At 40.8% G+C, this 72,089-nt stretch overlaps 2 protein-coding genes and 1 pseudogene across 3 annotated transcripts; 1 reads left to right on the top strand and 2 right to left on the bottom strand.

Annotated features, from left to right (window-relative positions):
* Positions 1–5,410: 5,410 nt before the first annotated feature.
* Positions 5,411–8,873, top strand: LOC311108278 (myristoylated alanine-rich C-kinase substrate-like). The gene is made up of 2 exons (XM_084150900.1): positions 5,411–5,788; positions 6,985–8,873. Exons 1-2 carry the CDS (start codon positions 5,693–5,695, stop codon positions 7,672–7,674), a joined length of 786 nt encoding a protein of 261 aa, XP_084007026.1. The 5' UTR covers positions 5,411–5,692; the 3' UTR covers positions 7,675–8,873.
* Positions 8,874–20,770: 11,897 nt separating this feature from the next.
* LOC311108138 (histone deacetylase 2-like) lies at positions 20,771–28,543 on the bottom strand (annotated as a pseudogene). Its single transcript has 9 exons — positions 28,489–28,543; positions 24,673–24,779; positions 24,446–24,563; positions 24,207–24,281; positions 22,322–22,460; positions 21,656–21,797; positions 21,228–21,336; positions 20,853–20,993; positions 20,771–20,784 (listed from the first exon to the last, which is right to left on the bottom strand). The product of its transcript is annotated as a histone deacetylase 2-like (transcript).
* Positions 28,544–59,516: 30,973 nt separating this feature from the next.
* On the bottom strand, positions 59,517–60,796 carry LOC311108107 (heparan sulfate glucosamine 3-O-sulfotransferase 5; the record flags this gene model as incomplete). Its single annotated transcript, XM_084150745.1, has 2 exons — positions 59,517–60,450; positions 60,690–60,796. 2 exons carry the CDS (start codon positions 60,794–60,796, stop codon positions 59,517–59,519), a joined length of 1,041 nt encoding a protein of 346 aa, XP_084006871.1.
* Between the last annotated feature and the right edge of the window lie 11,293 nt (positions 60,797–72,089).

The raw sequence follows: 72,089 nt of genomic DNA, 5'->3' as shown, positions 1-72,089 counted from the left end.
ACCAAAGGCAAATTTCCACCTGTCTAATGTCCATTGCTCGTGTTTCTTGGACCAAGCAAGTCTCTTCTTATTATTGGTGTCCCCTCTGAACAGTTGATGTTGAGATGTGTCTGTTACTTGAACTCTGTGAAGCATTTATTTGGGCTGCAATTTCTGAGGCTGGTAACTCTAATGAACTTATCCTCTGCAGCAGAGGTTTCTCTGGGTCTTCCATTCCTGTGGTGGTCCTCTGTAGCTCAATTGGTAGAGCATGGCGCTTGTAATGCCAGGGTAGTGGGTTCGATCCCCGGGACCACCCATACGTAAGAATGTATGCGCACATGACTGTAGGTCGCTTTGGATAAAAGCGTCTGCTAAATGGCATATTATTATTATTATTATTATTATTATTATGATAGCACATGATGGTTTTTGCGACTGCACTTGAAGAAACTTTCAAAGTTCTTGAAATGTTCCGTATTGACTGACCTTCATGTCTTAAAGTAACGATGGACTGTCGTTTCTCTTTGCTTATTTGAACTGTTCTTGCCATAATACTAAATTGTAATTATTTTGCACTATGGCCTATTTATTGCCTTACCTCCATAACTTACTACATTTTCACACACTGTATATAGATTTTCTATTGTGTTTTTGACTGTACGTTTTGTTTATCCCATGTGTAACTCTGTGTTGTTGTTGTTTTTAATCGCACTGCTTTGCTTTATCTTGGCCAGGTCGCAGTTGTAAATGAGAACTTGTTCTCAACTGGCTTACCTGGTTAAATAAAGGTGAAATAAAAAAATACAATAAAAATAAAGAAAATAGTAAAAATAAAGAAAAACCCTTGAATGAGTAGGTGCTCTAAAACTTTTGACTGGTAGTGTACGTTAAAGGGATCCTTCAGGATTTTGGCATTGAAGCTCATTATCTACTTCCCCAGAGCCAGATGAACTCGTGGATACCATTTTTATGTCTCTGCGTGTAGTTTGAAGGAAGTTGCAAACTAACGTTAGAGCAATTGCTAAATAGCGCATAGCTGTTAGCATAGATTTCCAGTCATTGCGCTAATGCTAGTTAGCATTGGCTCGCAAAACCAACTTCCTTCATACTGGATGCAGAGACATAAAAATGGCATCCATGAGTTCATCTTATTCTGGGGAAGTAGATAAAGGGCTTTATTGACAAAATCCCAAAGTATCCCTTTAAGATAGGCTCTGGTCTCTTATCGGCTCAGACTCAATACCTTTTATACTGTCACTCATGCTCAATACAATCCTGGTGACAAGGCAGCTACTGTAGTTAGTGAACTAAGACATGCTGTGTCTAAGAAACCAAACCTGTGGGGGGAAAATAACCCATTATCCACTTGAAAGTGTTAGGTCAGTTAAGTGTTTTGGGATAAGAAAGTGAGACCAGCCAAAAAGTAAAGACTAAGAGGTAAAGAGGAAGCAGTTAAGATCTGTATTTCTCAATTAAGATCTGTATTCCTAAGGCCTGTCCCAGTTTTAGTTGCAAACTGGTTATTATGACATCATCTTAAAGACATTCTCCAGTCTTACTATCCCACCTGTGAAACCAGTTTTATTATGTAAAATAAATTGTTTTAAATATCCAGATACATCACAATGGCCTTGTGGACATGTGAAAGTCATCATGAGACTGAACAACTGCCCTAAAGACATATTTGTGTTAATCAGCTCAGTGTTCAAGTTCAACAAGATCCTATGACCAACCAAAGTTGATTTAAGTAAAACTGTCTTTAGCGGGTGACAGGCGGTATTACGTGATATTGACAAAGTAAAAAATGTTGTGCATTCCAAAAGATCAGAGACGGTTTTGCATGTTGTTATTATGGTCATTACAGGAGAACCTGAGGCCTACGATTTCTACTGACTGCACAGAGTACAGTACGCTCTTTGCATAAGTCAGTTGAAAAGTTGCCTCAGGGTGTTTGTATAACCTAATCCTAGTGTTGTGTTATAACTACAATCAGCGCTCTACAGGAAATAGGAAGCTGAAGCAGTGCCCATCCACGCAATAACAGATTGCCTCGCCCAATAAACACTGTATCACAAGGATCTCAGATGAAATCACAATTCAAAGTGTTTTCAAATTAGGGCAGGTGTGCCATGACAAGGTGAATGCCTCTGATGATTTGTCCTTAGATGCTCCTGTTTAGAAATCATGCCATAAATTGTCTCTCAATTAGGCAACAGTATACTATTTTGCTTTAGAAGCATTTTAATCCATGGTCATTTATTTAGCCTTTTTACACAAGCAGAGTAAAAGTCTGGAAAGTTTCACTAGGCAAAGAGGAACAAATCAACATGGCATCATCAAGCCAAGGCAGCTGATCTTCTACAGATTGAGTTGCCTTTGACAGCAGTACTGTCAGACCACTGAAAACATTCTTGTAGTTCCAGAAACAAAACTCAAATGGGAAGAGATTCACTCGTGCAAAACAATACACTCATCCTTAACACCAATGCTCTGATACCCTTTCTTAATATGCAAATAATACAAATGTATTCTGCAAACCTGAATCTTTTGTAAAACCCAATTGAGTGTAAAATGGGGTCATTTGAATGTTTACAGTAATTTTGATATTTTTGCATAGTGTATGATATGAGAAAAGTTCAGTGATAGACTAACATGTTCCAGGAAACCAACCAGTATATCCTAACAGTATCTGTTTTCTTTATCAGGCCCATGCAAGAGAGTACAGTTGACTGTACTTTGGTGCTGCAATTGCATTGCAAACGTTGTACCTTTTTAAACACTCACTTCTCCCTAGGGCCAATCACTAGATGTCAACAAGCCTGTGCTGTGAGTAACTGAAACTTTCGGGAGACCACTTCCTCCCTTCCGCAGAACCCCCCTCCCTCCTCCTCCCCTCTCCACCACCGCCAAAATGACTGGAGCTTGTTAAACCATCATTTAGCTGAGAGAGTGACAAGGGGGAGACTCAGAGCTCAAGAGTGTAGCTGAGTGACTACTCTAAGTGGCTGTAGCTCCTGATTGGCTGCCACAGTTTACTGTCATCTCACCCAACACACTACTCTTTCTCTGATGGGAGCTGTCAAGAAAGGAATGTGCAGGGAGAGAGAGAATGGCTATCAGTTTTATCCCTGACCCTGAAAGGCTCTTTGCCCCAGACCTGTCACCTGAGAGGAGAAAGTCTTCACTCATCATTTGTCACCATTCCTATCTCTCAGATTAGTGAAATGAAAGTCAGCAAAGTGCCATAAGCTATTTGTCCAACTTGGGGAATGTGTGTGTGTTTGTGTAACACCACAACTATGAAACTGTGGACAAACCATTTTGCAGAACCATGGCCAGACAGGGAAGTGTGAATAGGAGATGGTAATCTTTACTGTGCTTTTGTAACCACAAATCTTCACACTGGAAATATGGCAAGTTGCTAAATGAATGCAAGACAAAAAGACAGACATACACACTAGTGATGAAATGCTTGAAAGCACTGGTGATTAATCATATCATGCATAGTATTTCTGGATCCTTACACAAACCAATATGGCTTGCAAAGTAAGGCAAAAATGCATCAAGGTTTAACTTTATCTTATAAGTTCACTAAAGAAACACCCCGAACATACTTCACAAGGGAACATCTATTTAACCAGGTCTTCAATACAGTAAAAGTATATTTCAGTCCAGCTAATGTGTCTTGGAAAAGCAGAGAAAAAAAAGCAGAAATGGTGACCATTTGGGTTCCAAATGAGTCTACAAAAAGTTGTGTATAATGCCAAAAGCAAGCAACTTCTGCAATCAGTCAACTAGGGGTGTCCTCAGCATTGTAGATCCCCTGAATGATTTGGTATCACATTGCAGTCAGCATTTCCCCTTATGGCCGTGGAATCGCTGCGTCATGTCCTTCTCATTGGGCTTGTTCGACATTGCAGCCGACTGCCGACTGACTGATCTACAAAGAACCTTGCATCATAAATAACTACTCAATCAGTCACAATTTACCTATGACACATTACGGTTTTGATTCTCTCGAACACGGCCACTGACTGTAATAAAATATCCGAGGACTTCAAAATCTAACTTTACGAAAATACAACTCACCACCCACCATTCGCGCTCTAGTACACTCAAGAATGATTTCTCTCATTCACCCTCCTCAAGATTCCATGATGTTTTGCATACCGCGTTCGAAAAACACTACTCAGCTGAGACGCTGACGGTGCGAGGAAAGCTTTGTGCAAGTCTACTCCTCTCCTCTCCCTGAAGCTTTGACATCACTTTTGCCAGTCAGATTACCATGGAAACATGAGGATTCCCAGCGACAAGACAAGAGGAGAACACTGAATATTTGAGTTTAGAAAAAAAGTATTCAATAAATCCAAATCCGATTATTTCCATTGACTACATATCACTGACATGCAAAAGTATTGCAATCAATGAGGGAAAAGTACAGTTAGACCATGTTGTCAAGACAATTTCCACAGCAACGTTTTTGAAACCCGAGACTGTAAGCATGTATTCAGTAGCCAAGGCTATTGCATTTTATATAGCATTGATTTAAGCCTGTCGCCCCTCCCTCTCGTTTCGTTTGGTAGGCATAACTGGCCACTAAAATATTATTCGTTGAGTCAATTTATTGCATATACACACGGTGTGCATTGAGGGGAAAACTGCACCATAATTGCTCATTATTAATATCCTTTCGTTATTTAACTGTACTGACGTTTTATATACTGTAGAATACCTAGAATGATGCAATCCATTCGAGGGTATCTTTATTAAAAATAAACATCTTAAATTAAACAAATATAAATGGAACTTAAATGTGGTGTATATTGTGACTTTAGATTAATTTCTTACAAGATGGCAAAGGGTTGAAATGTGCATTTTATCAATATTTGATTGTCTCACATAAGCAGTATTTATTCAATATGAAAAATAGCCACCACTAAATATACCTCCTTCTACATGTGAATCTGGCTGTATTCAGAGCACGTTCTGAAAGTGGAGGCGGATTGAGCTCACTGAGCCAAAAAGCCAATCACCAATGTATGCCTAACGCAAATGCCGATTCCTCATAATCACATTACATCATTTAGATGACATTGTTACAAACGATGTCACCCTCAAACATTTATCATAATTAATCAATAATTAGGTATGACTTTGTTATGAGTGATTAGAACGCCTTTCAAACCTCTGTATTCACCATAATTCCCCAAATTACCCTCTCGGTCGAGTATTTTTTATTTTGTGATTTTGAAAGTAAAATTTGTTGCCGCTACAAGATGATATTTTTTTCATATTTGTTACAATCTGCAAAAAATCCATTGTTTCACTCGTTTTTAAGCCTTGCCCACTTTCTGTGTGAGGACTCTGATTGGCTGGATCTGAGCGCGGACGACGTCATCGCTTGGAATGCCCATTCATCTTTGCACTTGGGCGTTGGACTCCGCATCTTATTAGCAACAAGGGAAATTTCTCCATTTTCCACCCTGTCTACAGAGAAAGCCACAAATCTGGGATTTTTTATTACTTCTCTTCAGTTGGCAGGTTTTTTTCTGACATTTTCCCATTTTGTTCACTGCGACTGGACTTTGATTACTTCTCCAGTAAACTTTTCAAAGAGGAACCTTCGCAAAGAGCTTGCATTTTTTTTTTAAAAAAGGCTAGTGGTCTTTGTTCGTTTTTTGGATCTGAGTTTCTTTGTTGGTGCGAAAGCATGGGAGCGCAATTCTCCAAGACAGCTGCAAATGGCGAAACCGCGGTTGAAAAGCCTGGAGAGGCTGCGGCTTCACCAACCAAGACCAATGGACAGGTAATTGCTGTTGTTTTTATATCAGTTAAAGGAAATATAGATAAACTGTTGGTTTGCGCAAAGGTTCTCTCGGTGCGTTAATGTGGGCACTTATGGAGACACGCCGGGCTGTTGGAGCAAACAACCACGATGGGAATACATTGATTCATAAGTCTACATGTTCTATAGTATCAATACTATTTAATGAAACATTTTATCATTGATTTGAAATGTAATTTCAAAAAAATATGAAAAGGTAAACTGATTTGGATAATTATTTGAAGACAAATGCTGTAAATTAAACACGTTTTCACTGATTAGTTTGCGATGTGTGGGGATTTCCACACTTAATGGGGTTAAAGCCTTTGTTTGAAATGTCGGATTGTGAGACAGTGGGAATTGGTATCACATTGTAGGGTCCATGTGTAGCCATGTATAGTTAAATGGCAATTGGATAGATCATGTTTTAATCAACATCCTCTTTAAAACTGAGCGCAAATGTAATAACTTGATGCTATCGTTAAGTGAATGGGGAAGATGCACGACGCCAACAATGGCTTGCCACGGTCTACCTAACATCACCACGCCTTTTGTTACAGATGCTCGAGTAGAGAGCAGGGACGGTTACTATGACACTGAAGGCAGGGGAGCCACATTCGAATAATGCGCCCGTCCTGTAGACGTTATGATAAGTGTTGGAATGGGTGGTATTTATGAACGCGATATTGCAAAAAAAAAAAAAGATTGTTTGAAGGTTCAGGGTAGTTTTTGGGGTATCCATCTAAACGTTGCTCTGCGTGATCGTCTGTATTAATGAGCATCTGCTGTTTTAATGAGAAGCTGCTTTGCGTTGGTGCTTCGGTATCGGAGAGATTGGCAGAGGCGCATCGCCCCCTAGTGAACCACCTGAAACATTGCCTCCATCTCATTGCTAGAGTCAGCTCATTGTCGCCTATGATTAGGGGGGAAATGTTTCAATCATGAATCTCTAAAAATGAATTGTGTTGAATTCGTAACTCGCAAAGTAATTACCGGCGCCCATGCGTAAAAGCCCAGTGATAAAGTTTTTTTTAATGGAGATGGGGCTATATGCATTTGTCTTGGTTGAATTTGTGGTGTCTACTGCCCCTTGTGTAACTGCGTGGCAATGGTCCATGTCAGGCTTTATATTTCCATGTTTGCTTCTTGTATGATAACGGACTTCCATTTCTCTTTAGGAAAATGGCCATGTGAAAGTGAACGGGGATGCCTCTCCTGCAGCTGCCGATGCAGGCAAAGAGGTGCAGGCCAATGGCAGCGCCACGGCTGAGGAGGCTGCATCCGCTGAGGCTGCACCCGCAGAAGTGGCGGCAGTAGATGGGGCGAAGGCAGAGAATGCAGAGGCTGCATCTCCAGCAGCCGAGGGTGAGACTGCCAAGCCTGAGGGAGCCACGCCTTCAACCAGCAACGAGACCCCCAAAAAGAAGAAGAAGCGCTTCTCATTCAAAAAGTCCTTCAAACTCAGTGGCTTCTCCTTCAAGAAGACCAAAAAGGAGACTGGCGACGGGCCAGAGGGTGAGGAGGCCGCTGCGTCCACCGAGGAGGCCAAGGCTGAGGCAGCCGAGGCCCCAGAGGCGGCCACCGCCGAGGAGGCCGCTAAGCCTGCTGAAGGAGAGGCTGCACCTGCTACCGCTGGGGAGGAGGCTAAGGAAGCAGCAAGCCCCGCAGAGGCCAAGCCTGAGGAAACGGCAGCAGCCGCTGCTGAGGAGGCCAAGGCAGCCCCAGCCACTGAGGAGCCAAAGGCAGAAGAGAAGCCAACTGAGCCTGCTGCTGCGGAGGAAGCACCCATCTCGGAGGAGGTTGCACCTGCAACAGAGGCTGCATCCAGTCCAGAGGCCCCCGCTGCTGCAGAGGCTGCTGCTGAGTAAAGCTGGAAACGCAAAGAGCAAAATGAAGAAGAAAAAAAAAAAAAAAAAGATAATCAAAGAACATTTCCCTGTTTGTATGTTGGAGTGGTGCCAGTTCATGGCTTTGGAGAACTTGTTTACAACCAGGGATATTTTAACGCTTTTCTTTTTTTGGTTTTCCCTTCCCCCTCCACAAAACCTATCATCTCGGTCCATTGTTACTACCATTCCAACGGGCAGAGAGGTGGGTGGCTTAGAAATGTAATACTACAGAAAAAATACATCCACGCTCTGCCATATATTTTCTTTCATCAGTATTAAATGTATTTTTTGTTTTTGCATTTTTATACAAAATGTACACTTGTCAATGTATGGATATCCCCATGGTATGAAGGAGGTGGGGTAAAGTTGAGATGTAAATGGAGGGGTTTTGGGGGTGGGCGGGGGATGGAATTGAAGGTGGCACCTTTGTGCTTGGGAATTGTGCCACAGACTGATGTAAAGAGTAATCAAAAAAAAAAAAGTGAATGAAATGACCAACATCTATGTACCACGAGAGTACCATGCGGTTTACAACACTAAGTCATTTTTACTATGAAACAAAACATTAAATTCCCAGAGCTAGGTTTAGGAAGTCATTAAAAAAAATATCATAGGAGCTTTTCACCTCTCTCATTAGCTGTACCAGTCAGTGATTCAGTAGAAATACAAGTTGTATAGGCTTTATTGTTTATTGCTGGTTTTATGACCTTAATAAAGTGTAAGTATGTATAGGCGGGGTGTTTTTAACTGTGATTATTGTACAAATGAAATCTTGATCTCAAGAAGCACATGAAGTTTGCAGCTCTTTTTCCACCCGCTAATTTTTGTAAGATAAAAACAAACAAATTCATCCTAGAAGACCTTTTAAGCAATTTTGAACTCAACCAAGCTGTGATAAGTGGAATGGTTACTGTTTATATACTGTGGTATGTTTTGATTACAGCAGACAATGCTTTTTTGAGTGGTCTTTGACGAATTAAGGAATCTCTATCAGATGCAATGTTTGTGTAGCATCTTGTCTCTTTCTTTCTTTTTGTAAATACTGGAGAAGCTTTTACCAATTTGACTTAGAGATGGAATGTAACTTTGCTTACAAGAATTGCTATTAAACTCCTGCTTAAGGTGTTCTAATTTTCTGTGAGCACACTAAAAGCAAAAATAAATGTGAATAAAATTTGCGCAGCATTTGTGTTTTCATTTAACCAATTTCTGTTCAGTTAACTGTTAGGATGGAGGTGGTAAATTGTTAGATGAGTAATTTCAACAGCTAAGTGAAGACTTGAGTGTCATTTGAGGATAGAAGTGTGTTAACAGTAGTTGTGTATTCAGGCTAACTGCCTTTTCTACATACTCGAGTGTTACAGTATGTTTGTAGAAGTACCTTGCCTTAAGCAACAACACCAAGATAGTTTTGCCTAGGATTTGAACTTATGACCTTACAGCAGGTCACAGCCAGTGTCACTGCCCCTCAGTCATCTACAAAAGTCCAACATGGAGATCTATTTCATCTCACAAATATTATGACTAAAACTAGGTCTAACTTGTTCAAAGCCTTTTAAAATCAAGTATGGACCAGAATACAGTGCCTTTGGAAAGTATTCAGACACCTTGATTTCTTCAACATTTTGTTACGTTACAGCCTTTTCTTAAATTCATTGTTTTCCTCATCTACACACAATACCCCATAATGGGGTATTGTGACTAACTCTTAGGAAACTTTGCGGTACTCCCTGTTCACCCATGACTGCGTGGCCAAGCTCAATCATCAAGTTTGCAGATGACACAACAGGCTTGATTACCAAGAATGACGAGACCGCCTACAGGGAGGAGGTGAGTGCTATGGGAGTGTGGTGCCAGGAAAATAACCTCTCACTCAATGTCAACAAAATGAGATGATCGTGGACTTCAGGAATCAGCAGAGGGTGCACCCCCCTATCCACATAAATGGGACCGCAGTGGAAAAGGTGGAAAGCTTCAAGTTCCTTGGCGTACACATCACTGACAAACTGAAATGGTCCAACCACGCAGACAGTGTGGTGAAGAAGGCGCAACAGAGCATCTTCAACCTCAGGAGACTGAAGACATTTGGCTTGGCACCTAAAATCCTCACAAACTTTTACAGATGCACAATTGAGAGCATCGTGTCAGGCTGTATCACCGCCTAGTACGGCAACTGCACCGCCCGCAACCGCAGGGCTCTCCAGAGGGTGGTGCGGTCTGCCGAACGCATTACCGGGGGCAAACTACCCACCCTCCAAGACACCTACAGCACCCAATGTCACAGGAAGGCCAAAAAGATCATCAAGGACATCAACCACCCGAGCTGATGCCTGTTCATCCCGCTATCATCCAGAAGGAGAGGTCAGTATAGGTGCATCAAAGCTGGGACCGAGAGAATGAAAAACAGCTTCTATCTCAAGGCCATTGGACTGTTAAATAGCCATCACTAGCACATTAGAGGCTGCTGCTGCCTATTGAAATCACTGGCCACTTTAAGAAATGGAACACTAGTCACTTTAATAATGTTTACATATCTTGCACTACTCATCTCATATGTATATACTGCATTCTATTCTATAATATTCTACTGTATCTTAGTCCATGCCGCTCTGTCATTGCTTGTCCATATGTATATATTCTTAAATTCCATTACTTACCAGATTTGTGTGTATTGGGTATATGTTGTGAAACTGTTAGATATTACTTGTTAGATATTACTGCACTGTCGGAGCTAGAAGCACAAGCATTTCGCTACACCCGCAATAACATCTGCTAAACACATGTATGTGACAAATAACATTTGATTTGATTTGAATGACAAAGCGAATTTTTTTTAATTTTTTTTTAGCAAATGTATCAATAAAAACATACCTTATTTACATAAGTATTCAGACCCTTTGCTATGAGACTCGAAATTGAGCTCAGGTGCATCCTGTTTCCATTGATCATCCTTGAAACGTTTCTACAACTTGATTGAAGTCCACCTGTGGTAAATTAAAACTTGATTTGGAAAGGCACACACCTGTCTATATAAAGGTCCCACAGTTGACAGTGCATGTCAGAGCAAAAACCAAGCCATGACGTCGAAGGAATTGTCCGTAGAGATCTGAGACAGGATTGTGTCTAGGCACAGATCTGGGGAAGGCTACCAAAAAATGTCTGCAGCATTGAAGGTCCCCAAGAACACAGTAGCCTCCATCATTCTTCAATGGAAGAAGTTTGGAACCACCAAGACTTTTCCTAGAGCTCGCCATCCGGCCAAACTGAGTAATCGGGGGAGAAGGGCCTTGGTCAGGGAGGTGACCAAGAATCCGATTGTCACTCTGACAGAGCTCCAGAGTTTCTCTGTGGAGATGGGAGAACCTTCCAGAAGGACAACCATCTCTGCAACACTCCACCAAATCAGGCCTTTATGATAGAGTGGCCAGACGGAAGCCACTCCTCAGTAAAAGGCATGTGACAACCCGCTTGGAGTTTGCCAAAAGGCACTTAAAGACTCAGACCATGAGAAACAAGATTCTCTGGTCTGATGAAACCAAGATTGAACTCTTTGGCCTGAATGCCAAGCGTCACGTCTGGAGGAAATGTGTCACCATCCCTACGGTGAAGCATGGTGGTGGCAGCATCATGCTGTGGGGATGTTTTTCAGGGGCAGGAACTGGGAGACTAGTCAGAATTGAGGGAAAGATGAATGGAGCAAAATACAGAGATCCTTGATGAAAACCTGCTCCAGAGCGCTCAGGACCTCAGACTGGGGCAAAGGTTCACCTTCCAACAGGACAACGACCCTAAGCACACAGCCAAGACAACGCAGGAGTGGCTTCGGGACAAGTCTCTGAATGTCCTTGAGTGGCCCAGCCAGAGCCCGGACTTGAACCCGATCGAACATCTCTGGAGAGAACTGAAAATAGCTGTGCAGCAACGCTCCCCATCCAACCTGACATCCAAACTCCCCAAATACAGGTGTGCCAAGCTTGTAGCGTCATACCCAAGAAGACTCGAGGCTGTAATCTCTGCCAAAGGTGCTTCAACAAAGTACTGAGTAAAGGGTCTGAATACTTATGTAAATGTATTTCGGTTTTTTATTTTTAATACATTTGCTAACATTTCTAAAAACCTGTTTTTGCTTTGTCATTATGGGGTATTGTGTGTAGATTTGAGGGGAAAAAAATAAGGCTGTAATGTAACTAAATGTGGAATAAGTCAAGGGGTCTGAATACTTTCCGAATGCACTGATCCCTGGGTTTGTCACAGGGATCAGTGTTTGTTGATTGCAAGTTCCACTATTAGTGCTATTCCCCCTCAACATCAGATGCTGCCTACATCACTGACATTAACTACGTTCACATTTGCAAATTATATTTTGACTGGTGTGAGGTTGTAGAACAATAGTTACTCTGTGACTGGTTCAACGCCAACTGAAAATATTTTAAAATGTTAGTGCAGAGCTATTGAGCAGCTCATTGTTGTAACAAGAGACACTCACCGCTGACTCAATTATTTGCAATGATGTTGAACAATGAATCCCTCGCAGACCCACCCAAGACATTGAAAGAAACCATCAATACGGTGGTTAGATTTTCTAAGGCTAGCTTGAAGCTACACTTGGACAATGCAATATGCTTATGACAGATTTTATTTCAGGGCCAGGGGTCCCTCCCAGCCAGGTTAGCTCACAAGTAACCTAGTCAAAGTTCGCAAGGCGCCCACGTTCAGAGACTAAAATGAACCTATTTTACAGTAGCTGGTCTAACACCCGGCAGTAGTAGGCCTGGCTACAGTGTTTACATGTTATATGTTAGTTTCTATTGTAGCCTGGGGCCTTATATTCTGTAAAGAGGTGTTGAGAAACCTGTTACCATGTTCTTCAGCTTCAGAGAGTCAATGAATGGTGTTGCTGACACAACATATTTTGATGTCAGATGCATTGGGTGCAAACTTTTCCAAGGAAAGGCCTATATCACAACAAACTAGTCATTTGGTATCTGTTCCTGCTCACAATTTGCTGCAGAAATAGGGAATATTTCATATTAGCCTAGCTACCTACTACCTCAAGAAGATTGTGGCTTCTTGGTCGAAACTGGCAGTGGCCTGTGCAACAGGCAGGCTACAAGTAAATTGAAATTGGCGAATGACTCAATGAGCAGTCGGGGAGCTGCAACACTGTAGCATATATTCTGTAGCAAGTTATGTTATGCTACATTGTAATAATTGCAACAAAATTAAAGAGCATGTTATACATGCCTCAAATTGCAATTGTTCATCAACTGATGAACGCAGGCCCATAGTTGCGGGAAGTAGGGCTGCTGCAGCATGCCATTTAATTTTTTTAAATACATTTTTAGCAAAACGTTTTGGGGACACATTTTGTGACTAGGCCTTTATTACTCCGGTTGTCGTGTTTTTTCTACCAAATCAGTGAACTATGCCTTTATTATTCCTGGTGATAGCACCATATAAGCGAGGGTGGAAGGCCGCAACCCAAAACATCTTCCCACAGCTATGGGCAGGCCACAAAATAGGCATGTGTACATGTTACTCAAATCTCCACTGACTGGATCGCAGCTTCCTCATGTTTTTAAATCCACACATGCTAGTTTCCCGCTTGCAGGTGCATGTAATCGCTAATACTAGTAAGTTGCTGTAGAAGCTGGACTGAAATTCTAAATATACTTTGTCTGTTCATCAGGTCTAAAGTCTACACAACTCAAAATCACGGTTGTATTAGCTAGCAATCATGGCGGTTGAAATAAATAGACCTAAATGGTAGGTGTGTGCTGATGAAAATAATGGCCTGTGTATTGTATGTGTTATAACGCCATCGTGTGGCTGCCATGTAATGCATCAATAAAAATCCCTAGTGGATTTTGTATTTTAGATTTGATTTAGTACATGATGCATATTCACAAATACAGTACATTGTTTACAAATAATGGAGTAAAAAAACCTTATACGTTGGATTATGATAGGGTTGGTTACAGTTGACCTAAGCTCATGGCATTTAAAAGTGATATTCTTCAAGAGTCAATGGGTATAAATAATCTAAATGATCATGGTGGATTTAGCATATTTAGCCCATACTTTAACTGATTAACTACTCCAATTCATACATTCACACCAATAATTAGTATACAAAGGTTTTAATTGGCAAAAGCAAAATATCACATTTTCAACAAATATGAAATTATTGTAGGTTCATCTACGGGAACACCCACATAATCTTCTCTAAAACAATTTAATTAATTAAAAAGGTGGATATTTCATTCAGAAGATAAAGCACGTCACACTATAAGTGCATTCAAGGAGTACCAAAGGGAAGTACAGCAAATCCAGGTTGAAACATCACAGTACAGTTTAAAAATATTTGGCAAATATAAATCCAATATGGATGGTGTTAAGAGATAGATGGGAGGGGTTGAATGGAGCGGAAGGTTGGGACTAATAACAACTAATAACAACAAGCTAACTAATGTAAAACATACTGTGTCCATAATAAGTATATAGGTTATAGGTTGAGAACTTTTGTGAAAGAGCAGTTTGAAAGATATGGCTTATAGAAGCAAACCGGATGGACATCATGAAAATGATCGGAGAGGTTGAGGGTAGAGAAAGTTCAGGAGTAAAAACAAACAAAATAGAACTATTGTAAAATTGACTGTGTCCATAAAATGTATATAGTATGTATAAGCTGGAAGTAGAGGCCTAAGCGTTGTTGTTCACTAGTTTACTCCAATTAGGGAAGGGGTGGTGGGTTTGGAAAGTAATAAAGGGAAATAACGTAATAAAGGGAAATCAGACGTTTCTTGTAGTTGGCCACCAGGTTTGCAGGATACGCCATCCCATCTGGTTTGGGCTTAGTGGGACTATCATTTGTTTTTCAACAGGACAATGACCCAACACACCTCCAGGCTGTGTAAGAGCTATTTTACCAAGAAGGAGAGCGATGGAGTGCTGCATCAGATGACCTGGCCTCCACAATCACCGGACCTCAACCCAATTGAGATGGTTTGGGATGAGTCGGACTGCAGAGTGAAGGAAATGTAGCCAGCAAGTGCTCAGCATATGTGGGAACTCCTTCAAGACTGTTGGAAAAGCATTCCAGGTGAAGCTGGTTGAGAGAATGCCAAGAGTGTGCAAAGCTGTCAAGGCAAAGGGTAGCTACTTTGAACATTCTCAAATATAAAATATATTTTGATTTGTTTACTACATGATTCCATATCTGTTATTTCATAGTTTTGATGTCTTCACTATTATTCTACAATGTCGAAAATAGTACAACTAAAGAAAAACCCTGGAATGAGTAGGTGTGTCCAAACTTTTGACTGGTAGTGTGTATGTGTGTGTACATATATATATATATACACATACACAGTGAGAGAAAAAAGTATTTGATCCCCTGCTGATTTTGTACGTTTGCCCACTGACAAAGACATGATCAGTCTATAATTTTAATGGTAGGTTTATTTGAACAGTGAGAGACAGAATAACAACAACAAAATCCAGAAAAACGCATGTCAAAAATGTTATAAATTGATTTGCATTTTAATGGAGGGAAATAAGTATTTGACCCCTCTGCAAAACATGACTTAGTACTTGGTGGCAAAACCCTTGTTGGCAATCACAGAGGTCAGATGTTTCTTGTAGTTGGCCACCAGGTTTGCACACATCTCAGGAGGGATTTTGTCCCACTCCTCTTTGCAGATCTTCTCCAAGTCATTAAGGTTTCGAGGCTGACATTTGGCAACTCGAACCTTCAGCTCCCTCCACAGATTTTCTATGGGATTAAGGTCTGGAGACTGGCTAGGCCACTCCAGGACCTTAATGTGCTTCTTCTTGAGTCACTCCTTTGTTGCCTTGGCCGTGTGTTTTGGGTCATTGTCATGCTGGAATACCCATCCACGACCCATTTTCAATGCCCTGGCTGAGGGAAGGAGGTTCTCACCCAAGATGACGGTACATGGCCCCGTTCATCGTCCCTTTGATGCGGTGAAGTTGTCCTGTCCCCTTAGCAGAAAAACACCCCCAAAGCATAATGTTTCCACCTCCATGTTTGACGGTGGGGATGGTGTTCTTGGGGTCATAGGCAGCATTCCTCCTACTCCAAACACGGCAAGTTGAGTTGATGCCAAAGAGCTCGATTTTGGTCTCATCTGACCACAACACTTTCACCTAGTTCTCCTCTGAATCATTCAGACGTTCATTGGCAAACTTCAGACGGGCCTGTATATGTGCTTTCTTGAGCAGGGGGACCTTGCGGGCGCTGCAGGATTTCAGTACTTCACGGCATAGTGTGTTACCAATTGTTTTCTTGGTGACTATGGTCCCAGCTGCCTTGAGATCATTGACAAGATCCTCCTGTGTAGTTCTGGGCTGATTCCTCACCGTTCTCATGATCACTGCAACTCCACGAGGTGAGATCTGGCATGGAGCCCCAGGCCGAGGGAGATTGACAGTTCTTTTGTGTTTGTTCCATTTGAGAAAAATCGCACGAACTGTTGTCACCTTCTCACCAAGCTGCTTGGCGATGGTCTTGTAGCCCATTCCAGCCTTGTGTAGGTCTACAATCTTGTCCCTGACATCCTTGGAGAGCTCTTTGGTCTTGGCCATGGTGGAGAGTTTGGAATCTGATTGATTGCTTCTGTGGACAGGTGTCTTTTATACAGGTAACAAGCTGAGATTAGGAGCACTCCCTTTAAGAGTGTGCTTCTAATCTCAGCTCGTTACCAGTATGAAAAGACACCTGGGAGCCAGAAATCTTTCTGATTGGAGGGGGTCAAATACTTATTTCCCTCATTAAAATGCAAATCAATTCATAACATTTTTGACATGCGTTTTTCTGGATTTTGTTGTTGTTATTCTGGCTCTCACTGTTCAAATAAACCTACCATTAAAATTATAGACTGATCATTTCTTTGTCAGTGGGCAAACGTACAAAATCAGCAGGGGATCAAATACTTTTTCCCCCCTCACTGTGTGTGTGTGTGTGTGTGTGTGTGTGTGTGTGTGTGTGTGTATATACATATATATATATATATATATATATACACATATACATACATACATACACACACACACACACACACAGACACACACACACACACACACAACCAGTCAAAAGTTTGAGAAACAGACGCCTCACAGGTCCTCAACTGGCAGCTTAATTAAATAGTACCCGCAAAACACCAGTCTCAACGTCAACAGTGAAGAGGCGACTCCGGGATGCTGACCTAGGCAGAGTTTCAAAGAAAAGGTCCAGTGTCTGTTCTTTTGCCCATCTTAATCTTTTCTTTTTATTGGCCAGTCTGAGATATGGCTTTTTCTTTGCAACTCTGCCTAGAAGGTCAGCATCCCGGAGTCGCCTCTTCACTGTTGACGTTGAGACTGGTGTTTTGCGGGTACTATTTAATTAAGCTGCCAGTTGAGGACCTATGAGGCGTCTTTTTCTCAAACTAGACACTAATGTATTTGTCCTCTTGCTCAGTTGTGCACCGGGGCCTCCCACTCCCCTTTCTATTCTGGTTAGAGCCAGTTTACGCTGTTCTGTGAAGGGAGTAGTACACAGCGTTGTACGAGATCTTCAGTTTCTTGGCAATTTCTCGCATGGAATAGCCTTCATTTCTCAGAACAAGAATAGACTGATGAGTTTCAGAAGAAAGTTATTTGTTTCTGGCCATTTTGAGCCTGTAATCAAACCCACAATTGCTGATGCTCCAGATACTTGGGCTCCCGAGTGGCGCAGCGGTCTAAGGCACTGCATCTCAGTGCTTGAGGCGTCACTACAGACCCCCTGGTTCGATACCAGGCTGTATCACAACCGGCTGTGATTGGGAGTCCCATAGGGCGGTGCACAATTGGCCCAGCATCGTCCGGGTTTGGCCGGTGTAGGCAGTCATTGTAAATAAGAATTTGTTCTTAACTGACTTGCCTAGTTAAATAAAGGTAAAATAAATACAGTACACACCTCCAGGCTGTGTAAGGGCTATTTTACCAAGAAGGAGAGTGATGGAGTGCTGCATCAGATGACCTGGCCTCCACAATCCCCCGACCTCAACCCAATTGAGATGGTTTGGGATGAGTCGGACCACAGAGTGAAGGTAAAGCAGCCAACAAGTGCTCAGCATACGTGGGAACTCCTTCAAGACTGTTGGAAAAGCATTCCAGGTGAAGCTGGTTGAGAGAATGCCAAGAGTGTGCAAAGAGTGGCTATTTGAAGAATCTCAAATATAAAATATATTTTGATTTGTTTACCACTTTCTTGGTTATGACATGATTCCATATGTGTTATTTTTTTGTGTTGATGTCTTGACTATTATTCTACAATGTAGAAAATAATAAAAATAAAGAAAACCCTTGGATGAGTAGGTGTTCTAAAACTTTTGACCGGTAGTGTATATTTGCGCCCATTTCAGTGAACTAATCCATTGCGGAGGCCTAGACTAAAAGCCAATTTATGCTTGATCTGAAAATGTGGTCGGACGCTCCATATGGAGGGTGTGATGCAATTGTGGAGCCTCCAGAGGCCAAATCGAGCTCCGTACCACATCTCCATGCGCCTCCCAAATGTTGTAACAATGCGGAGGGCTCTGTATAACGCCGCATTGACATGATTGGTTGACGGTAGGTGGGGGCGGTACATCCTGTAGAATACACAAACTCACTTTCTTGACAACAGCTCTGCTCCACGAAGCGCAAGAAGTATAAATGCCCTGACTTCGGCTGAGGCCGTATCACCGTAAATGCTGCATGGCCAATGCAGAGGTAGGATTGACAATGCGCCCAGATGCAAAATGCACTTGTCTCTCCAGAATGCGCTCTCTCCCGCCAATTTGTGTACATTCATTGTTTCAAGCGGTACCGGAGCGCCAAGTCTAGGACCAAAAGGCTCCTTAACGGCTTCTACCCCACAAGCCATAAGACTGCTGAACAATTCATCAAATGGCCACCCGGACTATTTACATTGACCACCCCCCCATATGTTTTTACACTACTGCTACCCACTGTCTATTATCTATGCATAGTCACTTTACCCCTACCTATATGTACAAATTACCTCGACTAACCTGTACCCCAACAAATTGACCTGTACCCCCTGTATATAGCCTCGTTATTGTTATTTTATTGTGGAACTTTTTATTATTTTTTACTTTAGTTTATTTGGTAAATATTTTCTTAACTCTTTCTTTAACTGCATTGTTGGTTAAGGGCTTTTAAGTAAGAATTTCACAGTAAGGTCTACTACACCTGTTGTATTCGGCACGTGACAAATAAAGTTTGATTTGAACTTCATTGTGTGAATTGTTTGCGTTTGATTGTTAGTGTATATCAATTCCCCATTACATATATCACCAGTGGTACATTTACTGTTCATTCCTATAATTTCTAATCTACAATGTTTGTTACTTTGGTTAAGGTAATTTCTGTTAATGCATTCAATATTATTATTCCAGTCTTCCCGTTATCATTGTCTGAGTGGACACAATTCTTGCAGAGAGCACAACCTTTGCTACACTTGTGAGAAACAAGTTTTGGTTTACTTCATTCCATTTACGAGTTTTGTCAATTTAGTCGTATTTTGTTTGGAGCGCTCCTGTTGAGTTAGGACGCTTACGCATAGAAGTAGGCCTATATGCTACCTGGCCTGTGCGTAAATGTAGGCATAGAAAATATGCCCATTTGGGGATCTGATAGTATCTCCGATTGGCTGAACGCACCACCACTAATGACCTGTAGAGCTTCTCAAAGTAAGGTTTTCTTCACCTCAAACAGCAAGCAAACAAAGTCTGTTTTTACATCCATTGAGAATTACAATAGTTCGTCAAATGTATTAGAAAAATCGTTCCAGCTCTCTGAGGCTCTCCTTTTCTTTTTCAATTGTATTAAGTAAACCATGAAAAGTACACTGGTCTCAGTAGCCTGATATTTTCAGGCCGACCTAAGTTTATAGTTGATACAATGATTCAAGTTCGTTGCAGACAAGCCATGTGTAGCCAATGTGATTCATAGGATATTTATTTTTATCAGGATATTTTCTACCTGCAATGTTTTTATTTGTTGGCTTTATGTAGGCTACTTTTACATAGTTGGCAATATAAGTTACTTTTTAGGTTTGTATCATTTTCATTTAGATTTGGATAGAATTTTCATTAACCACATGACAATGATTGAGATATGAAGACATTATTAAATTAAATGAAGCGGTTTCACGAAAATGTGCATATGAAAACCATAGCTGGCATGCAGATCGGTTGAAATGGTAAGATAAATTGCCATTCCACTTGAGAAAGGTGGCCAACTCCTCATATAGCCTATTACCGGCAACTTCAGAAGAGTAATGGCAGAATCTGCGAAAGCCAGCAGGAGCAGGAGGAGAATAGTTGGGTCAGGTTAAGGTTTTTTCTTCTGGTTATCTAGACCTCTGGCACCCTCTTGAGGCATTTGTCTTATTTCATCAAACCGTAAGCTCAATGCATATAGTTGATTTTATTAAAAACACATGTCTATATATGGAAAAACACACGTTTAAAAATGTCGACCGATTTATTTTTTTTGGTCGGGGACAGCCCTAATGTACTCACATACTTAGTGGAACAATGACATTCTGCTTAGTCCGCTCCCTGTAGGCAGAAGAATGTCAGGACCAGGACTATCCCTGGCTACGTCCCAAATGGCACCCTATTCCTTGTATAGTGCACTACTTTTCACCAGGGACAACAGGGCGCTGGCCAAAAGTAGTGCACCATGTAGGGAATAGGGTGCCATTTGGGACACAGCCCGTCTAGTGTTGAGGCCACATAGCATTTTCTCTAGAGACCCATCCCATATCTCAGGGGGAGAGAATACATTGTATTAAGTAAATCTGAAGGCAAATCCTTTCAAAGTATATAAATTAGTGACCCGCAGTGTTTGTCATTATACCCTGATGAAGACAGCTTGTCTGTCGAAACGTTGGTTATTAGATTATTGCATCTGAGCTCCTAGAGTGTAAGGCTCTCCTTTTCTTTTTCAATTGTATTAAGTAAACCATGAAAAGTACACTGGTCTCAGTAGCCTGATATTTTCCCTCCAGTATACATGTCTAGGCAACTGACACTGAAATAAGGAAAGCACCTTAAAGAGGCAGGGATATGGGATATTTTGAATAGGGATGAGCAACACACCATCAGGGATGTCAGTGTCCAGAGCCACGGCCATCTCGTAGGTCCAGCAGCGGGCCACGTTGCGGATGGTGTAGCCTCCGCCACCCAGCATCAGTAGGGGAAGGTTGAACGACTTCATGTATTCAACACACTTGGCATGGCCTGGTGGAAATACAGCATGGAGTGACAAAACATTAAACACTGTAGGAAAAACATGGAGGGCTTAGAATATAATATGCTTCTTGAAGTCCAAGTTAGATTTGATCCATCCAGTTCAATCAATGACACACTAAAAACGTACAACGCTGGCTCAATCATTACATTTAACAAAGCTACACAATTTTAAAGTGGCCTCATCCACAAAAAAGTTAGCAGACAAGCAGACAGCTTTCTTACCGCAGATGGTGAGGTTGAAGCAGCCCAGTCGGTCTCCTGAGAGGGAGTCTGCTCCACACTGCAGCACCACTGCACTGGGCTGGTATATCTCCATCACCTTGGCCATCATCTAGCACACTTGCTAATCCATAACTTAAATACTGCATCCATCATAAAGCACTCTTCCCAAGTAAAATGCCGAGGCAAATTGTGGAAGTGAGATTATTTCTTAGTCAGCATGTCTAATCGAAGACATTCACAACTATAGTTATGGAAAGAAAGTCTCTAACCAGGTATCAATGAGCCACTGAGTGTAACAGAGGACCAGGAAGTTCAAATTGAGGTCTGAGACGGGGGGGCTGCATCCCAAACAACACCCTATTTCCTACATAATGCACTACTTTTACTGATCAAAAGTAGTGCCATTTGGGACATGGCCAAGTACTCACCCTGAGGTCTCCAGTCCCGAGGAAGTACTCTCTGTATTTGTGGAAGGACACGGACATGACCCTGTCTGTGGTATAGAAGGCCTCCTCCACTCCATCTCCATGGTGGATGTCAATATCAATGTACAGCACCCTCTGGTGGTACCTGGGAATATTGCCTCCTACATGTTTAATTGATGGGTGTGAAGAATTAAATCAGAGGCATGCATAGTAGAATAAAAAGTATAGGGCATTTATTACAGACGTTGATTCAGGAGGTTTACACAAACAAAAAGAAAGGCACCATCACTGATGCATTTCATTGTATGAGTCATACTGTTAAGCCAGTGTCTACCTCCTGAGTGGCGCAGTGGTCTAAGGCACTGCATCGCAGTGCTAACTGTGCCACTAGAGATCCTGGTTCGAATCCAGGCTCTGTCGCAGCCGGCCCCGACCGGGAGACTCATGGGCGGCGCACAAGTCGTCCAGGGTAGGGGAGGGAATGGCCGGCAGGATGTAGCTCAGTTGATAGAGCATGGCGTTTTCAACGCCAGGGTTGTGGGTTCGATTCCCACGGGGGGCCAGTATAAAAAAAATATGTATTCACTAACTGTAAGTCGCTCTGGATAAGAGCGTCTGCTAAATGACTAAAATGTAATGTAAATGTCTATCTGGGGAACACAAACTCACTTGTGGAGCTCCAGAATGGCCAGGAAGATGTCATTGACGTAACAGAAGCCAGAGGCCTCAGACTTCTTGGCGTGGTGGAGTACACCGGCCCAGTTCACCGCAATGTCTGTCTGCTGCCTGTTAAGTTTCACTGATCCCGCTGTTCCAGGGGAGGAAAAACATGTTTTTAGTTTACAGTATTTCTGTATTTTCACAAGCATATGTTGCAATTTCTAAACCAAGAGGGACTAGTTCTACTCTTTGCAGTTAAAAACAGAGGAAATCCAAAGTTTGGGCTGTAAAAGCAAACATTTCACAGAGAAAAAAGCATGAGAAATAAATTACCTTTGACAACAGAGCTTCAATAAAACCCTGTAAACACGGCAGTGTGTACAAATCCCCAACTGTGCTGCAACATCCACGTCTCCCTAGAGCCTGAGGTAGCAGACAGACACAGTGGTCTGATCTGGTTCTGTTCCTCTGAGTGGCTTCCTATGTACTGAAGACATCGCCTGACTAATGATCAAACTTCTCGTTGTTTTGGAAATGTCAGTCAAATGTTAGCTAAATTGGTCTCTCCTATTATTGCTATGCAGATGACAACTACTGTTCTCCTTCCCCCTTCTGACACCCAGGTGGCGACACGCATCTCTGCGTGCTTGGCAGATATCTCAGCTTGGATGTCAGCCCACCACCTCAAGCTGACATCCATATGTATACGTATGGGTGGTCCTCTGTAGCTCAATTGGTAGAGCATGGCGCTTGTAACACCAGGGTAGTGGGTTCGATCCCCGGGACCACCCATACGTAAAAATGTATGCACACATGACTGTAAGTCGCTTTGGATAAAAGCGTCTACTAAATGGCATATTATATTATTATATTTAAGCTCAACAACACGGAGCTGCTCTTCCTCCCGGGAAAGGCCTGCCCGCTGCAATACCTCTACATCACGGTTCACAACTCCATGGTATCCCCCTCAAAGAGTGCAAAGAACCTTGGCGTGACCCTGGACAACACCCTGTCGTTCTCTGCAAACATCAAAGCAGTGATTTGCTCCTGCAGGTTCATGCTCTACAACATCCGTAGAGTACGACCTTTCTTCACACAGGAAGCGGCACAGGTCCTAATCCAGGCACTTGTCATCTCCCGTCTGGCCCGCCTGGTGTTCAACCTTCCCAAGTTCTCCCATATCACCCAGCTGGCTTCCAGTTGAAGCTTGCATCCACTACAAGACCATGGTACTTGCCTACAGAGCAGCAAGAGGAACTGCCCCTCCCTACCTTCAGGCTATGCTCAAACCCTACACTCCAACCCAAGTACTCCGTTCTGCCACCTCTGGTCTCATGGCCCTCCCACCCCTACGGGAGGGAAGCTCCCGCTCAGCCCAGTGAAAGCTCTTCTTTGTCCTGGCACCCCAATGGTGGAAACAGCTTCCCCCTGAAGCTAGGACAGCAGAGTCCCTACCCATCTTCCAAAAACATCAGAAACCCTACCTATTCAAAGAGTATCTTTAAGAATCCCACAGCACCCCCCCCCCCCTTCGTGAACTAACACTCGCTCTTTCCCCCCCTACTAGCACTGACTTTGCTGATAGCTACTTTATTGAGGAAAAAGTACTTACTATGACTGAGATTTGGTTGTCCCACCCAGCCGTCTTAAGATGAATGCACTAACTGTAAGTTGCTCTGGACAAGAGCATCTCCTAAAAGACTCAACTGTAAATGTTGCTCATACTGATCAACAGATGTGTACCCGTGGGCATATGTTGTGTTCATTTGCTAACTGGGTGGAGTTTAAATTATCACTCAAATTCATATTTAGCATCAATAGAATGATCTTCAGTTTCCCTGGACATTACAACATAATGCCGGATAAATAAAAGCTATTGTGTGTACGCACGTACCAGCAGAGCCACCAGTGGATCGCTGGCAGAACTCAAATAACCCATCAAACACAGGACAATCCTCCCCAACATTGACTTAGAGGGGAAAATAAAACATTATTTTTCATGTTATCCAATATGAAGAAAAACTTAATTCATATGTATTTTTAACACTAGGCTAGTGTTAACACTAGTTGTCCCCTGTCCAGTCTTAAGGTTCATTACAACTCCTGGCCCTAGCTATGGAGCCAACATCGTACACCACTGCATTTGCTTGCTGTACTCTGACATGTTGTCTGGTCGGATGGATTTGAGGAACTTGATGTAATCATCACTGTGATATTTGGTCATTTCCTCTGTAGTGGCTTTGTGTGGTCTCTGCAACATAAAGAATAATACAACACTTGAAGGAGAAAGATAGAAAAAGCCATAGCTACACATTCAGTGTTAGTTACCATTACTCCCTGGAATCATGTTATTAACTTACATATATTTCAATTTTTCTGTACAGCCCATAATTCAACAGCAGGTGGGTCATGCGAAGTCGGTGTGGTTTCATTGGATGCCCTTGTCAATAATAATTTCCGATATCACCTGGATATGGGAGAAAAATCACATTATTCTACAGTCAGACAGTGATACAGTACATTTTATAAATGATCATTTTTATACACCTAATTACCCTTTTTTAAATTAAAAGATCTAAACATACAGCGCATTCAGAAAGTATCAGCCCCCTTCCCTTTTTCCACATTTTGTGACGTTACAGCCTCATTCTAAAATGTCTTACATTATATTTTTTCCTCAATCTACACACAATATCCCATATTGACAAAAATAAAAATAAACAGAAATACCTTATTTACATAAGTATTCAGACCCTTTGCTTTGAGACTCGAAATTGAGCTCAAGTGCATCCTGTTTCCATTCATCATCCTTGAGATGTTTCTTCAACTTGATTGGAGTTCACCTGTGGTAAATTCAATCGATTGGACATGATTTGGAAAGGCACACACCTGTCTATATAAGGTCCCACAGTTGACAGTGCATGTCAGAGCAAAAACCAAGCCATGACGTCAAAGGAATTGTCCGTAGAGCTCCAAGACATGATTGTGTCGAGGCACAGATCTGGGGAAGGGTACCAAAAAATGTCTGCAGCATTGAAAGTCCAAGAACACAGTGGCCTCCATCATTCTTAAATGGAAGAAGTTTGGAACCACCAAAACTCTTCCTAGAGCTGGCCGCCTGGCCAAACTGAGCAATCGTGGAAGAAGGGCCTTGGTCAGGGAGGTGACCAAGAACCCGATTGGAGCTCTGACAGAGCTCTAGAGTTCCCCTGTGGAGACGGGAGAACCTTCCAGAAGGACAACCATCTCTGCAGCACTCCACCAATCAGATCTTTATGGTAGAGTGGCCAGACAGAAGCCACTCCTCAGTAAAAGGCACGACAGCCCGCTTGGAGTTTGCCAAAAGGCACCTGAAGGACTCAGACCATGAGAAACAAGATTCTCTGGTCTGATGAAACCAAGATTGAACGCTTTGGCCTGAATGCCAAGCGTCACATCTGGAGGAAACCTGCCACCATCCCTACGGTGAAGCATGGTGGTGGCAGCATCATGCTGTGGGGATGTATTTCAGCGGCAGGGACAGGGAGACTAGTCAGGATCGAAGGAAAGATGAACGGAGCAAAGTACAGAGAAATCCTTGATGAAAACCTGCTCCAGAGCGCTCAGGACCTCAGACTGGGGTGAAGGTTCACCTTCCAACAGGACAACGACCCTAGGTACACAGCCAAGTCAATGCAGGAGTGGCTTCGGGACAAGTCTCAATGTTGTTGAGTGGCCCAGCCAGAGCCCGGACTTGAACATCTCTGGAGAGACCTGAAAATAGCTGTGCAGCGACGCTCCCCATCCAACCTGACAGAGCTTGAGAGGATCTGCAGAGAAGAATTTGAAAAACTCCCCAAATACAGGTGTGCCAAGCTTGTAGCGTCATACCCAAGAAGAATCGAGGCTGTAATCGCTGTCAAAGGTGCTTCAACAAAGTACTGAGTAAAGGGTCTGAATACTTATGTAAATGTCATATTTCATTTTATTTATTAACAAACATTTATAAAAACCTGTTTTTGCTTTGTCATTATGGTGTATTGTGTGTAGATTAATTAGGGGGGGGAAAACAATGTAATACATTTTAGAATAAGGCTGTAACGTAACAAAATGTGGAAAACGTCAAGGGGTCTGAATACTTTCCGAATGCACTGTAATAGCTACTGCACTACTACCACAGGTTATAATTACAGTGCCTTCAGAAAGTATTCACACCCCTTAATTTTTTCCACATTTTGTTGAATTTAAAAAGGATTACAGATATTTCTTTGTCACAATACCCCATAATGTCAGTGGAATTATTATTATATATATATATTTTTTTTAAACTAATTATACTGAACAAAAATATGAAAGTAACATGCAAAAAGTGTTGGTCCCATGTTTCATGAGCTGAAATAAAAGATTCCAGAAATTTTCCGTATGCACAAAAAGCTTTTCTCTAAAATTGTGCACAAATTTGTTTACATCCCTATTAGTGAGCATTTCCCCTTTGCCAAGATAATCCATCCACCTGGCAAGTGTGGCATATCAAGAAGCTGATTAAACAGCATGATCATTACACAGGTGCACCTTGTGCTGGGGATAATAAAAGGCCACTCTAAAATGTGCAGTTTTGTCACACAACACAATGCCACAGACATTGCAATTGCCATGGTGACTGCAGGAATGTCCACCAGAGTTGTTGCCAGAGAATGTAATGTTCATTCCGCTACCATCAATGTTGTTTTAGAGATTTTGGCAGTACGTCCAACCGCCTTCACAACCACAGACCACATGTAACCACGCCAGCCCAGGACCTCCACATCCGGCTTCTTCACCTGCAGGATCGTCTGAGACCAGCCACCCAGACAGCTGATGAAACTGACGAGTATTTCTGTCTGTAATAAAGCCCTTTTGTGGGGAAAAACTCATTCTGATTGGCTGGGCCTGGCTCCCCAGAGGGTGGGCCTGCCACCCAGTCATGAAAGATCCATAGATTAGGGCCTAATGCATTTATTTCAAATGACTGATGTCCTTATATGAACTGTAACTTGTTGAAAATGTTCCATGTTGCATCATTTTTTTAATTCAGTATAATAAAAAATGTAAAGCTGAAATGTCTTGAGTCAATATTTAACCCCTTTGTTATGGCAAGCCTAAATAAGTTCACAAGTAAACATTTGCTTTGCAAGTCACATAAATTGCAAGACTCACTGTGTGCAATAATAGTGTTTAACATGATTTTCGAATGACTACCTCATCTCTGTACCCCCCACATACTGAGGGTGGATCTACAACATTGTAGTTACTCCACAATACTAACCTAATTGACAGAGTGAAAATAAGGAAGACAGTGCAAAAGTAATACTGCAAAAAAACTTTTTGTCCTGAATACAGTGTTTGGGGTAAATCCAATACATTACTGAATACCACTCTCCATATTTTCTAGCAAATTGGTGGCTGCATCATGTTATGGGTATGCTTGTAAATTAGATATTTCTGTATTGATTTTCAATGTGTAAACATGTCTAAAAACATGTTTTCACTTTGTTATTATGGGGTATTGTGTATAGATGGGTGAGAGAAAAAAACGATTTAATTTGAATTCAGGCTCTAACAACAACATGTGGAATAAATCAATGGGTATGAATACGTTCTCAAGGCAATGTGTATTTACTAATACTATCTCGCTACTACTACAGTGCAACTGTCAGTTTACTAGCAGTAACCAATAAAACAATGCAGAGTATACGCAATGGCTGATGATGTGACGTCGACATCACACACATGGCCCTTGTTGGTAGCAATAAAAGGTACTAATCTAACTAACTTTGTTTATATTTTCAAGTTTATAAAACAAATACTACACAAGTGTCAATATTTGTGTAAAATAATAGTTCCTAAAATGAAATATTGAACAATAACGTTAGCTGGCTAAATTCGCAGTTCAACCAGCAATGCCCATGATGAGTGAAGCTAGTAGCGACGACAGTAACGTTAACTATCAACAGTAGTTTACCAATATCTAGATTCTAGGACATCGTCTTGTAACGTATTTCATCATCATAAAAGGAACAGAAAAACAAATCCCATCATGTCTTAACTTGGCAGGCTAGCTTAGTTAGCAAAGATAATGAATATTGCACTGCACTGGATGTCATGGCTAGGCTAGCCATGTCCAATGCTGAAGTCAAAATGAACATGCATTTCTTTACCGTCATAAGAGTAACAGACTTTCTTCTTGGTGCCACCTGCAACGGTGTAAGCCATGTTGAGTCGGCTTTTTGTTTGGGTTGCTTGCTCAAACAAAGGTAGAATGGACGTGATGGTCGATAGCGCTAGCGAAATGTTTGGAGGAAGAATCAGGGTTGCCAGGTTAAGTTAAATTTGTAGGCCAATGACTACACAAAATGACCTGGTCAAAAGGCCTGAAAACTTGGCCAACATTTTTTCACACAGCAAGATAGGAGTTGCCACATTTATTCAATAAACCATTTCCCCATAACTTTATCGAGCCAATTAAGAAGGAATATCGAAGCAAAATTCGGTTTTCATCAAAATAATTATTATTGTGAACTATGACATGACATCATAAACTCATTTTAATATGTTGCAAGAGAAAACATAATTCGCCCTTTTAAACTCCCCAGATCATTTTCCATCAATGGATGTTGATTTAACGTGTTTGACTGCTATGATTAAGCAATAACGCACGAGTGGGTATGGTATATGTCCAATATATATGGCCAGTATATCATGGCTAAGGGCTTACACATGACGCAATGCGGAGTGCCTGGATACAGCCATTAACCGTGGTATATTGGCCATATACCACAAACCCGGGGGTGCCTTATTGCTATTATAAACTGGTAATTATAACAGTAAAAATATTTTTGGGTCATACCCATGGTATATGGTCTGATATACCACGGCTTTCAGCCAATTAGCATTCAGGGCTCGAACCTGGTATATAATTGTAAATCAATCCCTTTTGCGCATGTGCATAACTATAGATAAATCCAACAGGAGAGTTTGAGTGATGAAAGTTGGACAGAGGATCTCGAAATCTTTGAGCAAGAAACACTTGGAAGAACTTTAAAAAATGAATGTTTAGGCTACAGACGATGGGTTCGTAATTTCAATCACTGAATTAAATATTAATACTATGTAGCCTATATGAACTGAAGAGACACAAGAGGGCACCCCACACTCATTTTAGATCCCAAGGGGTCTTTATTTTCATACTGTATGCTCTCACTCTAATCACTATCTCCTTTGCCATCTTCTCATGTCTTTTCTTGGAACTCCATCCATACACACACACACACACACACACACACACACACACACAACTGAAGCATCTTGTTTACATTTCTCACATTTTAGGCATCCAGCTTTGGCCTTGGATGGATCATGTTGCAATGAGATGGGCACAGAGGTATGTATGTACAGTCCTTTTCAGTGTGGCGGCAAATTAGTTGAACAGGAGAAGAGGATGTGGTTGCTTGTGGAGGGAGAGCAGTGTTGGTGGTCAGTAGAACAGCTGCAGTGACGCTGATTGGTTGCTCTGGCTCATCACTTCTTGACAAAAATAAATATAGATTTAGAAATTAGTTCCACATTGACATACAGTGGGGGAAAAAAGTATTTAGTCAGCCACCAATTGTGCAAGTTCTCCCACTTAAAAAGATGAGAGAGGCCTGTAATTTTCATCATAGGTACACGTCAACTATGACAGACAAATTGAGAAAAAAAATCCAGAAAATCTCATTGTAGGATTTTTTATGAATTTATTTGCAAATTATGGTGGAAAATAAGTATTTGGTCACCTACAAACAAGCAAGATTTCTGGCTCTCACAGACCTGTAACTTCTTCTTTAAGAGGCTCCTCTGTCCTCCACTCGTTACCTGTATTAATGGCACCTGTTTGAACTTGTTATCAGTATAAAAGACACCTGTCCACAACCTCAAACAGTCACACTCCAAACTCCATTATGGCCAAGACCAAAGAGCTGTCAAAGGACACCAGAAACAAAATTGTAGACCTGCACCAGGCTGGGAAGACTGAATCTGCAATAGGTAAGCAGCTTGGTTTGAAGAAATCAACTGTGGGAGCAATTATTAGGAAATGGAAGACATACAAGACCACTGATAATCTCCCTCGACGCAAGATCTCACCCCGTGGGGTCAAAATGATCACAAGAACGGTGAGCAAAAATCCCAGAACCACACGGGGGGACCTAGTGAATGACCTGCAGAGAGCTGGGACCAAAGTAACAAAGCCTACCATCAGTAACACACTACGCCGCCAGGGACTCAAATCCTGCAGTGCCAGACGTGTCCCCCTGCTTAAGCCAGTACATGTCCAGGCCCGTCTGAAGTTTGCTAGAGTGCATTTGGATGATCCAGAAGAGGATTGGGAGAATGTCATATGGTCAGATGAAACCAAAATATAACTTTTTGGTAAAAACTCAACTCGTCGTGTTTGGAGGACAGAGAATGCTGAGTTGCATCCAAAGAACACCATACCTACTGTGAAGCATGGGGGTGGAAACATCATGCTTTGGGGCTGTTTTTCTGCAAAGGGACCAGGACGACTGATCCGTGTAAAGGAAAGAATGAATGGGGCCATGTATCGTGAGATTTTTAGTGAAAACCTCCTTCAATCAGCAAGGGCATTGACGATGAAACGTGGCTGGGTCTTTCAGCATGACAATGATCCCAAACACACCGCCCGGGCAACGAAGGAGTGGCTTCGTAAGAAGCATTTCAAGGTCCTGGAGTGGCCTAGCCAGTCTCCAGATCTCAACCCCATAGAAAATATTTGGAGAGAGTTGAAAGTCCGTGTTGCCCAGCGACAGCCCCAAAACATCACTGCTCTAGAGGAGATCTGCATGGAGGAATGGGCCAAAATACCAGCAACAGTGTGTGAAAACCTTGTAAAGACTTACAGAAAACGTTTTACCTGTGTCATTGCCAACAAAGGGTATATAACAAAGTATTGAGAAACTTTTGTTATTGACCAAATACTTATTTTCCACCATAATTTGCAAATAAATTCATAAAAAATCCTACAATGTGATTTTCTGGATTTTTTTTCCTCATTTTGTCTGTCATTGTTGACGTGTACCTATGATGAAAATTACAGGCCTCTCTCATCTTTTTAAGTGGGAGAACTTGCACAATTGGTGGCTGACTAAATACTTTTTTTCCCCACTGTAGTTCAACAGCTGAAAAGCCTTCATTAACATACTCCCAGAGATAACAAGACATTCAGTATTCACTCAATGAAGTAGCCTATCATCCCCATTTACAATTTCATTCATCAATGAAATAAATTATGCTATAGCACATTCAATGACATTATTATTGTAGACTATAGGCTACTCCTGTATCTATCTTGTACAATACCGTAATCATTGAATGAAGTAGCGTACCCATCCACATTTACAATTTCATTTATCAATTAGATAAATAATACTAGCACATACAGTTACATTATTGTAGAATAGGCTACTCCTGTATCCAAACTATATATTTCATTGGTCTTGTCAGGCATGATTTTAGCTCTTAGATCAAAGTTGTACGTTGTACCTCGTTTCCCTTCTTCAGTGAAAAGTACTTATGCATCCCCCATTCAATTCAGTTTGAGTGTGAATGTGTAGGCCTAGTGACAGTGGAAAAATAAACCCATAGCTCCAGCACACAATGGCATGTAGAGGTAGTATATTACAATGTAAAATATGTATATATCCTAAAGCACCATGTGTGAAGATTTTCATTTACTTTTTAATTCATCCATGAAATAAATAATACTAACATATCAAATTACGTTATTATTGTACACTAGCCTACTCGACACAGTAAATAATATTGCCTACGTGCTTTCGACAATACGTTATCAACTCGTTATCAAAAAAAAGTAATTATTTTCAAATAAACCAAATTTGCCTTATCATCACAGTAGGCCTACATATTTCCTAACGATATCACAACTTAAATACAGCCTACTTACTCCTCAATCGGATCAAAGACATCTTGGTAATTATTTTAATCGTCTCTAAGGAAACAATCTGGGGCAGATAGTAAAAAACTAAACAAATTCATGTCTGTGTTGCCGCCGAGCTCTCAAATACCGTGCTTGTCTCTCACTATATGAACGGTCACTGCTATCCAGATTCCTTGGGACGTCCCTACCCTGAACCCTAAACTATAACCCTTAACTAACACTAAACTTAACCATTTTACATTTATACTTGATTGAGGTAAGGACATCCCAAGGACCCGAATTGCATGGACTATCTGGGAAAGCCTATGAACTCCTCTATTCGACTGAAAGCCACGGACACAACTCTTATTGGTTGTCTGATACTGGGAACTGGTAACAACACAGTCTGTGATTGGCTAACAACATTTAGATCTGTATACAGCGAGATAAGATAACATACCATCCCATGAGGTGTTGAGGGAAAGACAGATTACAGTTGAAGTCGGAAGTTTACATACACTTAGGTTGGAGTCATTAAAACTCGTTTTTCAACCACTCCACAAATTTCTTGTTAACAAACTATAGTTTTGGCTAGTCGGTTAGGACATCTACTTTGTGCATGACACAAGTAATTTTTCCAACAATTGTTTACAGACAGATTATTTCACTTATAATTCACTGTATCACAATTCCAGTTAGTCAGAAGTTTACATACACTAAGTTGACTGCGCCTTTAAACAGCTTGGAAAATTCCAGAAAATGATGTCATGCATTTAGAAGCTTCTGATAGGCTAATTGACATCATTTGAGTCAATTGGTGGTGTACCTGTGGATGTATTTCAAGGCCTACCTTCAAACTCAGTGCCACTTTGCTTGACATCATTGGAAAATCAAGAGAAATCAGCCAAGACCTCAGAAAAACTATTGTAGACCTCCACAAGTCTGGTTCATACTTGGGAGCAATTTCCAAACGGCTGAAGGTACCACGTTCATCTGTACAAACAATAGTACGCAAGTATAAACACCATGGGACCACGCAGCCGTCATATCGCTCAGGAAGGAGACGCATTCTGTCTCCTAGAGATGAACGTACTTTGATGCGAAAAGTGCAAATCAATCCCAGAACAACAGCAAAGGACCTTGTGAAAATGCTGGAGGAAACAGGTACAAAAGTATCTACATCCACAGTAAAACAAGTCCTATATCGACATAACCTGAAAGGCCACTCAGCAAGGAAGAAGCCACTGCTCCAAAACCGCCATAAAAAAGCCAGACTATGGTTTGCAACTGCACATGGGGACAAAGATCGTACTTTTTGTAGAAATGTCCTCTGGTCTGATGAAACAAAAATAGAACTGTTTGGCCATAATGACCATTGTTATGTTTGGAGAAAAAGGGGGTGGCTTGCAAGCTGAAGAACACCATCCCAACCGTGAAGCACGTGGGTGGCTGCATCATGCTGTGGTGGTGCTTTGCTGCAGGAGGGACTGGTGCACTTCACAAAATAGATGGCATCATGAGGAAGGAAAATTATGTGGATATATTGAAGCAACATCTCAAAACATTAGTCAGGAAGTTAAAGCTTGGTCGCAAATGGGTCTTCCAAATGGACAATGACCCCAAGCATACTTCCAAAGTTGTGACAAAATGGCTTAAGGACAACAAAGTCAAGGTATTGGAGTGGCCATCACAAAGTCCTGACCTCAATCCTATAGAACATTTGTGGGCAGAACTGAAAAAGCGTGTGCGAGCTAGGAGGCCTTCAAAACTGACTAAGTTATACCAGCTCTGTCAGAAGGAATGGGCCAAAATGTACCCAACTTATTGTGGGAAGCTTGTGGAAGGCTACCCGAAACGTTTGACCCAAGTTAAACAATTTAAAGGCAATGGTACCAAATACTAATTGAGTGTATGTAAACGTCTGACCCACTGGGAATGTGATGAAAGAAATAAAAGCTGAAATAAATAATTCTCTCTACTATTATTCAGACATTTCACATTCTTAAAATAAAGTGCTGATCCTAACTGACCTAACACTGGGCCTTTTTACTAGGATTAAATGTCAGGAATTGTGAAAAACTTAATTTCAATGTATTTTGCTAAAGTGTATGTAAACTTCCGACTACAACTGTACCTATAGATTGGACATAATCTTTTCTAGGCCATTAGTGATAACAGGAAATGCACAAGCCGTAGGTTACACTATAGCTCAAGGTGGCTACATCGGAATGTCGGATTGTACGGAAAAAACTGTAAATGTCTTACATTTATGGTTGAGATTTTATTAATATGTATATGTTTGCTGATGCTGGTTTAATCAGTGAAGTAATGAGAGACATTAGATATTTGTGACATCACATTCCTCCAGTCACTAAAATATGATAAAACTTATCACAAGGTCATGGTCCATCTAGGTTACATTGAATCAACGACTAGGAGATTAAGGTGTTACGGATTCCCCATGCCTGTGAGTCTTATCATTTCATGCAGCTCACACAACCCTTCCCTTTAAAGTTTGTTAAAGTCGTTTGGAGAGTTGTCCTTAGAGAGGCTGGTTGATGTATGTGCTGCGCCTGTGACCTCTCTGATTTTGAGTACTGCGAGTTTATATGTACCAGAGAGTGACGTGGGTGAGAAAAGGAAGGTGGTTCCTTAGTGGACTGAATAGTGAAAGAAATAGGGTTTACAGAGTGTTGCGTAGGAATATGACTCCTGATAATCTACATAATTGATTTCCAGAGGAAGAGAGCTTTAGTGCGTAGGGTCCTTAAGTCTGTCAAGAGAAATGCATGGATACAGTTCTGCTCTGCAATGGGCAGGGGTACTGAGCTGGGGGATGTATGGTCTATGTTGAAGAAGATGACTGGAAGAAGCAACTCCACTCGAATAACTGATCAAGAAAAAGCTGACTTGTTGGGGAAGACATTTGCCAGGGTACATAGTGGGGTTACTTTGGACTAAGTATATAAGCAATGCAGGTGTGATATTTTAAATGCTCATGTTAATGTATATAAGAAAAGGGATACTGTTGACTTTTTTTTCAATGCTGGCTTAAAAAAAAATGTGTTTAGCTTTAATAGGCTGTGGATATACAGCCCCAGGTCATGACCAGTTGTGCTATGTAATGTTTAAGCATCTACCTGATGAAGTCATACATGTTCTCCTGGGATTATTTAATACGATTTGGAGTGAGGTGGTTATACCATCTGGATGGAAACATGCAGTAATTTTACCTTTTGTAAAGCCTGGTAAGGATCCTTCATGTGCTGATAGTTACAGACCAATAGCACTGACCTCTAACTTGTGTAAACTGATAGAAAAGATGATAGTCAACAGACTGTCCTATTTCCTGGAACAATGTCAAAGTGGCTTCCGTAAAGGTAGATCTACCTTGGATGCATTAGTAAAGGTGACCAATGAAGTTGAGAAAACTCTGGTCATGAAAGAAGTAATGGCTACTGTCTTTTTGGACATTGAAAAGGCATACGACACTATGTGGAGAGAAGGCCTCCTGATTAAGATGGAAAGACTTGGTATTGGTGGGAGGTTATATAACTGGGTTTTTACCTTCTTATTTAATTGCTCTTTGGAGTTCAAATAGGATCCATTTTATCTGATGCCTATGAAGTTGACAATGGTATTCCTCAAGGCAGTGCTATCAGTCCTATTTTGTTCAATATTATGATTAACGATGTGTTTTCAAATGTGGGTAGGGGCGTTGGGGCTTTCCTATATGCTGATGATGGAGCTATTTGGAAGAGGGGAAGGAATGTCTCTCATGTGACCAAATATATTCAACAAGCTATAGTGGATGTTGAAAGATGGTCGATTGACTGGGGTTTTAAATTGTCAGTGACAAAGTCTTGCTGTATGTTCTTCTCAAAGAAGAAAGTTGCTGATAATATACAGTTGTTTCTGTATAGACAGCCTATGGGGAGGGTTTCTAAGTAAAAATATTTGGGTCTATGGTTCAATGAGCGATATACCTGGAAAGATAATGTAATCAATGTTGAAACAAAGTGTAAGAAGGTGGTGAATCTTATGCGCTCGGTCTCTGGTTATGAATGAGGTGCTGACAGACAATCGTTGATAGATATTTATAAAGGTATGATCAGGACGGCAATTGATTACGAGTGTATAGTTTATGGAACAGCGGCGAAGACTTGGCTTCAGAGGCTGAACAGAATCCAATATATAGCTTTAAGGACATATTGGTGCATTTAAATCAACATCTGTAAGTGCCTTACTAGCGGAGGCAGGAGAGCTAACTTTGCATATACAGCGTAAATAATGGTCATTCACTTATTGGTTAGGCTGTGAGGTGGATCATCCCACTGCTACTGTTCTAGATTACTGTTGGGAATATACTAGTAGACAAGGCAGTAGTTTTGGTTGGACACTTGAAAAGCTTGCTGATGAGAGTGATCTGAGGGAGTTGGAGGTTGGCCCTTCTGTGGTGATAGGGGATGTTCCTCCGTGGTTACTACCGGATCCTGTTGTTGATCTAACCTAAGATTGGTCAGAAGTCTGTGATATCAGGAAACTGGTTGACAATTATATTGGTAGAAGTTTTTAAGCATTTTTACCGCTTTTCACAGATGGATCCAAGGACCCAGATAGTGGGTGCATAGGAGCAGGCATTTACATTCCTGAATTTGATGTGCAGATATATAGAAGACTAACACTCAGTTGAACTGTTGGCGATAGTAGTTGCCCTCCAGTTGGTGGAGGACACTCAACCTGTCAGAATTATAGTATGCTCAGATTCCCTGTCTGCGCTGAATAGTTTATCATCTGGCAAATCTAATAGGAGTGACCTACTATTGGAGGCATTAAAACCTCTACTGGATTGGTGTCCCTATACCGGGACAGTTGCTGCTTAATGTGCAATATGTGACTAGAATTGCATTGTAAACAACAGCCAACTTTCCAGGACATAGACATGTCTTACATGGACAGAAAGCTTAACTGATTGTTAATCTAACTGCAGTGTCCAATTTACATTTTTTAAAACTTTTTTTTACATTTTTAGCAGACGCTCTTATCCAGAGCAATTAGGGTTAAGTGCCTTGCTCAAGGGCACATCAACAGATTTTTCACCTAGTCGGCTCGGGGATTAGAACCAGCGACCTTTCGGTTACTGGCACAACGCTCTTAACCATTAAGTTACCTGCTGCCCTTTACAGCAAAACAAATACCATGCTATTGTTTGAGGATAGTGCACAACAACAAAACACTTTTATCACAGCAACTGGTTTGATACATTCACCTCTGAAGGTAAATAATGTACTTACATTCAGTGCTCTTGCTCTGATTTGTCATCCTGAGGGTCCCAAAGATAAAATGTAGTGTAGTTTTGTTTGAAAAATCAATTTTTATATTCAAATGTAGGAACTGGGTTCTACAGTTTAACACCACTGCTGTCTCTGGCTCCACACCCACCCCCGCCTGGCCATCTAGAGGTGTGAAGGTTAGTGTCTTTTCTGTAGGGAAGCTAATGTTTCTCTGTAGCTCAGCTGGTAGAGCACGGCGTTTTAATGCCAGGGTAGTGGGTTCGATCCCCGGGACCACCCATAAACAAAAATGCATGCACGCATGACTGTAAGTCGCTTTGGATAAAAGCGTCTGCTAAATGGCATATTATTATTATTATCATGTATGACATTCCTGGGAGTGTGTAAACTTTTTTTTTTTTTTTTTACCATAGCATTTTGTATGTTCTCTATAGTTATGTACTTGAAAATGTATAAATTTACCAATTCTGCACATTTGGGAAAACTCCTGGCAGACTTGATACAAAATATTGTGTAGTGATGTAATTTCACTGGATCAGTCTGAAAGTTTGCAGACACACTTCTCCCATCTTGTGGACAACATCTAAATTACACCTAGAATCCTACATCACTGTCTGGCCTTTCTCTTGCATTTAAAAGATTATGCAAAAAATATATAATAGAAATACATGTTTTTTTGTTTGTGCTATCTTTTACCAGATCTAATATGTCATATTCTTCTACATTAATTTCACATTTCCACAAACTTCAAAGTGTTTCCTTTCAAATGATATCAAGAATATGCATATCCTTGCTTCAGGTCCTGAGCTACAGGCAGTTAGATTTGGATATGACATTTTAGGCAAAAATTGAATAAAAGGGTCCAATCCTTAAGAGGATTTAATGCTGGATCCCAGCCCATTCGGGTGTGGAAGGGAATGAAATTGTAGACCAGATAAAGCGAGATATACAGTAATTGATATTCATGTTCCACTGGGTAGAGGTGAGGCCAAATGTAAGATCAGAGCCATTTTGATAGATGTGTGGCAGAAGAGATTGAACTCTGAGATGGGACTCTGATTTGATTTGAGGGCCTGCATTTATATGCCCACCAAAGAAAGGTTGGTGGACCAAGATTCAAAGGTCAGATTAGGAAGGAAGAGGTGGTGATTTTGGGGATGGGGGAGGGTCTTTTAGAAGTTAGTAGGGCTCTTTTTTATTTTCTCAGAAGTACTGAGTTAGGTAAGAGGATTTAGAAATGTGGAGCTAATGTTGTAAACCATGATTGACCACACACTCCAGCACAGTAGGTGGCGGCATGCACCTTAAACGTTTGTTTATATATATATCATAGAAGAAGAAAAATAAGATATTATTATTGCTCTTGTGCTATTGTGACGCACACATATGGATGGTCATATTTTTTATGTTTTATTTAGTTTGTTATTTTATGGAGTCATCCCTTGTATCGTTTTCTAGGCCTCCCAGGTATTTGCATTGAAAGTAATGTATATGATTACTGCCGCTATGGGGAGCTGTGACGTCAATGGGGAGCGTTAGTGGGATCGTGGGGTCTTGGATGTTGCTTATTCAATCTTGGAGAATGCCTAATACTGAACACTACTAACTTTTCTCCGTCTCATCATTCCACCCTGTTAATTCAGGTATGTAATGTGCAAAAGTACAATATGACTCACAAAATATCGATATAACCTGCTTAACTACATAAAGTACCAGTCAAAAGTTTGGACACACCTAGTCATTCAAGGGTTTTTCTTTATTTTTACTATTTTCTACATTGTAGAATAATAGTGAAGACATCACAACTATGAAATAACACATATGGAATAATGTAGTAACCAAAAAAGTGTTAAATCAAAATATATTTTATATTTGAGATTCTTCAAATAGCCACCCTTTGCCTTGATGACAGCTTTGCACACTCTTGGCATTCTCTCAACCAGCTTCACCTGGAATGCTTTTCCAACAGTCTTTAAGGAATTCCCACATATGCTGAGCACTCATTGGCTGCTTTCCCTTCACTCTGCTGTCTGACTCATCCCAAACCATCTCAATTGGGTTGAGGTTGGGGGATTGTGGAGGCCAGGTCATCTGATACAGCACTCCATCACTCTTTTTCTTGGTAAAATAGCCCTTAAACAGCCTGGAGGTGTGTTGGGTCATTGTCCTGTTGAAAAACAAATGATAGTCTAAACCAGATGGGATGGCGTATCGCTGCAGAATGCTGTGGTAGCCATGCTGGTTAAGTGTGACTTGATTTCTAAATAAATCACAGACAGTGTCACCAGCAAAGCACCCCCACACCATAACACCTCCTCCTCCATGCTTTGTGATGGGAAATACACATGCAGAGATTATCCGTTCACCCACACCACGTCTCACAAAGACACGGCGGTTGGAACCAAAAATCTCAAATTTAGACTCCAGACCAAAGGACACATTTCCACCGGTCTAATGTCCATTGCTCGTGTTTCTTGGCCCAAGCAGGTCTCTTTTTCTCATTGGTGTCCTTTAGTAGTGGTTTCTTTGCAGCAATTCGACCATGAAGGCCTGATTCACACAGTCCCCTCTGAACAGTTGATGTTGAGATGTGTCTGTTACTTGAACTCTGCAAAGCATTTATTTGGGCTGCAATTTCTGAGGCTGGTAACTCTAATGAATTTATCCTCTGCAGCAGAGGTACAGTGAGGGAAAAAAGTATTTGATCCCCTGCTGATTTTGTACGTTTGCCCACTGACAAAGACATGATCAGTCTATAATTTTAATGGTAGGTTTATATGAACAGTGAGAGACAGAATAACAAAACAAAAAATCCAGAAAATCACATGTCAAAAATGTTATAAATTGATTTGCATTTTAATGAGGGAAATAAGTATTTGACCCCTCTGCAAAACATGACTTAGTACTTGGTGTCAAAACCCTTGTTGGCAATCACAGAGGTCAGACGATTCTTATAGTTGGCCACCAGGTTTGCACACATCTCAGGAGGGATTTTGTTCCACTCCTCTTAACAGATCTTCTCCAAGTCATTAAGGTTTCAAGGCTGACGTTTGGCAACTCGAACCTTCAGCTCCCTCCACAGGTTTTCTATGGGATTAAGGTCTGGAGACTGGCTAGGCCACTCCAGGACCTTAATGTGCTTCTTCTTGAGCCACTCTTTTGTTGCCTTGGCTGTGTTTTGGGTCATTGTCATGCTGGAATACCCATCCACGACCCATTTTCAATGCCCTGGCTGAGGGAAGGAGGTTCTCACCCAAGATTTGACGGTACATGGCCCCGTCCATCGTCCCTTTGATGCAGTGAAGTTGTCCTGTCCCCTTAGCAGAAAAACACCCCCAAAGCATAATGTTTCCACCTCCATGTTTGACGGTGGGGATGGTGTTCTTGGGGTCATAGGCAGCATTCCTCCTCCAAACACGGCGAGTTGAGTTGATGCCAAAGAGCTCGATTTTGGTCTCATCTGACCACAACACTTTCACCCAGTTCTCCTCTGAATCATTCAGATGTTCATTGGCAAATTTCAGACGGCCCCGTATATGTGCTTTCTTGATCAGGGGGACCTTGCGGGCACTGCAGGATTTCAGTCCTTCACGGTGTAGTGTGTTACCAATTGTTTTTTTGGTGACTATGGTCCCAGCTGCCTTGAGATCATTGACAAGATCCTCCGGTGTAGTTCTGGGCTGATTCCTCTCCGTTCTCATGATCATTGCAACTCCACGAGGTGAGATCTTGCATGGAGCCCCAGGCCGAGGGAGATTGACAGTTCTTTTGTGTTTCTTCCGTTTGCGAATAATCGAAACCAACTGTTGTCACCTTCACAACAAGCTGCTTGGCGATGGTCTTGTAGCCCATTCCAGCCTTCTGTAGGTCTACAATCTTGTCCCTGACATCCTTGGAGAGCTCTTTGGTCTTGGCCATGGTGGATAATTTGGAATCTGATTGATTGATTGCTTCTGTGGACAGGTGTCTTTTATACAGGTAACAAGCTGAGATTAGGAGCACTCCCTTTAAGAGTGTGCTCCTAATCTCAGCTCGTTACCTGTATAAAAGACACCTGGTAGCCAGAAATCTTTCTGATTGAGAGGGGGTCAAATACTTATTTCCCTCATTAAAATGCAAATCAATTTATAACATTTTTTACATGTGTTTTTCTGGATTTTTTGTTGTTGTTATTCTGTCTCTCACTGTTCAAATAAACCTACCATTACAATTATAGAATTATCATTTCTATGTCAGTGGGCAAACGTACAAAATCAGCAGGGGATCAAATACTTTTTTCCCTCACTGTAACTCTGGGTCTTCCATTCCTGTGGTGGTCCTCATGAGAGCCAGTTTCATCATACCGCTTGATGGTTTATGCGACTGCACTTGAAGAAACTTTCAAAGTTCTTGATATTTTCCGTATTGACTGACCTTCATGTCTTAAAGTAATGATGGACTGTCGTTACTCTTTGCTTATTTGAGCTGTTCTTGCCATAATATGGACTTGGTCTTTTACCAAATAGGGCTATCTTCTGTATACCCCCCCTACCTTGTCACAAAACAACTGATTGGCTCAAACACATTAAGAAGGAAAGAAATTCCACAAATTAACTTTTAAGAAGGCACCAAAGTGCCCTCAAAGCTCATCACTAAGCTTAGGACCCTGGGACTAAACACCTCCCTCTGCAACTGGATCCTGGACTTCCTGACAGGCCGCCCCCAGGTGGTTAGGGTAGGTAACAACACATCTGCCACGCTGATCCTCAACACGGGGGCCCCTCAGCGGTGCGTGCTCAGTCCCCTCCTTTACTCCCTGTTCACCCATGAATGCATGGCCAGGCACGACTCCAACACCATCCTTACGTTTGCCGACGACACAACAGTGGTAGGCCTGATCACCGACAACGATGAGACAGCCTATAGGGAGGAGGTCCGAGGCATGTTACACTATCTATGTATTGTATTCACCCATTCATTGTCATGTTATGATAGTTATGTACAGTATATTCATTAATCTCTCTCTTTGAACAGAACCACATCCATCTCATATGTCCTCTGGAAATATAGTTATTTATTTGTGTGTAACTCTCTGTGAGGTTGCCTTATTCCTCTGAGAAGGAAAGGTGTCAGTGAGATACAGACCAGCCCAACTGGAGAGCCACTCTCTTCCTTTGCCCTGTCATGAAAAACCATCCCCAAAATAACTGAAGATCGGCAGCAGTGGTGCTCTCTCATGGAGTAAGTGTCTCTCTGTTATGATGAGTTTTTCAGGTATCAAAGAATCAAGGATGCAAGGATAGTATTTATTGAATCACGAGCTCGTGGGTTCATCTAACAAACGGACATGGCTTTGCCCTTCGTCAGTTGAACTAACTTGAACAAAGACACTCTACTTTATATACCCTTTATTACCATCTTCCTGGCATACATCTGGCAAGTCTCCATGGGCACTCCCTGTCTTTGATGTTCATCACTCTTTACCCTAAGTCACTATCCTAAACATCACTCATGTAATCATAAGGGTCACTAATCTCCTTTGACCTAATGGAATGTAGACTTCATGGCCCCAAACCACTCATCCCTTAACTCTTCCTCTGTCCTCACAATACTATGACATGACATCATTACAATCCATTAATTTTTTTATTTTTTTGTGGTAAGTGACATGACTTAACCCCAACAATTCACATTTAACTTTATATAAAATACAATATTCTCCAATCAGTAGTACATACATCTCTGACTAGATCCTAAACTATGCTAGATAACTGAGAATTGATCCCTTCCACCTTTCATACCTGAATCCAACTCAATTCTCCATTTATTTAATCAACAAAGGTATACATTCTCAGTCATCTATCTTATGCGATATCAAACCTCTCAAACCTCTATAAACTCAGTCTGAGTAAAAGATAAACACATAATTAACTACTATATATTCATGCTAATAATCTATGTAGTCAAAACCTTATTTTATATATATATAAGGAAAAAATCCCACATAGACATCCCCGCTTTTAAAATGACCCCTTTTTCTGATACATGCAATCAAAAAAACATACATCGAAATAAATTGTTAACATAATGACATCAACAATACACAACAATTATACATACTCATTACTAAATTACATGGATATTATAATCTATACACATTAATATAAAAATAACAAAAACGTCCATCTTCATCATCCATGCGCTGTCAGAGGAACCTCAAGTTTCTCCCTGGTCACAAGGGGCTCTATCTGATCCACTGATATTCATCTTCTTCCTGTAACCCTTAATTCCATGGCATACAATTCCAATTTAACATTCCCTGTCCTCAATCAACATTATCAATGGATTCTAAACTGGAATAAGATGACAAAGAAGAATAATTATTCCTTTCCCTCCTTGCATTAACATTAACTGACACATCTCTAACTGTAATCACAGGCATGTTAATAATCATTTGTACAGATCTTAAAATCAATCCCCAAAAACTTGAAAAAAAACATCCCATAACTATGGCTACAATAATTACTATGGCCACTAGAGGACCTAGAATGCTTGCCATCCATGTTCCTATGGAATTACCACTAAAAAAACTTTGAAAAAAATTCAACAGCATTCAAATTACCATATCATCCTCATCTGAATATAATAGCATCCAATGCTATGTCATCAATTACCCATTCTAATGATTAACATCTCAGACCCAATCCTTAAAAACCCATGATTGTTCAAATAAACAATATTCAACTCCGACTTTGTCCTCCTAATATACCTCAAATATAACATACACATTATGTTATAACACTCTATTATCACTCCCTGTTAAATCATCATATCCCTCAACTATTTCTGCTTTAATAATTCATCCAAATTCAGATCATATGAAAATATCATAACCCCCTGATAATAACCAACTAAGTACTTGCCTATCAACATAAATATGTACTACTCTAAACATCCATATCAATATCACCCAATACTTCAAACCTATATCATTACTAATATGTTAATACTTTAACCAAATTAATCAACATCTTCATTATTTCATTCACAATCCTCACCTTAACTTCCATTACAACTTCCAGAATGTATACTTATATTATCATACATTATAAACATCCATAATTCAATTATGACCTTCCTCATCCTGATAATAAATACAGATCATTATCTCAATGCATTCTTAATACTATTAATTTAGCAGTGTATATACCTACTACCCAAATTATCAAATTTAGATAAATCCAATTTTATTATCAGCAAGCAACCCCTTTATTCCACCCAGCACTTAAATCTTCTGGCGTCTCTTCATTATGTTCTTCAGACAGCTTTATATTTCAAAATGACTTGCCCATTACAATGTCACACCTACAATGTCTCATTCGATTCACCACCAACTCCACAATTTCAATGCCTTGTCCATTTGCCAACCATTATACCAACAACATGAGCAATGTTGCATTTGAACAGATCTTTCTTAATTCTCACTCAATGGTGGACTCCTTTCCCACTCCTTCGATATAAAACATGAGAAAAGATCCTTTGATATCTTAGATTGTTTGTTGTAGACCAGTTGCATGTAGAAATTGTATTTTACAAAAACGTCTTCAACGCCTCTGATATTCATCTTCAGCCGGTTCATAGTTTGTTACTTTTACTTATTTAGGTTCACACCATGCTAGGCCAAATTATCCCTACTATGCATTAAGATACCCTCTGTATTTACCTCACTAGAAGACAAAAACACAACAATTTAATTGATTTCATTTCTAAACCAATAAATCCATATAAACATTCATCATATGACAAATTATTATGCTTTAACAATTATTCCTAATACCAATTCCTAATATACTTCCCAATTTCTATTATATAATTCCTTTAAATACATATAACCGAATGGAATGACAGTCAGTTGATTCCTGAAAATCTTGAAAATCTTGAAATTATTGGAGGTCTATAGCTCTGTTCCTCCACTGAGGTAATCAGCCATAACCCACATCTCATCAGTATCATTCCTCAAACATCGTCCTCTATCACCTGATAATTGTCATCAACAGTATCCTCATCTCTAATCTCCTCGTAGCCATCTGTAGCATTGGTTGACCTGATACCTGTTCAATCTCCCCTCTATCCATACCTCCGTTGGTGTAGACTGTGTGATGATGCATGAACCTTCTTCCTTCACCATCTCTCTGTGTATTGTGTCCTTCTATCAGCATACCAATATTCCCTGCTTCCAAAAACACACAAACAAAACAAAACAATGCTCCGCCGAAGCGGTGCCATCTTCCTCCTCTGCGTTAGAAAAGTCCTGCAATGTTACATACAGATCTAGGAATCTCTCTCTCTTACTTGCCCCTCCATCAAGGTAGCCATCAACACCTATTACTAACCTTCCCACTTGGGTGTTGTCCATCAATTACTTCATTATTCCTTTACCACCACATAGTCTCCAAGTTGCAAAAAATGTCCAGATTCTCCTGGTAGGTCTGTCAGAGAAGCCTTCACCTTTTCAAAATAAAGTCTGGATAACATTGTTAGTTGAGACACAGCATGCTACTTCATCCTGTCTTCTTATCATTCCTGATAAGCCTTTTAGATTAGGAAGTGCACATTCTTGCAGCTTGTTGCAGTCTACTAATGTCATAGAAAGGCCTCCTCTAAATTCTGCCTTATACCACAAATACATTTTCCCCTAAAACATTTAATCTAACCCATAACACACTACTTACTACTGCTCAAATTCTTACTATGATATGCAATTGTACCAATAAATCCTCATACCATCAATACTACCCCCTTTTTTGAACACATGAGTCACAATGTGATTCATGCTTTCAAAAACAAAACACCATTGTTTATTAAATCATAATAAAAATTAAATTAAAATGACAACATTTGATAATACCTCAACTTACTTCTATCCCGTAAAGTAATCCAAGATTAGTACACTTAACTAGCAACAGGTATCCCTCATTCAGGATAGCTCCCTCTCTCTGTAGTTATTTTATGGTTTGATTAATATATTATTACCAAATTATAAACCACTTCACCATAGTCAGTTTTAATAAATTACCCTCAACTCAGTAAAATGAACTATCTTAAATTCCTCAGCCCTTGTTTCTAGGATTACTAGTGTGGATGATCAGATCACACCAGAAAGTCAGAACAGAGTTCAGAGGTCATTGAAATCATTCAATGAATTGTTCCATCAAATAGTATACTAATCATTACCAACATTCAAAACATGTAATAAATGTTATGTACCCCAAGTGTACATTAAATCCTCATGACATTTATTCTCATAAGAAATCATGTACACCCAAAACTCAGTCAAAAATAAAAAACTTCATAAAATTCACAGTTTTTTATTTATTTATTTAACCTTTATTTAACCAGGAAGGGCTCATTGAGATTTAAAATCTCTTTTTCAAGAGCGTCCTGGCCAAGATAGGCAGCACCAAGTCATTACAAAAAATTACAGACAGACAACATGAAAAACTACAAGTAATCTAGTAAAAACCATTCATGAATTCACAAGAGTATAACAATATCAAAAACAGCAAATTAAAAACATTGACAGGTCAGGGAATCAGCCTCAAAATCCTTCATCAGAGATTTAAAAACACCAATCGGGACAAGTTCTTCCAGTTTAAAATTATTTTGTAAGGTGTTCCAAGACGATGGCGCAGAGTACATAAAAGACCTTTTACCAAATTCAGTTCGGACCTTTGGAACAGTTAGCAGGATAAAGTCCAGTGAACGAAGAGAGTACCCACCACATTTCTGAACAATAAAAATGCCCAAATAAAAAGGTAGAAAACCCAAAATGGCTTTGTAAATAAAAGTATACCAGTGACTCAGTGTGTGCTCCATTAAGACTTATCACCTTTGACCTGTTGAAAACCCCCTTAAATCAAAATAACAACCTTTTATAACATCATCCTAGGTGTGTTGTGTGTTTATTTGAAAAACCCATTTGGAAAACAAATAAAACAAACATGGCCAGGCCTTATTTAATTTGGTAGCTCCCTATGACAACCTAAAAATAAGACTACTTAATTTCACTAACTGTTCCACCCTAGCCCTGGGCAATATTCCAATGAGATAAAGAAATCCCCTTTCTCCTGGAATAGAAAGTATACATGTCATTAACATATAATCAACAATCCAAAGATAGTAATTACACACAAAACATGATACATATATCCACAGTCCTACCTCATCAATAACCATTTGTATCAATCTAACTCCTCATAACTACTCCATAAAAAGATTATATAAAACCTTTCAAAAAATTTAAACCACTAAAAATTCCTCTTTCTTTACAATGATTATGTTGAATTGATTACCCTTCAGATCATATCCTCTTTAAATCTCACCATTATTATTGAACCCCTACATCTGCTCCTTTTGATCCCCTATCAACGAATCCATTATCGTTTACTTAATCAACAACAAAAGATAATCCATGTCCTTCGCACTTGATCCTGTCACCCCTATAAATGTCATATTTCATTCATTAGCCAATACCCTCACTTACTTTGTGTAAGACTTGATATTTTATACCAGGCATCTATTTAAAATGTGTTTGCTATGTTGTCTCCTACTCTCCCCTTATCATAATGCTATAGGAGACTTCCATCAATCCTGGAAAAAAAACTCCTCCTTAGAAGACACTAGATAATAACACGTTTGATTAAGTTAACTACATCTTCCACTATAAACCTATAACCCCTATCAAGTAATTTAAGTATCGCAAACTGTTGCATTGATGTTTTAAAAATATAAACCTATTGTTTCATAATCCAAAACCCACAAAAAGATGTCCACTTAATCCATCAGGCCAACAGCAACAACTATCTCCCATCGTTCAACGTACTATAAACAGATTATCGTTATCAGAAGTAATGAACCGTCGTCATAACTCACTGCTGTTTAAACAGACTATATAATGTCATAATATTAATGATCAATTATCAAATATCGTTCCTTATTCAACTATCTAGACATGTTCTTCATTAGTAAATCGTCTCCACAAAGCAATACTACCTAATAACATATTCTCATTCTCCTAAATAGAAATAATTACTTCTATTAAACAATCCCATTCAACATCAAGTCAACCTGTCTCATCACCCAATTAACTTACTTACTTTTTAAACCCTCTACAATATCTATCATACTATACCGCTAACTTTCCTTATAACGGTACCTCAACAAATTAATTAAAATGTATAGTTAAAACAAATAAAACATCCAATTCAAAGCTATGCAACTTTAATTACTATGTTATCCTATCCGACATGGATTGGTAGGACAACATCTTTCCTATAATGTTATCAATGAAACCAGTAATTCACGTCAATAGCATCAATGTAAAATATTTGCTTTCTGTCCCTTACTGGGCTCGAACCAGGGACCCTCTACACATATCGACAACATTCACCATCGACACACCATACAAAATCCGCTATCCTTGCAAAGCAACTACTTCCAGTTCATAGAGCAAGTGACGTCACCCAATGAAAACCGCACTAGCTCTCACCGCTAACTAGCTAACCATTTCACCAAACATTCAACCCCCTATAACTTCCTTCTCCACAGCAACCATTGATCCTTGTACACCTAACGTAACCCATAATGTCCCTTACAGCGCTCTCACGTTTCAGCAAGCCCCAGTGGTTAACACCCGCAGATAAAAAACATGGAAACTCTTCCATTTTTTTTTACTAGTACACAAAATAACACATTCTCAAACAGCGTTCTGCATTTACCTCTATCGTAGGGTTTAAAAACTAACTTAACAACAGTAACCATCCTAAATTGCTGTAGTAACGTCATGTTTGGTTCAGCTTATGTATTACGATAGTATGTCCATAATACTTCTGTATTGACCTCAAACAAAAGTTGCCATAGTCAAATCAAATCAAATCAAATCAAATCAAATTTTATTGGTCACATGCGCCGAATACAACAGGTGCAGACATTACAGTGAAATGCTTACTTACAGCCCTTAACCAACAGTGCATTTATTTTTAACAAAAAAAGTAAAAATAAAACAACAACAAAAAAAGTATTGAGAAAAAAAAGAGCAGAAGTAAAATAAAGTAACAGTAGGGAGGCTATATATACAGGGGGGTACCGTTGCAGAGTCAATGTGCGGGGGCACCGGCTAGTTGAGGTAGTTGTTAAAGTGACTATGCATAAATAATTAACAGAGTAGTAGCAGCGTAAAAAGGATGGGGTGGGGGGGCAGTGCAAATAGTCCGGGTAGCCATGATTAGCTGTTCAGGAGTCTTATGGCTTGGGGGTAGAAGCTGTTGAGAAGTCTTTTGGACCTAGACTTGGCACTCCGGTACCGCTTGCCGTGCGGTAGCAGAGAGAACAGTCTATGACTAGGGTGGCTGGAGTCTTTGACAATTTTGAGGGCCTTCCTCTGACACCGCCTGGTATAGAGGTCCTGGATGGCAGGAAGCTTGGCCCCAGTGATGTACTGGGCCGTACGCACTACCCTCTGTAGTGCCTTGCGGTCGGAGGCCAAGCAGTTGCCATACCAGGCGGTGATGCAACCAGTCAGGATGCTCTCGATGGTGCAGCTGTATAATTTTTTGAGGATCTGAGGACCCATGCCAAATCTTTTCAGTCTCCTGAGGGGGAATAGGCTTTGTCGTGCCCTCTTCACAACTGTCTTGGTGTGTTTGGACCATGATAGTTCGTTGGTGATGTGGACACCAAGGAACTTGAAGCTCTCAACCTGTTCCACTACAGCCCCGTCGATGAGAATGGGGGCGTGCTCAGTCCTCTTTTTTTTCCTGTAGTCCACAATCATCTCCTTTGTCTTGGTCACGTTGAGGGAGAGGTTGTTGTCCTGGCACCACACGGCCAGGTCTCTGACCTCCTCCCTATAGGCTGTCTCATCGTTGTCGGTGATCAGGCCTACCACTGTTGTGTCGTCGGCAAACTTAATGATGATGTTGGAGTCGTGCCTGGCCATGCAGTCATGGGTGAACAGAGAGTACAGGAGGGGACTGAGCACGCACCCCTGAGGGGCCCCCGTGTTGAGGATCAGTGTGGCAGATGTGTTGTTACCTACCCTTACCACCTGGGGGCGGCCCGTCAGGAAGTCCAGGATCCTTAGCTTAGTGATGAGCTTAGAGGGCACTATGGTGTTGAATGCTGAGCTGTAGTCAATGAATAGCATTCTCACGTAGGTGTTCCTCTTGTCCAGGTGGGAAAGGGCAGTGTGGAGTGCAATAGAGATTGCATCATCTGTGGATCTGTTGGGGCGGTATGCAAATTGGAGTGGGTCTAGGGTTTCTGGGATAATGCTGTTGATGTGAGCCATGACCAGCCTTTCAAAGCACTTCATGGCTACAGATGTCAGTGCTACGGGTCGGTAGTCATTTAGGCAGGTTATCTTAGGGTCCTTGGGCACGGGGACTATGGTGGTCTGCTTGAAACATGTTGGTATTACAGACTCAGTCAGGGACATGTTGAAAATGTCAGTGAAGACACTTGCCAGTTGGTCAGCACATGCTCGGAGTACACGTCCTGGTAATCCGTCTGGCCCTGCGGCCTTATGAATGTTGACCTGCTTAAAAGTCTTACTCACATCGGCTACGGAGAGCGTGATCACATAGTCATCCGGAACAGCTGGTGCTCTCATGCATGCTTCAGTGTTGCTTGCCTCGAAGCGAGCATAGAAGTGGTTTAGCTCGTCTGGTAGGCTTGTGTCACTGGGCAGCTCGCGGCTGTGCTTCCCTTTGTAGTCTGTAATAGTTTTCAAGCCCTGCTACATCCGACGAGCGTCAGAGCCAGTGTAGTACGATTCAATCTTAGTCCTGTATTGACTCTTTGCCTGTTTGATGGTTCGTCGGAGGTCATAGCGGGATTTCTTATAAGCGTCCGGGTTAGAGTCCCGTTCCTTGAAAGCGGCAGCTCTACCCTTTAGCTCAGTGCGGATGTTTCCTGTAATCCATGGCTTCTGGTTGGGGTATGTACGTACGGTCACTGTGGGGACGACATCATCGATGCACTTATTGATGAAGCCAGTGACTGATGTGGTGTACTCCTCAATGCTGTCTGAAGAATCCCGGAACATGTTCCAGTCTGTGCTAGCAAAACAGTCCTGTAGCTTAGCATCTGCGTCATCTGACCACTTTTTTATTAACCGAGTCACTGGTGCTTCCTGCTTTAGTTTTTGCTTATAAGCAGGAATCAGGAGGATAGAGTTATGGTCAGATTTGCCAAATGGAGGGCGAGGGAGAGCTTTGTATGCGTCTCTGTGTGTGGAGTAAAGGTGGTCTAGAGTTTTTTTTCCTCTGGTTGCACATTTAACATGCTGGTAGAAATTAGGTAGAACGGATTTAAGTTTCCCTGCATTAAAGTCCCCGGCCACTAGGAGCGCTGCATCTGGATGAGCGTTTTCCTGTTGATTTATGGCCTTGTACAACTCATTCAGTGCAATCTTAATGCCAGCATTGGTTTGTGGTGGTAAATAGACAGCTATGAAAAATATAGCTGAAAACTCTCTTGGTAAATAGTGTGGTCTACAGCTTATCATAAGATACTCTACCTCAGTCCTCAGTCAATGTTATATTTCCTTTTATTCTCAGAATTCCCTTGCTTCACTTCCCCTGAAGATAAGACATTTGCTTCTCTATGCGTCCTAAACTACATTCTATGTCCTCTGTAATCAACTAAGATCATAGCCACAGCTCTTCTGAAACCACCAATCTGCCATTATCAGAATACATCAGATCTAGGTAACTGTCCTTTCTAAGTAGGCTACAAGTAACACCAAACACTTGCTGTAGTTTACCATCATATATTGAAATCATTCATTTATCACTATCCAATTTATTTATAGACATATTCCACAATTTTCACTCGTTTAATCTAGCAAAACCTTATTCAATGCCCCAAAAAATTACTACCACGCACACTTCTCTCCATACCCGTTAACATTTTTGCATTTTAGTTATTTAGCAGACACTCCTATCCTGAGCGACCCACAATTAGTGAGCTCATACATTTTTTATACTTATACTAGCCCCCCTTGGGAATCGAACACACAACCCTGGCGTTGCAAGCACCATTCTCCACCAACCGAGCTACAAGAGTCCTGCTATTTAAACCACACACGCTTCAAATACAACATCACCAAACCAAATACTCCGTCGTACCCATTCAATCAACACATCAGCAGTGGAATTTACACTCATAGATGCAGATTGTTACTCCATGCCTTGAAATAATAAATAAATTCCACAAATAGCGCCATTACAATGATTTTTCATCTTAACCTCTGATATAAAATGAAGTTCCCTCACTTCACTACATTAGCTCTACCATGATAATTAGTTCAATTGAACCCTATATTGGCTTTGTACTATATTATACATTACGTCTAAAACAACATTACTTATGGTCAGTTTATTCCACCATCACATGATCCAACAACGGTATAAACTTAGAAAACCCATATTAATTACTTTCTTCACCCACGACGTACATCTACGTTTGGGTGAACAAGTTAATATTTATTATTATTCCAATTATTATTTTATGAAATCTCTAATAATCACCTACATATACGTAAAATGGATCATATTTTCACATTTGTCACAAACTCCATATAGACCGTTAGAAACTTCTAGATAATCACATCAACGAATACTTCAGTTAGTTTAACAATCCTCATTCAACCCAAATCAGCCTCTCCTTCATTCTCTCAGCGGAAGCAAAAAACATACTGTAATTTCCAAGGACACTGCCATGCCTGTCCCAGAAAACACAGACTCTTCCACTACTTTCTACAATAACATCAAGCTCTATTAACTCTTATAAATACTCTCCTGAGGATATTTATTATCCCCTCTATGCTTACCTATCACTATTATTATTTTATGCAATGTTAGTAACATTCAATGCTAGTAATTAAATACTTGCATCAAATATCCACTTCTGATAATGTTTTTAAAATGTAGTTCGCCTTTAATGTCATTTTGGTGCTATGATTCAATATGTTACATGTCATTGGCTCCATCTCCTGGTCGTTTTGAGTATTACAAACTTAATTTTATGACGATTTATTACATCAACGGTCCGTAACCGATTCCTCTCTTTTGTAATGTCTTTCACACTACGGGACTAAAAACCCACTATCTTTATAATGTACCATACATTAAGGATGCCTTCCGCCCACTCTCTTTATAATATATGTTTTAAATCATATTAAAGGTGCTCTGCGCCTAATCTCTATTTATGATATAATCTTTTAAATCATATTAAAGGTGCCCTGCGCCTTATCTCTCACTAATCTGTTGCATTTACTCCTTAGTTCGACCACACTCTAATTTGAATCATAGCACCATGTAATAGTAAAATTATATATTCCTCCTTACATCCCTTTACATAATTCAATACCACTCATCGTCCCCCTTAAAAAAATATTGAATTTAAAGTTCGTTACAGTTCAGCTTTACCACAGATAAGCAGATTTTGACATAATTCAAAAAATGAAAGTCTGCTTACCTGTTAGTTGAGCTGTGAACTGCATCCTGTTCGTTTAGACGCCCATCTGTTATGATGAGTTTCTCAGGTATCAAAGAATCAAGGATGCAAGGATATACTTAGACATTCTGTGGAGATTTCATACCAAGTATTTATTGAATCACGAGCTTGTGGGTTCATCTAACAAACGGACATGGCTTTGCCCTTCGTCAGTTGAACTAACTTGAACAAAGACACTCTACCTTATATACCCTTTATTACCATCTTCCTGGCATACATCTGGCAAGTCTCAATGGGCACTCCCTGTCTTTGATGTTCATCACTCTTTACCCCAAGTCACTATCCTAAACATCACTCATGCTATCCTAAACATCACTAATCTCCTTTGACCTAATGGAATGTAGACTTCATGGCCCCAAACCACTCATCTCTTAACTCTTCCTCTGTCCTCACAATACTATGACATGACATCATTACACTCTCCAAATGATCAGCATCTTTATTATTGCAACAAGGATGAACAACCTGCTCAGATTTTTGTTAGGGACAGGGTATTATTGAGTCTATTGCCACTCCATTCCCACATGATTAACCGTCTCATTCAACTGCACAGCAGTAGGTGTCATCATTCAATAAGATTAAACTGTACACACAGCCTGACTCAGATACGGGTACAGTCCAGACAAGCCAGCATTGAAGCAATGGAAATTATGATTTGGAAAATTGGACATTGAACAAACTCACCAGCTAGTCTGTGGCTGAATAGCTGTTCTGCGCTGCAGCAGATCAGAAAATACCACTTTTTCTGTTTTACTTTGATCCTCTAATAATAAGATACTATATGTGGAATTATGTATTTGCTGAGATGTGGGCAATTAATGAAGGTACCAGGAGTTTCCAGTTGTAATTTAATTCAAATGATAGACTCAATAGAATGACCCAGTGATTATTATAAATGAAAGCATCAAGGAAGAGTCTCAGTCTTTGAACACCACGATAGATTACGAGACAAAACAGAAAGAATGAATGACTCAGCTGACACGCGTTTAAATGTAATTTTAATTCAATTATTTTTTGTTACAGAACAACACACTTATGATACAGAATGGCTATTTGCACATAAGACAAATATGTTAATTGTAGTAGAATAAGCATTAGATAGTTTGACAGTAACTAACAAATTACTTTTTTACTGTGGCTTTTCGCCAAGGGGAATGACAAACAATGTAATCAATACTGGGAAAAAAATAACAAAGTTACCACTTAAATCCCTTATGCAACATTTAAATGCTTGACGTATGAGGACATCATCTGAGTCAGAATTTTATGAGAAATGCTATGTTCCCATTCCCTCATGAGAATTTCCTACCCCTACATATTTCTTAGTTACAGTTGAAGTCGGAAGTTTACATACACTTTAGCCAAATACATTTAAACTCAGTTTTTCACAATTCCTGACATTTGATCCTAGTAAATATTCTCTGTCTTAGATCAGTTAGGATCATCACTTTATTTTAAGAAGGGGTTGTGAGCTGCATGAAATGATAAGACTCAAAGGCATGGGGAATCCGTAACACCTTAATCTCCTAGTCGTTGATTCAATGTAACCTAGATGGACCATGACCTTGTGATAAGTTTTATCATATTTTAGTGACTGGAGGAATGTGATGTCACAAATATCTCATGTCTCTCATTACTTCACTGATTAAACCAGCATCAGCAAACATATACATATTAATTAAATCTAAACCATAAATGTAAGACATTTACAGTTTTTTCCGTACAATCCGACATTACGATGTAGCCACCTTGAGCTATAGTGTAACCTACGGCTTGTGCATTTCCTGTTATCGCTAATGGCCTGGAAAAGATTATGTCCAATCTATGGGTACAGTTGTAGTCTGAAGTTTACATACACCTTAGCAAAATACATTGAAATTAAGTTTTTCACAATTCCTGACATTTAATCCTAGTAAAAAGGCCCAGTTTTAGGTCAGTTAGGATCACCACTTTATTTTAAGAATGTGAAATGTCTGAATAATAGTAGAGAGAATTATTTATTTCAGCTTTTATTTCTTTCATCACATTCCCAGTGGGTCAGAAGTTTACATACACTCAATTAGTATTTGGTAGCATTGCCTTTAAATTGTTTAACTTGGGTCAAACGTTTCGGGTAGCCTTCCACAAGCTTCCCACAATAAGTTGGGTACATTTTGGCCCATTCCTTCTGACAGAGCTGGTATAACTTAGTCAGTTTTGAAGGCCTCCTTGCTCGCACACGCTTTTTCAGTTCTGCCCACAAATGTTCTATAGGATTGAGGTCAGGGCTTTGTGATGGCCACTCCAATACGTTGACTTTGTTGTCCTTAAGCCATTTTGCCACAACTTTGGAAGTATGCTTGGGGTCATTGTCCATTTGGAAGACCCATTTGCGACCAAGCTTTATCTTCCTGACTAATGTTTTGAGATGTTGCTTCAATATATCCACATAATTTTCCTTCCTCATGATGCCATCTATTTTGTGAAGTGCACCAGTCCCTCCTGCAGCAAAGCACCACCACAGCATGATGCAGCCACCCCCGTGCTTCACGGTTGGGATGGTGTTCTTCGGCTTGCAAGCCACCCCCTTTTCCTCCAAACATAACAATGGTCATTATGGCCAAACAGTTCTATTTTTGTTTCATCAGACCAGAGGACATTTCTCCAAAAAGTACGATCTTTGTCCCCATGTGCAGTAGCAAACCGTAGTCTGGCTTTTTTATGGCGGTTTTGGAGCAGTGGCTTCTTCCTTGCTGAGTTATGTCGATATAGGACTTGTTTTACTGTGGATGTAGATACTTTTGTACCTGTTTCCTCCAGCATCTTCACAAGGTCCTTTGCTGTTGTTCTGGGATTGATTTGCACTTTTCGCACCAAAGTACGTTCATATCTAGGATACAGAATGCGTCTCCTTCCTGAGCGATATGACGGCTGCGTGGTCCCATGGTGTTTATACTTGCGTACTATTGTTTGTACAGATGAACGTGGTACCTTCAGGCGTTTGGAAATTGCTCCCAAGTATGAACCAGACTTGTGGAGGTCTACAATTGTTTTTCTGAGGTCTTGGCTGATTTCTCTTGATTTTCCATTGATGTCAAGCAAAGTGGCACTGAGTTTGAAGGTAGGCCTTGAAATACATCCACAGGTACACCACCAATTGACTCAAATGATGTCAATTAGCCTATCAGAAGCTTCTAAAGCCATGACATCATTTTCTGTAATCTTCCAAGCTGTTTAAAGGCACAGTCAACTTAGTGTATGTAAACTTCTGACTCACTGGAATTGTGATACAGTGAATTATATGTGAAATAATCTGTCTGTAAACAATTGTTGGAAAAATTACTTGTGTCATGCACAAAGTAGATGTCCTAACCGACTTGCCAAAACTATAGTTTGTTAACAAGAAATTTGTGGAGTGGTTGAAAAACGAGTTTTAATGACTCCAACCTAAGTGTATGTAAACTTCCGACTTCAACTGTAGATTACGGATACAAGCACTTCATGGTAGTTTGAGAATATAAAAAAAACTACCTAAAAACCACATAGAAACAAATAAAAGTAGCACATTTTTAAAGAATGATACTGCAATAAATTAAATAACACAAAACTACATTAGAGAGCCAATGCTTTGTCAATGGTATGTTCTATACGCATGCAGGAGAAAACCAAAACCAAAATGAGAGGACTGTAATAAATGCAACACTATCACATTCAGAACTGCTAGAACACGTAGGCCTACGTCTTTGTCAAGGTTGTTTTTATATGAAACATTGTCACACATATAGCTTCATGATATAGCCTTCAAATCTGTTAAATGCATGTGTTGTTGACTGACAAGTCTTCTTTCAAAAGCCACATGTTCACTTAAAATAATCTAATGTCTATCGCTCATTGTAGTATATCCTTCATTCAATATTGGCTGAGATTATGGCAAAATTATGAGTTTATAACGGGCACAAGTGTCAAACAGGTGAACTATTATGCAGGAAGATCAGGCGCATTAAACTCAATTGTTTTCTAATCACACAACTCACAAACCATTTTTCCTCCTCTGCCACCTTACATATTAAGAAACAAATATACATTGATTCCATTACATATTTGGTCACATTGTCGTTCTCACAGGACAGAGTGGGGTATGTTGAGCCATTTTTTACATTCAGCATCACTCCGTCAATATAGTATTATTTCTAACAAAGATATCTACATATATTTCAGGATGTTATGTATCCCTGGAAATAATCAGAATTCATGTAAACATAACAGTTTTAAAAACATAGTTTGTAAAATAAAAACAATTACTCCGGGGTAAATTGAGCGTAGGGAAAAGGTAAGTTGAGCCGCCTTTGGGTAAGTCGGTGATGGTGTCCTGTGACAGTGGATGATGGTGCTAGTTGGTCATAGTTTAATTCATGGAATGGGGGTGTGGTATATTGTACTGTATATCTTAAATGTATGCCTACATTCAGATATAGATTTCTCTGTTAAATATCACTTACCCTTCCATTTCCTGACCAGTTGTCTGGGACATGAAGCTGGCCCGCGAGATTCTGGATACGTTTAGCAAGCTCAGACTCCAATTCATCAGAGAAGACCTTGTGTGTCTCTGCTACTCTATAATAGCCTCTGTTTCACACAGCTACATGTTCGTTTTCCTTTTCGTCAATGTACCTCTTCAGTGTCATTCAGTCTATTTGTTTCATCCCTTGCTGCTGCTCAAATGGACTTCTTCCCTTCTCTCACTTCCTTGGCTGCTCTCAAGAACCTCAAGGGGGGCTAGATCCCTGCTTGTTTTACATTTGTATACACGGGGAATGATTATGTCTGCTCTATAACAATATAAATGCATTATATTGAGTTCATATGCATGACACATTGCAAAAATACTATGTATTTTATGCATAAAACTGACTAAATGTAATCATCTTCTGCATGGGGTATGGTGGCCATTGGCCCAACTTACCCCAAGGCAAACATTTTGACTATATTAGCCCACACAGCTACAAGGGTGCACTTTCATGCTATGTTTAGGACCTCATATTGTAGCTTATAGAGACCCCAACTGATGTACAAAACAATCTACTTTGGTTTAGATACAAGCATCATGAAAACTATAACACAATACATTAATTTGACCTAACTTGCTTACCACTTTTTCCATGTGTTTTCTTCTTTCATAGACTCCATGAAATGATGACCTATTCCTAAATATTTGGTCACATGGTACATTTTGTGTATGGTTTCCTAGAAACAAGGAGTAGCTCAACTAACCCTTCGGCTCAACTTACCCCACTCTCCTCTACGTATTAAATTCAATCAAAGTGCTTTTAATATCCTTTAATATTGTTGTGGTTGACATCTTGAAAATACCAACAGAACAACTTCAGTTAACAAATTTATATAGGCTAGGCCTTCCCTTAGTTTCTCAGGGCCAGTTGAACGTCCTCCCAGTAATCTGATAAAACTTCTGATTGAAGGGGTGGAAGAACTTCCTCAGTTTGGCCACCACTGAGGGGTCCACCTCAGGGTGGATGCGCCCCTTGCTGCCTGCCAGGCACTTGTTGAAGACAATGTTAAATCGCAGGCAGTAGAATCCCCTGGTGGCATTGAAGTACAGGTTATACTGGCTGATTCTGGAGGGGAGGTTGAGGAAGCGCTCAACGAGCTGCAGCTCAGGCAGAGGGTCTGTGATCAGACGGTCGCCGTCCACAATGTGAAATTGTTCCACAGGGAAGTACTTCAGCCAGCGCTCCAAGTGCTTGGTGTAAATGCTGGTCCGTACCGCCTTATACTTTATGTTCACCTCACACGTGTTGCCGTCGATGGCCAGCTTCTCAAACTTGTGGTAGGTCTTGTTCTTACGCTCCTTGCCCTCCAGCACCTGTGTGTAGTCAGACACAGCTCTGGTGGTGGGCTCACGCACAATAATCAACAGCTTGATGGAGGAGTTCATCTTGAAGATGCGTTCCGGGACCTCCTCTGTGATGAAGTAGGCGGGGCTCTTCTCAATGGTGATCTGGTTGGGGAAGGAGAAGGGCATCTTCTCCCGGTACCAGTCGATGCCCCGGGCGTAGTTTTGTTCGTTGTCAAAGAAGTGGATCTCCTGCGAGGCCTTGACCACAGCCGGGTGCAGGTTGAGCATCTCCAGCAGGGCGCGCGTGCCCCCCTTGCGCACCCCGATGATGATGGCCCGGGGCAGCTGCTGCACCAGGTTGTGCAGGCGGATCTGCTCTTTGGTGGCATTGCCCTTGCGGATCTCGTGGAGCAGGCCGCGTTTATACTGCAGGGTCCGGAGAGGGATCTGCTCCGGCAGGTGAGGAGGGCCCAGTCTGCTCTCTATGGGGCAAATAGGCTGCAGCCTGGAGGAGGGGAAAACACAGAAAGAGACATTTAGTTCTGTATAATACTTTCATCAGTATACTATAGAGCACTTTGGAATTAACTTTAAACACATTGTTAAATACTATAAAGTCTTATCATAATCTAATCATATATGATCAAGATTTTGTTATTGGAAAAAAATATTAGATTATTCATATAAACTAAAAGCATTCTATACTTTACATTCAACAGGCATTGCTTTCAGCAAACAACGTACCTATCCAAGCTCCCAACCCTGGCCACTAGATAGAGGAGACTCCCGATAGCAAGGCTGCCCAACACGAAGAGCTTCTGTCTCAGCAACGCCTGCTGTTTGAATAGCATGGCCCTCCATCAATCTTCAGGACTGCGTCTTCAGCCTGGGGATGGGAGAGCAGAGCACATAAACCACTAATCACTGGCGAGGAGACAGCCTAATGTTTATTAACACACACTCAATCAAGTCTTACAAGTGATTAAGCCACACTCACAGGAGCCTGCAAAGTGCTGCAGTGCCATTAGAGCAGACGCCTGTGGTGTATTCATTAGTCGGGTTCCGTTGCAAAATGTTTTGTCTGTTGCGAAACGTTTTGCAACAAAAACCGTTTACTCCAAACGTAAAATGTTCTGCAACTAAAACGAGAGTTTCTATTGGGCAAATTCAGGTAGGTCCCGCCCCATTTGGTTCTTAGAGTAAACAGTAAATGGTTTCCGTTGCAAAACATTTTGCAACAGACAAATCCGACTAATGAGTACACCCCCGATTTTCCTCATACCCTTTTATTTATTCATTTAATTATTTCTGCCAGATAAGTCTTGGATCAGATTGGATCAAATGTATGACAGGCAGCCTCCCTCTGTGAGAGCCTGATGGTATAATTTTCATGTAGCTAATGCAAAGCAGAATACACAATTATTTCAACAGCCAGTGTTTTTTTTTTCTTCACAAAAAGGGTGACTGCATTGTTTGGTTCCAGCCAACCCCTCAGGTGTAAATTAATGAATATATATATATATATATATATATATATATATATATATATATATATATACAGTACCAGTCAAAAGTTTGGAAACACCTACTCATTCTAGAGTTTTTCTTTATTTTTACTATTTTCTACATTGTAGAATAATAGTGAAGACATCAAAACTATGAAATAACACATATGGAATAATGTAGTAACCAAAAAAGTATTAATCAAATCAAAATATATTCAAATAGCCACCCTTTGCCTTGACGACAGCTTTGCACACTCTTGGCATTCTCTCAACCAGCATCACCTGGAATGCTTTTCCAACAGTCTTGAAGGAGTTCCCACATATGCTGAGCACTTGTTGGCTGCTTTTCCTTCACTCTGCCGTCCGACTCATCCCAAACTATCTCAATTTGGTTGAGGTCGGGGGATTGTGGAGGCCAGGTCATCTGATGCAGCACTCCATCACTCTCCTTCTTGGTAAAATAGCCCTTACACAGCCTGGAGGTGTGTTGGGTCATTGTCCTGTTGAAAAACAAATGATAGTCCCACTAAGCCCAAACCAGATGGGATGGCGTATCGCTGCAGAATGCTGTGGTAGCCATGCTGGTTAAGTGTGCCTTGAATTCTAAATAAATCACAGACAGTGTCACCAGCAAAGCACCCCCACACCATAACACCTCCTCCTCCACGCTTTGCGGTGGGAAATATACATGCAGAGATCACCCGTTCACCCACACCGTGTCTCACAAAGCCACGGCGGTTGGAACCAAAAATCTCAAATTTGGCTCCAGACCAAAGGACACATTTCCACTGGTCTAATGTCCATTACTCGTGTTTCTTGGCCAAAGCAGGTATCTTCTTATTATCCTTTAATAGTGGTTTCTTTGCAGCAATTCGACCATGAAGGTCTGATTCACACAGTCCCCTCTGAACAGTTGATGTTGAGATGTGTCTGTTAGTTGAACTCTGTGAAGCATTTATTTGGGCTGCAATTTCTGAGGCTGGTAACTCTAATGAACTTATCCTATGCAGCACAGGTAACGCTGGGTCTTCCATTCCTGTGGCGGTCCTCATGAGAGCCAGTTCCGCTTGATGGTTTTTGCGGCTGCACTTGAAGAAACTTGAAATGTTCCGTATTGACTGACCTTCATGTCTTAAACGAATGATGGACTGTCGTTTCTCTTTGCTTATTTGAGCTGTTCTTGCCATAATATGGACTTGGTCTTTTACCAAATAGGACTATCTTATCACGACACGACACAACTGATTGGCTCAAACACATTAAGAAGGAAAGAAATTCCACAAATTAACTTTTAAGAATGAGTAGGTGTGTCCAAACTTTTACTATATATATAGAGAGAGAGAGTGAGAGAGAGAGAGAGAGAGAGAGAGAGAGAGAGAGAGAGAGAGAGAGAGAGAGAGAGAGAGAGAGAGAGAGAGAGAGAGATTCATTAGCTAGAATATGATAAGGTTTAACTTTCTAGATTACTGTGACTCCCATTCAATTATAAAGTTTCAGAGAATAGAGGAACTGCCTATTGCAAAGAAAAACCAGCAATCTAGAATAAATACTGTAAATTGGTGCCTCATGAAAATAGTTCACCTCAAAGAAAGACTGAAAAGAGGATAGAAATGGCATATTTGGATGTTGTTAACTAGATGTTCAAACCATTCCGTCACACACACACACACACACACACACACACACACACACACACACACACACACACACACACACACACCTGTTTTTGAATTTTGAATATGCACAACAAAGAGACTATCATGTTGTATGAAAAGAAAGCATCACTGTGAGAAGCTGCTGCATGGGAACAAAACAAGAATGATCAAAGGAAAATACTGACCTCAATTCATTGTAGGCTACACTTCATCTACTGTTCCAATCTAGAACAGATCCTAATATTCACAACATTATACAGTGAGGGAAAAAAGTATTTGATCCCCTGCTGATTTTGTACGTTTGCCCACTGACAAAGAAATGATCAGTCTATCATTTTAATGGTAGGTTTATTTGAACAGTGAGAGACAGAATAACAACAAAAAAATCCAGAAAAACGCATGTCAAAAATGTTATAAATTGATTTGCATTTTAATGAGGGAAATAAGTATTTGACCCCTCTGCAAAACATGACTTAGTACTTGGTGGCAAAACCCTTGTTGGCAATCACAGAGGTCAGTCGTTTCTTGTAGTTGTCCACCAGGTTTGCACACATCTCAGGAGGGATTTTGTCCCACTCCTCTTTGCAGATCTTCTCCAAGTCATTAAGGTTTCGAGGCTGACGTTTGGCAACTCAAACCTTCAGCTCCCTCCACAGATTTTCTATGGGATTAAGGTCTGGAGACTGGTTAGGCCACTCCAGGACCTTAATGTGCTTCTTCTTGAGCCACTCCTTTGTTGCCTTGGCCGTGTGTTTTGGGTCATTGTCATGCTGGAATACCCATCCACGACCCATTTTCAATGCCCTGGCTGAGGGAAGGAGGTTCTCACCCAAGATTTGATGGTACATGGTGCCGTCCATCGTCCCTTTGATGTGGTGAAGTTGTGCTGTCCCCTTAGCAGAAAAACACCCCCAAAGCATAATGTTTCCACCTCCATGTTTGACGGTGGGGATGGTGTTCTTGGGGTCATAGGCAGCATTCCTCCTCCTCCAAACACGGTGAGTTGAGTTGATGCCAAAGAGCTCGATTTTGATCTCATCTGACCACAACACTTTCACCTAGTTCTCCTCTGAATCATTCAGATGTTCATTGGCAAACTTCAGACGGGCCTGTATATGTGCTTTCTTGAGCAGGGGGACCTTGCGGGCGCTGCAGGATTTCAGTCCTTCACGGCGTAGTGTGTTACCAATTATTTTCTTGGTGACTATGGTCCCAGCTGCCTTGAGATCATTGACAAGGTCCACCCGTGTAGTTCTGGGCTGATTCCTCACTGTTCTCATGATCATTGCAACTCCACGAGGTGAGATCTTGCATGGAGCTCCAGGCCGAGGGAGATTGACAGGTCTTTTGTGTTTCTTCCATTTGCGAATAATCGCACCACCTGTTGTCACCTTCTCACCAAGCTGCTTGGCGATGGTCTTGTAGCCCATTCCAGCCTTGTGTAGGTCTACAATCTTGTCCCTGACATCCTTGGAGAGCTCTTTGGTCTTGTCCATGGTGGATAATTTGGAAACTGATTGATTGATTGCTTCTGTGGACAGGTGTCTTTTATACAGGTAACAAACTGAGATTAGGAGCACTCCCTTTAAGAATGTGCTCCTAATCTCAGTTTGTTACCTGTCTTAAAGACACCTGGGAGCCAGAAATCTTTCTGATTGAGAGGGGGTCAAATACTTATTTCCCTCATTAAAATGCAAATCAATTTATAACATTTTTGACATGCGTTTTTCTGGATTTTTTTGTTCTTATTCTGTCTCTCACTGTTCAAATGAACCTAGCATTAAAATTATAGACTGATAATTTCTTTGTCAGTGGGCAAACGTACAAAATCAGCAGGTGATCAAATACTTTTTTCCCTCATTGTATGTATGGTTTTTATTTTAGAGTGGAAAGGGATTATGTGTCTATTGTCTAATTGACAATATTGTCTAATTGATTGAATCAATGTTACCTCATAAGACAGCATTTGATCTGCATGTCTCTGTCCAGTCCAGAGCTTTCATGACAAGCTCTTAACAGCCAATCAATCACCAGGGCCCAGTTTTGCAAAAGTTATCTATCTGGATTTCGGCTATCGGACAGGATTAAATGCATAGAAATAGAATGAATAGAATGTACAAATCATTTAATTGAATGGGGACTCCCATTATACAAATAATTTAATTGAATGGGGACTCCCATTATACCAATCATTTAATTGAATGGGGACTCCCATTATACAAATAATTTAATTGAATGGCGACTCCCATTAAACAAATAATTGAATTGAATGGGGACTCCCATTATACAAATAATTTACTTGAATGGGGACTCTCATTCTATTCATTCTATTTCAATGCATTTATTCCTATCCGATAGCCGAAATCCAGATATATCATTTTTGAAAAATTGGGCCCAGAGACTACTGTTGGTGCTAATAGTGTAAGATCATCAATAACCATCTGCCTCAGCACATATCCCTTGTTGTGATTAGCATACAAAATAAAACTGCTGTATCTTTATCGTGTACAACATGACTCGTTTGACCTTCAATGACGTAAAACTAAAACCTGTTCCTCTGTTAAACCATGTGGGGACAGTGTTTCATTATCTAATAATGACATCAAAGTACTGTGACTCTCACAGACATTACTGTTTTTTTATCCTTTTATCCTGCTCCTGGTTGAGACATACTAGTGGTTGTCAGTGGTTGCAGATGTTTAATATTTTATAACAATTATAAGAGGGAGCAGTAGAACACTCTGCTTTGCAAAGTTATGTAGACTTAGGCTATGGAAGCCCACTTTCCTCTCCAAAGAATAACCACCAACTGACAAATTACACAGCTTTGACTGTTTACCCCTGTGGACCCAGAGAGATCAGTCTCCAAAACCAATTAGCAGATGGCTTGGATCATCCTAATACAATACAAGGAAGCTTGTTGGATGTAGCAGGGCTTACAAACTATCACGGATTACAAAGGGAAACCCAACCGCGAGCTGCCCAGTGACGAGAGCCTACCAGACGAGCTAAATGCCTTCTACGCTTGCTTTGAGGCAAGCAACACTGAACCATGCATGAGAGCAGCAGCTGATCCGTACGACTGTGTGATCACGCTCTACGTAGCCAATGTGAGTAAGACCTTTAAACAGGTTAACATTCACAAGGCCGCAGGGCTAGCCGCCGCCATCACCTCTTGTTCAACACCATAGTGCCCACAAAGCCTGGGACTGAAATCCTCCCTCTGCAACTGGATCCTGGACTTCCTGACGGGCCGCCCTCAGGTGGTGACGGTAGGCAACAACGCATCCGCCACGCTAACCCTCAACACGGGTGCCCCTCAGGGCTGCGTGCTTAGTCCCCTCCTGATACTCCCTGTTCACCCACGACTGCGTGGCCGCGCACGACTCCAACACCATTATTAAGTTTGCTGACGACACGACGGTGGTAGGCCTGATCACTGACGATGAGACAGCCTATATGGAGGAGGTCAGAGACCTGGCAGTGTGGTGCCAGGACAACAACCTCTACCTCAACGTGGGCAAGACAAAGGAGCTTATCGTGGACTACAGGAAAAGGAAGGCCAAACACGCCCCCATTCACGTCGACGGGGCTGTAGTGAAGCTGGTCGAGAGCTTCAAGTTCCTGTGTCTACATCACTATCATGGTCCACACACACCAACAAGGCACGACAACGCCTCTTTCACCTCATTTTTTTTTTTTTACATTTTAGTCATTTAGCAGACGCTTTTATCCAGAGCGACTTACAGTTAGTGAGTGCATAATTTTTTTTTTTCATACTGGCCCCCCGTGGGAATCGAACCCACAACCCTGGCGTTGCAAGCGCCATGCTCTACCAACTGAGCTACACGGGCCCAGGAGGCTGAAAAGATTTGGCATGGGCTCTCAAATCCTCAAAAAGTTCTACAGCTGCACCATTGAGAGTATCTTGACTGGCTGCATCACCACTTGGTATGGCAACTGCTTGGCATCCGACCGCAAGGCGGTACAGAGGGTAGTGCGTACAGCCAAGTACATTACTTGGGCCGAGCTCCCTGCCATCCAGGACTTCTATACCAGGCGGTGTCAGAGGAAGGCCCAAAATGTTTACAAAGACTTCAGCCACCCAAGTCCTAGACTGTTCTCTCTGCTACCGCATTACAATCGGTACCGATGTGCCAAGTCTGCATAAGACTGATAAATAGTTAACCAAATAGCTACCCGGACTATCATTGACCCTTTTTGCTCTAACTTTATTTGACTTATCACATATGCTGCTGCTACTGTTTATTATCTATTCTGTTGCCTAGTCACTTTATTCCTAGTTATATGTACATATCTACCTCAATTACCTCGTACCCCTGCACATCGACTCGGTACTGGTACCCCATGTATTTAACCAAGTTATCGTTACTCATTGTGTATTTATTATTACTTATATTATTACTTTTCTATTATTTCTCTATTTTTTTCTCTTTGCATTGTTGGTAAGTGCCCGTAAGCATTTCACTGTTAGTCTACACCTCTTGTTTGCGAAGCATGTGACGAATAACATTTGATTTTGATTTGATTGAATATAAAATATAACAGGCATGTCGAGTGGGCTTTTGACTCTCGCTGTAACTACAAAATAAGTAATATTACCTTGCCCTGGCCTCTAAAGGGACTCTAGCCAAGCAATTGCTATTTTATCAGTCTGACAAAACAGGAGAATAAACCCATTTAGCCAGAGGGCCAGTCCAGTCCCCTTGTTTGTGGATTCCCATTTGGAAATGAAATGTTTTTCATCACAGGTGGTATCTTTGAGAGGGCTTGGGAGCGATTCACAGATCTCCTGGAGAGAGCTTTTATGTCAATGGCTCTTTGGTTTATAGAGGGTGTCATTTGCAGAACAATGCTCCTACTTACGTACAATGCTGAAGTAGACTCGCTCCAAATCAATGCACTGTTTTTTAAAGCCCAACCGCTACTTTAGAGTACACTTAATGTACACCCTTAGAATTCCAGGGTGTCCATTCTTTCCTATCCTCTACGCTATGGTCAGGGACAGCGGACCTACATTTGACTCAATTGTAGGAAATCTGTGGGAAACATATCCCCCTGCTACCCCCATATCTCTGTGGTCCTCTATAGCTCAGCTGGTAGAGCACGGCGCTTGTAACGCCAAGGTAGTGGGTTCGATCCCCGGGACCACCCATACACAAAAAAATGTATGCACGCATGACTGTAAGTCGCTTTGGATAAAAGCGTCTGCTAAATGGCTTATTTTTATTATAGTACTCTTACCAAATACTGATGTATTTGAATTCCTTCTATTCACTCAGACTGTTGAATGTCTGAATTAATTGCCTCTTTCACATGATGAACCCTGGCTTATTTTAGCACTGCAAAGATGTCTGAAAGACTTGTGGTCAAATTAGTTTCATAGTAGAGTAATGTATAGTAAATTGCCTTTCGGACAAGTTTTCTTGACCCATTTGTGAACCTCTGTTGTTCAAAAAAGAATCATGATCGTGTTTGCGCTTATCAGGACATGTTACATTTACATTTTGGTCATCAAGAGATAAGAAGAGTTGTGCACTGCCCATATGGGGTTTTCTCTATGAAGCCCCAGCATCAACATAAACAGTCAACACTAAATTAAATGTATTTTATCAAATGTAAAAGTGCTTTACAGATACCCAGCCTAAAACCATAAAGAGCAAGCAATGCAGGCAGAAGCACAGTGCCTAGGAACAACTCCCTAGAAGGAAGGAACCTAGGAAGAAACCTAGAGAGGAACCACATTGGGGTGGCCAGTCCTCTTCTGACTGTTACAGATTACAGTGCCTTCAGAAAGTATTCATACCCCTTGACTTATTCCACATTTTGTTGTGTTACAGCCTGAATTCGAAATGGATTAAATAGATTTTTGTATCACCCATCTACACAAAATACCCCATAATGACAAAGTGAAAACATGTTTTTCGAAATGTTTGCAAATGTATTGAATATGAAATGCAGACATATCTCATTTACATAAGTATTCACACCCCTTTGCTATGACTTTTCCAAATTGTGCTCAGGTGCATCCAATTTCCTTTGATTATCCTTGAGATGTCACTACAACTTGATTGGTGTCCACAAGTGGCTAGGGCTGTTTCGACAACCATATTACCGTCACACCGGCGGACACGAGTCATGACGGCAGTCAAATTCCACGTGACCGTTTAGTCATGGTAAATGGGCTTCTCCAAGCTCTGATGCTGCTGATGGTCATTAGTAGCCTACCAAACTTGCTAACTGCCTTGTACTCAGCACTCTATTGTCCCTCTAATCACTCTGACATCAACGCAAATGTAATCGAAAATCTAATCAAACACTTTATGATAGCCCATGAGCTCATGTTGCACAGCATTTATATAGGCTATGCAATTGCTTGAGAAAAGTGATGGCCTCTATTAAAAAAAGGAGGATTCCATCAGCTTTCTATAGGCTAGGCCTATTATATTTATTTCTCAACTTTCCTAATATTAAGCACATTGCTTCTCTTTACAACAGGAGTATAGCCTATCTGGCTGGCATGAAAATGAACCACCGGAAAAGCGTCCTCCATTTGCTATTTAAGTGCATAGATGACATGTATTTTTTCCCGCTGCCTCTGTTTCGAGACAGGTGCATGATAATGGTCGATTCTAAATCCCACGGGGGGCCAGTATAAAAAAATTAAAGATATGTATTCACTAACTGTAAGTCGCTCTGGATAAGAGCGTCTGCTAAATGACAAAAAAAAAATATATATATATATATATATATTCAAAACAAATGTCACACATATGTAAAGACAAGATTAAATCAAGAATAGTCTGATGGGTGACAATATTAGCCTATCACTTGTGAATGATATATTATCACTTGTGAATGATGTCCAGCTTAAGGCAAGAAACAGCACATGCCTTTTTTTTGCGACTTTTTCAGATCATAGATGCACACCTTATGTAGCCTAGCCCGTAGGCCTATATGTTTTGATAAGGTTTGTATAGCAACTAAAGTGGCCAAATAACTTTTTCAAATGAAGCCCATTAATCTGCTTTACAAGGGGTATAGAGCCTAACAGGCATACATACGCAGCACGTGAGTTTCAAGTTTGGGGAAGAAACTTTTGGTCATAAAATGTACCTTTATAATAAAAGCATTACATGCATAATCGCATTTGTGGTCCCTTTTGAGAATGGTGTTTTCCTGCAGATGGAGCATTCGCGCTTATAGCCTACTGCCGTGTGCGTATTGCAGCGCTTATAATGTGAAGAAAAAGCCTAATAGTTTATCAACATTTTAAGCTAAACGTTCTAATCTGTTGCGTCAGTCTCATTGCTTAAAAAAGTGTTTTTGTTGTATTAATTTGGGATCTATCGCATCGAAAAGTAAATGTGGACAGTTCTTCCAATATCTTCATGCGCCTCGGAATTGGATGAGGACACGCGCAGTTGCGTCCCCGATGTGTCTGTCTTCACTTGTAGCCTGTGAGAAAGACCTGATAACTTGACGGAGAGCCATGTGAGTGAGAGGTGCTTTGGAGGATGCAGCCGGGAGAAGGGAATTATAATTATTATATTCAGCCCAAGGGCACAACGTCCACTGGCTGTAAAAGGCATGGATTTTTTTAGGCGGCATTACGGCCACACAAAGGGGATTCGAGGCATTATCACGTGCTTGTCAAATTGTGAATGAGAGACTGATGAAGTGTGTACAGCCTGCGCAAAAAAACAAAGCAGAGCTTATGCCTTTCATGCAACTTTTTTCAAATCATCATTAGAGTCGCATCATTCAGCCTTACAATGTATAAAAAATCTAAACATATAGCCCAACATTTGTATCACAACTAATGTTACATAAATAACTCTAAATTAAGCATATAGGAGTACCTGTTTCTTTGTTAACTGCTCAACACAGGATAGCCACGTGCGCACTCCTTCAAATTGTCCTTTCTATTTTATTCAGCTATGTTAAATTGTATTCTTCATACTATAAAATAATGCCACGGAATTCTAAGCAAATCTTGTCTGCTAAATGAACTAGTGTAGCCCACAGCCATATGGCATAGCCAGATCAGGGCCTAACATAAGGACAACTCAGAGTATGCTATTCTGTTCTTCTGAAATAGACTACATTTTCTTCATATCATGTTCTATAGACCTGTCTAAAATAAATAATGGATTTATTGTGATGGTGTAGGCTATTACATGGATTTATTAGACTTTTTTAAATGTAGATGTTCAAAAGGTCTGCATCAGTGGCTTGTAGGCTATGCATGGATGACTGGAGATGCTAAATGTGTTTATGTTAATTAACGGTCAGACGACATTTTTTTGCTTGACAATCACCGGCTGACAAAATTCCATGACCAACACAGCCCTACCTGTGGCCAATTCAATTGTTTGGACATTATTTAGAAAGAAACACACCTGCCTATGTAAGGTTCCACAGTTGACAGTTCATGTCAGAGCAGAAACTATAACATGAAGTCCAAGTAACTGTCAGTAGATCTCCGAGATAGAATTGTGATGAGGCATATACTGTAATGAATACTCAGGGAGAAAAATGTGTAGATTCACGCGCAGAGCGCGGCAGGTGTTTATTACGCCTTCGCAGAAGGCAAGAATCGTGGTCACAGGCAGGCAATGGTCATACACAGGTAGGCAAACAGGCAGGTGAAACAAAACTAGGACTGAAGGCTAAAACTGGTTCTCACAAACGAGCTAGGAAAAGGCTTAGTAGAACGAACAGTACCTCTCAAGGCACAAACAGAAATAACTAAATATGGAGCTGATGAGGCCAGGTGAGTAACTAACACAGGTGAAATCAATGAACAAAACTGAAAGACAGGGCTACGTTCAAGAACACAAAGAAACAGGGCTACGTTCAAGAACATAAGGTGAACTAAGAAAATAAAAACAGAACCTTATAGTACCTCCCCCCCCAGTTTTAACAGAGACACATGGAAGTACGAGGAGATTTTATACTGA

This window comes from Coregonus lavaretus (genome assembly GCF_964263955.1).
Source record: "Coregonus lavaretus genome assembly, chromosome: 33".
Lineage (NCBI taxonomy): Eukaryota > Metazoa > Chordata > Actinopteri > Salmoniformes > Salmonidae > Coregonus > Coregonus lavaretus.
Note: the sequence above shows the minus strand (reverse complement) of the source record. Positions and strands in the feature narration are given on the sequence as shown.

Excerpts from the sequence above, each read along its gene's own strand:
- LOC311108278 (XM_084150900.1), top strand. The coding sequence starts at position 5,693 with ATGGGAGCGCAATTCTCCAAGACAGCTGCAAATGGCGAAACCGCGGTT. Across the intron at positions 5,789-6,984 it reads CAACCAAGACCAATGGACAG|GAAAATGGCCATGTGAAAGT; the intron begins GTAATTGCTGTT and ends ATTTCTCTTTAG.